The 61,602-nt window shown below is 32.6% G+C and overlaps 6 protein-coding genes and 1 pseudogene across 7 annotated transcripts in view; 2 read left to right on the top strand and 5 right to left on the bottom strand.

The window, feature by feature from the left end:
• Positions 1 to 4,451: 4,451 nt before the first annotated feature.
• LOC123902979 (probable inorganic phosphate transporter 1-3) lies at positions 4,452 to 8,529 on the bottom strand. The gene is made up of 2 exons (XM_045952828.1): positions 8,429 to 8,529; positions 4,452 to 6,634 (listed from the first exon to the last, which is right to left on the bottom strand). Exon 2 carries the CDS (start codon positions 6,609 to 6,611, stop codon positions 4,989 to 4,991), a length of 1,623 nt encoding a protein of 540 aa, XP_045808784.1. The 5' UTR covers positions 6,612 to 6,634; positions 8,429 to 8,529; the 3' UTR covers positions 4,452 to 4,988.
• An 11,136-nt stretch (positions 8,530 to 19,665) lies between these two features.
• Positions 19,666 to 22,345, bottom strand: LOC123902987 (serine/threonine-protein phosphatase PP1-like). Of its 2 annotated transcripts, none has more exons than XM_045952847.1 (4): positions 21,986 to 22,345; positions 20,799 to 21,358; positions 20,218 to 20,415; positions 19,666 to 20,045 (listed from the first exon to the last, which is right to left on the bottom strand). In XM_045952847.1, exons 1-4 carry the CDS (start codon positions 22,158 to 22,160, stop codon positions 20,013 to 20,015), a joined length of 966 nt encoding a protein of 321 aa, XP_045808803.1. In that variant the 5' UTR covers positions 22,161 to 22,345; the 3' UTR covers positions 19,666 to 20,012. The 2 variants fall into 2 exon arrangements, with proteins under 2 accessions (XP_045808803.1, XP_045808795.1); XM_045952839.1 differs by having other exon boundaries at positions 19,666 to 20,048; positions 21,986 to 22,321.
• A 1,240-nt stretch (positions 22,346 to 23,585) lies between these two features.
• On the bottom strand, positions 23,586 to 27,882 carry LOC123903005 (cryptochrome-1-like). Its single transcript, XM_045952858.1, has 4 exons — positions 26,596 to 27,882; positions 25,485 to 25,706; positions 24,639 to 25,345; positions 23,586 to 24,338 (listed from the first exon to the last, which is right to left on the bottom strand). The coding sequence occupies exons 1-4, from the start codon at positions 26,918 to 26,920 to the stop codon at positions 23,772 to 23,774; spliced, it is 1,821 nt and encodes a 606-aa protein (XP_045808814.1). The 5' UTR covers positions 26,921 to 27,882; the 3' UTR covers positions 23,586 to 23,771.
• A 5,701-nt stretch (positions 27,883 to 33,583) lies between these two features.
• LOC123892205 (nuclear transport factor 2-like) lies at positions 33,584 to 37,175 on the bottom strand. Its single transcript, XM_045942022.1, has 6 exons — positions 36,989 to 37,175; positions 36,841 to 36,885; positions 36,774 to 36,793; positions 36,539 to 36,673; positions 35,936 to 36,242; positions 33,584 to 35,609 (listed from the first exon to the last, which is right to left on the bottom strand). Exons 1-6 carry the CDS (start codon positions 37,173 to 37,175, stop codon positions 35,287 to 35,289), a joined length of 1,017 nt encoding a protein of 338 aa, XP_045797978.1. The 3' UTR covers positions 33,584 to 35,286.
• Positions 37,176 to 51,556: 14,381 nt separating this feature from the next.
• LOC123903015 (transcription factor MYB30-like) lies at positions 51,557 to 53,941 on the top strand. Its single transcript, XM_045952870.1, has 3 exons — positions 51,557 to 51,816; positions 52,171 to 52,300; positions 53,024 to 53,941. Exons 1-3 carry the CDS (start codon positions 51,684 to 51,686, stop codon positions 53,592 to 53,594), a joined length of 834 nt encoding a protein of 277 aa, XP_045808826.1. The 5' UTR covers positions 51,557 to 51,683; the 3' UTR covers positions 53,595 to 53,941.
• A 2,625-nt stretch (positions 53,942 to 56,566) lies between these two features.
• LOC123903323 lies at positions 56,567 to 56,778 on the top strand (annotated as a pseudogene).
• Positions 56,779 to 59,161: 2,383 nt separating this feature from the next.
• LOC123903023 (malate dehydrogenase, cytoplasmic) overlaps positions 59,162 to 61,602 on the bottom strand; it is a 4,119-nt gene continuing 1,678 nt past the window's right edge. Inside the window, exons 4-7 of the mRNA XM_045952882.1 lie at positions 61,047 to 61,324; positions 60,557 to 60,692; positions 60,359 to 60,470; positions 59,162 to 59,556 (exon numbers count right to left, since the gene is read on the bottom strand). Of these exons, the coding sequence (XP_045808838.1) occupies positions 59,462 to 59,556; positions 60,359 to 60,470; positions 60,557 to 60,692; positions 61,047 to 61,324 (621 nt within the window). The 3' untranslated portion in view covers positions 59,162 to 59,461. The remainder of the gene's footprint in view (positions 59,557 to 60,358; positions 60,471 to 60,556; positions 60,693 to 61,046; positions 61,325 to 61,602) is intronic.

A 61,602-nucleotide genomic window follows, 5' to 3' on the forward strand; every position in this document is an offset into this window, starting at 1 on the left:
AATTGCACTAGAAAAAATTCGGTTTTTGCAAACCGAAGTTTTTTGCCAGGGAAAAATTGAAATATTGAGGGGTATAAAAAAATCACGGGGGTCGGGAGAGAAAACATCATCATGCATAGGTCTTTTGTGAATGATGCATAGGCCTTTAGTTTTTTATTTTTTTGACGCAATCATAGGCCATTAGTTAGTACTTGGTTATTGTGAACTTTTGGAATTATGATTATGAAAATTACTAATCAACTAAGTTTATTGTTGTGATTTAATTTGTAAGTTATTTTTTTCATGTATTAATATATTTTTTGTGTTTGTGTGTATATGTGAAGTTACAATTTTGCCTTTGAGTGTTATCTTACGAATCGTGCTACGACCCTCGTACTTATGATCCTTCACAAGCCTGCCGATCCTACGTAGAATCTTGATCTTGACTACATATATTAAAGAGAGCTCAGCTTAGAGTATTTTGGGTCCTCTTCAATCTTCATATAGGGATTGAGGCCTTGGAGAGTTCAAGGTATGAATAGGATTTGTGTAAGCATTTTATAGAAGATATTTTATTACAAAAAGAATTGCATATCGGTATGATAAGGGCTATTGGTTGGAACTTTTTCTGAAAAATAGAGACTCTTACAAACTTTAGCATGCCCAATCATCTTTAAAAATAGATAAGAGGTTTGTGCGTTTAAAAATAGATATTAAAATGTGTGTTCATCAGCGGGTAGTATCAAAATGTATCATTCAGCATCTTCACACATCAAAAAAATCAAAATGTCTTTAAAAATCAATTTACACTACAAAGAATTTGTGCGTTTAAAAATAGATATCAAAATGAAATTGAAATGTGTGTTGAATCATGTGGGGATTCGGAAATCATCACAATAAATCTTGAACAACCACATAAATTTGACACCGGAAAGTCTCTAGGCGTACAACAAAGGTATCATTTGTTAAGACTTATTCAAGAGTACATGTCCTATTAGTTTTATCATTTTGTTTTAGGATAAGAGGTTTGTTGGTCCTTTTACACAAAAAAGAGTAAATATAAAGTCTCTATACATATCCTTAATTACTAAAAAGAGCAAATATGAAGCTTTAAGTGATGTATGCATATGACACTAGTCTTTTTTTTTTTGTCTTAACCCACCAGTTTCGGAAACGGTCTTGATAATTTAGATTTCAGTCAAGAGATCAATGAAGCCAATACTTTTCAAGTCAGGATTTGAACTCAAATTTTAACGAATAGTTCATCCTTAATTGATGTTCCTTAACCACTGGAGCTCAACTACCTGTTTCATTAATACAGTTTATTTTGCTGATAAAAAATCACATGCATGTAGATTTTGTAGATCATAACCAATAATTGATCATTTCATAAATATCACAATATATTACAATAGTTCATACGAAATTGAAAGGAAGCCAAACAACAAGAAAGAAACATGATTGATGGAATGCATATGTATAGCAAGCTCATCTTTATTTTTAAACAAACCAAATTGAAATACAAATAAAATCAAGTAAAAACAACATTACATGCCTTTATTATACAATAGCCAAGATTGAACTTTAATAATTAAAACCATATTTCATAAGATTGCATGCATGGTGTATAGATTCACAAGTTTAGTGTTTAATTTTTGGAAGGGGGGTGCTTCTTCCCTGGATGGTGGTGGTGGTGATCGTGATCGTGATCGTGATCGTGATCGTGATCGTGATCGTGACTCTCCTCGACTATAGTATGCTCCTCTTGTGATAGTTTGTTTTGTGGGATTGTTTGTTCCATTTTTGGAACCTCATTTTTTGCTGTCATAGGAGGCCAATGTTTCCTTGGTGGCTTATGTTTCCAAGTGTGATCACCCACAGAGGAATCATCCCCTGAAAGATCAGCAAGAGAAGTGGTTGCAAGAAGCACAATCCCTAATAGAAGACATAGTGAAATGTATTTGGGAGACATTTTTTGGCTATTGGTTTCTATGTTTGAATGATGCATATATGATAGGAGTGTAGTGGTCCTTTTATAGTGTTGTTGCACCTGTTAATTGTTTTTATAGTTAACCATATTATATTATAGATATATTTACCAATGTGTAGAGGTGTTTCAAAACATGTTGGCCAACACATAAAGGGGGTGTTTTTCATATTTCTTTGGTACTAAAGATTTTAAAGGTAGATATCACACACTAATTGCATGCTGAAACTTGAAGAATTGTTTAGTCAAAATTATTTTTGTTAGGAATCGAACTCGAGCTCTAACTCTATAAATCCGGTTTGTAAGGTGAGAATTGTCTCTTATTTATAAACTCTTGTCCAGACCATCTCACATCACATCCGATGTGGGACTTCTTAATACACTCCCTCACGCACAGCATTATTGGGGCTTGGTGCGTAAAAATAAACGGTGGGTGACCCGATAGCGGAAACTTGATAGCAGGTGGCACAACGAATCTTGGAGAGACTCTGATACCATCTTAAAATTGAGAGTTGGGTCTAACTCAACCCTACAAACTGGCTTGTAAGGTGAAGATTGTCTCTTTCTTATAAACTCTTGTCTAGGTCATCTCATATCCTATGAGAATTCTTAACATAAACTTTTTCTATAAAAAAATATACATTTTTTATTTAACTTGATATTTTTTAATACATTGTTGGTGGTGCATTATAATCAAGGTTACAATCTACTATAAGTTTATCTTTTTTTTTTTTTTTGACGAATACTATAAGTTTATCTTGTTTGACTTGTTATTCATATAATGAATTAGTGTAGGATTAATCCATATTACACTCAATATATAACAATTAATTTGTGATGTTGAACTAAATCCTGCAATTTTATCACTGGTGGAGAATATTGAGTGTAGTATAATTAAACATAGACGTGCTTAACTTTTTATCCCTCTGTGTGTGTAAGGTTTTAGTTTCTTCACTACCTTACATCATTTTTTATTCTATTTGCAAGACTTATTATCTCCATTTATCTGTAACGTTTGACTAACTCATTAACTTCTTAACCAAAGTAAAGACATTAAATGATACCAACATGGTTGAGCGGCCTCTAAATTTTCAAAGGGTCTCACTAACGAGTGTTTCTGGGGTATTTTTTAAATATTCCATTAAAAGAAACTTTTTATTCAAAAAATTAAACACTCAAATTTTCAATGCGTTGACTTTACGCATTTCCATAAAAATTCTATAAAAAACTTACTATTTAAAGGCTTAAAGAGTGTCCCGAGAGCACTATTTAGCATTTGCCATTTTCAAAACATGTTGAGAAGCCTCGGAGCATATTGAGGGGTGTAAAGAGAAATTTTTTGAAAAGTATATACTACTGAATTTAAGCTTATGTAAAGTTCCTACGCTTTTGGGCTGCGGATTCAAAACTTATTCATCCAAGATCCAGAAAAATTTTCTTTTCGAGACATATTTTCCGATTTTTTTTTTGCTATTAAAAATAATATTTAAACTAAGAAAAATTCAGAAAATACATCGTGAATTTTTTTTGCAAAGGCAAAAATATAAATTTGGAGGATAAAAGAGTTATTGGGGGTGGTGGGTGGTGGGTGGTGGGGGGGAATTATCCTTCCAAAACACGTAGTTACATTATATATGTAAGGCCTTTCTTTTGAAGTCCAAATATAACAAATGGATCTGAAGCAAAGTAAAAAAAGTAAAGTTTAACTTTTAGGCCACTTCCCACTATTGTAGTTTTATTAGAAAAGTTTCATTTAAGGTTAGCCACCGCTAAAATCGTAGCCAACGTGTTTATTTTGAAAAGCCCATGTAAATGTTAGCCACGGTGGCTAATTGTAAAATATAATTGTTACCACACATTAAATGACCGTGGCAAAAGTCTAATTTAACCGTAGCTAAAAGGCGAAATTTTTGTAGTGATGGTATGATGGTATAAGAACAGATTAACATGGAAATGGAACAGAGTTCAAGCAAAGATGGTGAATATATATGTTCAAGCAAAGATGGTGAATATATATGTTTTCAAAGGAGAAATGAAAAGAAAATCAAAAGACAGTCTTAAGCAAAGAACATCATTATTCTTTAGGCGGAGCACACTACTTAAAGAAATAAGTAAACAAAATCTTAAGATATATACTAAAATATGGTTTCGAGAGGCAACTTGGTTGAGAGATCATTCTTCAACCTTAAGGTACTTGGTTCGAGACTCCTTGAGAGATGAGATTCAAACTTTGGTTCACTGCATTGTAGGAGTCTAGCCCCTTCTGCTAGACCCATCAATGCCATCATCCATTGGTAGATAAATTAAATTTTTATTTAATGGTGATGACTTTAAACAACCATTTTAATTTTGCCTTTATAATTTTCTTAACACTTTAGATGATCTTATAATATGGGCAACCATTTCAATTTGTGTAATATGCATGAGGTCCTAGGTTCGATCCTTACTGCCAACGTTGTAAAACAAAAAAAGTTAAGACTTGTGGTTAAATGTAAAACGAAAGTAAATACAAGTTACCTCAATTTCAAACAAAGGCTAAAATCAATTATACAAGAGTAAATTTTAACTAAAATACAACCAAAGGCACACACTTTACATAGTATGTATTCTTGCACCAAGATGCAAAGAACTATACATTATTGTGAACTACATTAAAATGTTCAAACAACATAATTCAAATCACTTTGTTGGAAACTAACATGAATCAAACATAAATTATCCTACCATATCTTGCTTGTAGTTTCAAATTGCAGACCGCATCACACAATAACGGCCGCATTGTACAGTAGGTGCAACTGGCTGCATCAGATTGTAATCGGTCGCATGCGGCTGCAACAGGCTTTATAGGGATCAAACAAATTACTTTTCAAGGGACAGGAGAAATATGGTTGGAAAAATATAAGGTATAAGATTTTTAAAACATGTCCCAAATAATAATATAAGGTGCAAATATAAAATAATAAAATCATGTAGCAATGCTGATAATCGCACCGGCAACACCAGCCACACCTAAAGCTACATTCTAGGCTGTGGCAGCATTTGGAAACCTTGATCCTTCTTGCGGAGTGGCCTCAATATCACCTTCTCCTTCATTCTCTCCGGTTAACTCTTCCAATGATTTCCCCTTTGATTCCGGAACAAGTAAAGTGAACAACATACCAGCAAAGTTGATCACGCCAAGCATAATAAGCGAGTTCTTAATCCCAATACCGGTTGGATACCCTTTATCGGTCTGAGTAGGATCTTTACTTTGTGCAGCATACAAGAAACCAAATGCACCAACAATTGCTCCTGCCTTTCCTGCAGCAGCTGAAATTCCATGACAAGTGGACCTTAACCTAGCCGGGAAAATCTCCGCCGGAACAACAAATGTTGTAGCATTTGGACCAAAATTAGCAAAGAAGAATGTGAGTGAGTACATTGCAACAAACCCAAATTTATTGTCTTTATCTCTCCAATGATCATATGGTATAGCAAGAGCAAACATGAAAACAGTCATGAAGAAGAATCCCATCATTTGGATAGCGAAACGGCCCATGTAATCGATCAACGCTACCGTGAACCAATAACCCGGAACAGTACTACATAAGGCGATAAGTGTTTGTGCTCTTGCAATCTTGTAAACCTCATGAATTGCATTCATTTCTTTTGCCGGAGGTATCCATCCGATTGCGGAAAAAATATCCTTTTGGAAAAGATTCTGACTATAGAAAGCAATATCCAACAAAAACCAAGTACTACATGTTCCGAGCAAATGCAAACCGTGTCGCTTCACGAATTCCTTGCTGAACAAGCCATACTGATTTCTCTCGTTGCCCGTATACTTTTCCACCTTTTCCTCTTCAACTTCAAGTTCAACTTGCAAAACCTTCGACATATCCGCGGTAGCCTGTTTCGCGTTCTTAGCGACGAGAGCCGTGTAACGAGCCGTTTCGGGCATTTTCATTCGCCAATAGTACGTCAATGCAGCCGGAAGAGCACCAAACATAAGAATAAGTCTCCAAACATAATCAAATTGCGGCAACACCAACGACGCCGCTGCATTTTCTTCATAAGTAGGAGCATTATATTTGTGATCAAATATAGAAGCCACAATCAATGCAACAATTCCACCACCTAAGATACCAAAACCTTGCATAGCAAAAACAGCAGCAATAAAAGCTCCTCTAGTTTTTTTATTCGCATATTCCGACATGATTGTAGCCGAAAGAGGGTAATCACCACCAATTCCAAAACCAAGCCAAAACCTAAAGAAACAAAGTGTTGCCATAACACTCTTTGGACTTGATCCAAAAGAGAGTCCTGAGGCAACAGAACAAACAACCATGAGAATAAGTGTTAAACCATAAACTTTTTTTCTTCCCATTTTGTCTCCAAGCCAACCAAAGAATAATTGGCCTGCTAGAGTCCCGACTAGCGCGACGCCGGTTACAGCTGATTGAACACTTGGTGGAAGTGTTCCTGGTTTTGGTGCATTTGGTTCTGTGTAATATATTCTTCCAAGTAATTTTGTGACCATGGAAATGCAGAAAAGATCATACGCATCAGTGAAGAAACCCATTCCAGCTATGATAATGGTAGTGAAATGGTACAATTGTGTCTTTGCCACATCTAGTGCATTTAGCACTCCTAGTTCTCCAGCCATGACTTAATTTGTTACCTAGTTTCCTGCATAAGCACAAGAGACAAGTTTACAAACTTTTGACTATATAATATATACAATGACATTAAATATATAAGAAAGCAATATAATAGTTGTAGTTGCGGATGCGTGGCCGCAGTTTAATGTGGCTAATGCCGCTTTAATTGGATTTGGATTGTTTATTGTCAGCAATCTTACAGACTCACGCAGTCAGAACATCAATTGTTATTGGATTGAGATCAAAAAGTATATTATAATCTAGATTGTCTGATCTCAATCTAACGACTACAGATGTTCCCTTTTCATAAGACTCTCTTCCTCTTGACTACATAAGTGATTTCTCACTAAAATATCTCTAATTATTTTACCCCTTTTTTGGAGTAAACATTAAATATGACAAAAAAGATAATCAATCCTCTTGTACAAAAAGTTTATTTAAATTGATGGTAAAATTGGTAAAATTAAAGAGCCACCTTAATTTTGTTAAAGTAACAACCAATCCAAACATACACTTTTAATATCAATTATAAAAAAAAATTAATATAACTACCTATGAATTGACCCTTTGTAACAAAAAAAAAAAATTCTGTAGCTGATACAGTACATATTACTGAATACAGTTTTTCAGAAAAAGTTAATTTTTTCCCTAAATTTCTTATTAGGTGGATTCTCCAACACATTTGGGATACCAAGCCCAATGAATTAGGATTAATGGTTTTAAAAACATTCCGGCAATTTGTTTCTAGTTCTAGCTTTATTTCTAGGTGGGGCCCACAAAATATATAAGGAAACAACAATTATGAAAAGCTTGATATATAGAGACTCGGATACATATAGACATCTAGAGACGACAATTTTATTAAATTATCTTAACTAAGGAAATAAAAGTATATCCTTCTTCTCTTAAAATATTGTTTTTTTTTTTGACAGGAGGAAAAAAAATTTCTTTACTGAATACATTTTTTTTTTGACTAAATTTTTTATCCTAAACATGTTTCTTTCCAAATTACTAGATATATTTAATATTTGTTTTTATTAGTAATATACATTTTACTAAACAATGGTAATATTACCAACACCTGGTTATGAAATTAATTTCTGGTCAGCTAATGGAGAAATTAGAGTAAGCAAATTAACATAGAATGTAAATGAAAATAGGCTTAAAAGATTAAAGGTGTAGGAGACCATTTATTTTGTTTAAAAAAAAAAAAAAAGAGACCATTGCTTATGTCAAAAAAAAAGAGAGATCATTTCTTATACAGTATATATCAGCAATTAACATTTTTATTTGACTTCTTGAAGGACTAAAAGAGTAGTATGACTAGAATTGATTGAATTTCCAAATTAATGTGTTATGGTGAATGCATGGGAAAAATTCTTGAAAAATATGCCATATCCATGGTATTCAATGGTTGAATAACTGTTAGTTAGTTACTTACTTTGTAACTGCCTCTATAACTAGAAAAGAACTATGTGGGGCCTCTCATCTCACTATGGAAATTTTTCTAAATATCACAACTAAATATTAAGTACTAAGACAAATATCAAAGTTTATAGTAAATATACTACTCCGTCCCAAAATATAAGCAAAAGGAGGTCAACAAAAGTGAATGTATCTAGACTAAATTTTAAACCAAATACATCAACTTTCATTGACCAATTTTTGCTTATATTTTGGGACGGAGAGAGTACATCAGAAGTGGTCAACCTCTTAAATAAATTTTAGTTATCTCGAAAAGTTAATGTGTACATTAATTTCGATTACCAAAAAATACAAAGCATGATTTTTCATTTAAGGAAAATGTTGTTGAGAAACTCACCAATAGAGATAGATTGAAAGAAGACTTCCTTGTGAGAAGCCAAGTTTGATAAAGAAGTGAAATTGTTTGAAGAGCTAACTAGGTTGCATTGTGAGCAGATGAACTACATTACTATGCATATATATAGGTAACATAATCCCATCCAAACCAAGAGTCAAAAGAATCAATTTAGCATAATGGTATATGCCTAATTAATCTAATCATATATTACATTAATCAATGTCAACGCATCACAAGTAGTACTATTTTTGGAATTAATTTTCCGGTTTTAGCAATCAAGGGTTCTAACTTCTAATACCTTTGGTTGGAAAATAATTAGTATAATTTGAATATTAATTATTTTAAGAAAAATGTTAATCAAGATACTCCATATAGTAAAGTTATATTGAAATTTATGTAATGAACATTTATAAAATATAAAAAGTATTTTATAAGTGAATGAACACTAGTATTCAAATATAAGTGAATGTATCTGGAACACTAGTTAGCATGACTATTAAATATTTACTTATTTAAAAGATTTTGGAGGTATACAAATATAGAAGTTTTACTCGTAAATTGTGCAGTCAATGTTTTAATGATGTGAAAAGTTATTCTCTCTCATCATTAACTATATCATTCGTTTCCTTTTTTAATATGCTTAACTAGTGCCTCAGGGGCACTGTTTAGCATGACCTTAATTTAATATTAAAAAACTTTAAAAACAATTTTTTTTTGTCAAATAGCTTAGTGATTATAAATTTCACAGGTGGATAAGTGATATGACTGGGGTTCGAACTCTGAACCCCTACATATATAATATAATGTCTCTGTCAACTGAACTAAGTTCACGGAACCTTTAAATACTTTTTTTTTCCCAATTAGCCTAGTGGTTAAATTTCACCTTTTAAGGTGAATAAGTGGGAGTAACAGGGTTCGAACTCCGATCTCTACAACAATTTGTAATGTCTCTGCCAATTGAGGTATGCTCACCGGAACCCTTTAAATAAAGTTTTAACTGTGCTAAAATACCACTTTTATTATTAATGATTTGTTTTAAACTGATTATTATGTTCAAATTAATGTGGATATTGAGTACTTAATACCTAACTGCAAGTACGGGGATAGGAACTCCTGTATATATTTGAACACGTTATGGATATCAATCGTGCTCTTCAACGCTTCCATTGGACGTAATTAAGCAAAATTTTATAATATATAATAATCTTACCTACAGAGACATAACCAATTAAAAATTAGTACATCAATTCCATTGGACGTAATTAAGCAAAATTTTCGATTTGACATTGATTCCACTTGAGAAATAACAGGCTCATGCTCAATATTTAATACCCCTAGTAGCTGTTGCAAACCAAATATTCAACTTAGAGGAACTCCTGTATCAAAATGTTGGGTTCTATAATAGTTTCCATTATGCCATATCATCAATAGTAGTTCATTCATATTTTGCTTCTTGAATTTTTAAGTAATTCCAAAGCAATTTTTTTTTCATTTAATATTTAAGCCACTAGTGGCCCCGCAATATATCAATAAATTAACTTTTATGTGTATATCACGGTACATTATTTTTAAAATACTTTGTATACACACTTGACATCATGTGTTAGTATGCACACTTTTTTTTTTTTTTAACCATTTAGTGTATAAAGGAATGAATAAAGTTGTATATTGCATTACTTTTGATACACACTTGACATCATGTGTTAGTATGCACACTTTTTTTTTTTTTTAACCATTTAGTGTATAAAGGAATGAATAAAGTTGTATATTGCATTACTTTTGAGAGTTTACAAGAGGTGTATATATACACAAGTATAGTAACCTAATTGGAGTAAATTAAGGAACAAATATCTCCAACAATTAAGGTGATTGACTCTATAATTGTTGGAGTAAATTAAGGAACAAATATCTCCAACAATTAAGGTGATTGACTCTATAGACTTTATACAAATCCAAAATAATAATGATAATAATTAAATACTAATTATGATTGATATCCCCCCGCAAGTTGGGCGACCTGGAAGAAAGATGCAACTTGGATAGTAGAAACTCGAACCGAGGGCGAAGCAGAGGCTTGGTGAGAATGTCAGCAAGCTGGTCGTTGGTAGAGACGAAGGAAACACGAAAACGGCCACGTTGAACGTTTTCACGGACAAAGTGATAAGCTAAGGCTATGTGCTTCATTCTGGAGTGGAAGACAGGATTAGCACTCAGATGTGTAGCACCAAGATTGTCGCAGTAGATGACAGGACCAGCTGTGGGAGTGTGACCAAGTTCAGTGAACAAAGAGAGTGGAAAGCAGGTCCTCGTCTGGGACACCAAGGAGGCCACCTCGTCGGAAAGAGTGGTGAGGATGGCACCATAGATGAGACGATCCTGGCGACGCCATGTTTGGAAAGCAGGGTTTGGTGATGTTACCGGAGGCGTTGCGGTGGTGGTGATCGTTGCTGTCGGCGCAGGGAACGATCCATCAGTGTATTTGAGTAGATCAAAACCATCAAGGAAGGCTTCTACCTGGAGTTTCCAATTGATGTAATTGGTAGGGAGAAGCTTGGTGACACCGCTGAGGGTGATACACGCAAAGGGTTTGGAGGGTTCATAGGGGTTAGCTATGGAGCGAGAGCCATCGGAAGCCATGGGAGGCAAAGGGTGACGGCAAAGGGAGAAAAAGGCTTCTACCTGGAGTTTCCAATTGATGTAATTGGTAGGGAGAAGCTTGGTGACACCGCTGAGGGTGATACACGCAAAGGGTTTGGAGGGTTCATAGGGGTTAGCTATGGAGCGAGAGCCATCGGAAGCCATGGGAGGCAAAGGGTGACGGCAAAGGGAGAAAAAGGCTTCTACCTGGAGTTTCCAATTGATGTAATTGGTAGGGAGAAGCTTGGTGACACCGCTGAGGGTGATACACGCAAAGGGTTTGGAGGGTTCATAGGGGTTAGCTATGGAGCGAGAGCCATCGGAAGCCATGGGAGGCAAAGGGTGACGGCAAAGGGAGAAAAAGGCTTCTACCTGGAGTTTCCAATTGATGTAATTGGTAGGGAGAAGCTTGGTGACACCGCTGAGGGTGATACACGCAAAGGGTTTGGAGGGTTCATAGGGGTTAGCTATGGAGCGAGAGCCATCGGAAGCCATGGGAGGCAAAGGGTGACGGCAAAGGGAGAAAAAACGGCGTTTTCTGGTTTAACAGGGTAGGGCTGGAACGTTACCATCTGATACCATATAAGGGAATGAATAAAGTTGTATATTGCATTACTTTTGAGAGTTTACAAGAGGTGTATATATACACAAGTATAGTAACCTAATTGGAGTAAATTAAGGAACAAATATCTCCAACAATTAAGGTGATTGACTCTATAATTGTTGGAGTAAATTAAGGAACAAATATCTCCAACAATTAAGGTGATTGACTCTATAGACTTTATACAAATCCAAAATAATAATGATAATAATTAAATACTAATTATGATTGATATAGTGTACACACTTGACAAGGTGATGAGAAAATAGAATATGGTGTTATTTTACACTTTCATTAAATAACAACCATGTATATATTCAGGCAAATCATATAATAAAATGTATCCATTAAACTATCATATAATATAAATATTATATTCAAATAACAAAATTAGTTTTGTGAAACAATACAACTTTTCTCATTTTTTTTAGTCTACCGTGGGGGTTTTAAAATAAACTTTGGCCTAGAATCATTGCTGTCATTTCTTTCTTGTTTAGTTAAATAATTATGATTTTTACATATTGTTTGTTTTGATTTCCCTTAATATGATGTTTTTTTTTGTCGTCTTATAAGTGCGGTGTATTTTATTTTCTTGTCTTGGTATGATGTATTTTGTTTTTCCGTCTTGGTGCGGTGTTCATTTGTTGAAGATTTAGTTTCGATCTAGCGCAGATCCTATCAATGACTTTGATGTCATCAACGCTGCAGATTCAGATACATGCATATTTCAAACACTTCAAGACAATACTTACTCATATTTGTAGGCTTATGCAATTTTTCGTTTTATGTTATTAACATGGTTACATATTTTGAGTTTGTTCACAAATTCATCCTTTTTGTTTTTAGCGATTTTGAATTTGTATTGCATTGATATACTCTACCAATTTGAAAGAATAAATACCGTTTATTTTAAAAGAGTAAATAAATATATCTATTATATGGTGGATTGCAATAAATTGATCAAAATGTTAAGGGACTTGGATTAAGCAAGTGGTCACAACTCATAAATTTGATCTTTGACTCTTGAGTATGAATAAATTTAATCTGAAAAGCGAGAATTCACTTGTGTGCTCCACAAATTACCATACAAAAATTAATTACATTTAGACAACAATAGAAATTTACTTTGTATGATATATTTTTTTGAATCAAACTTTGTATTAAGTAGAATATGACACATTTTTTATTGCATATAGGTAGAGATTTCAACGTAATTGAATAAAATGGTTATGGTCATTAGGGTATGATGTTGAATATGGACATCAAATTGTCCGGATTATTTATTTATTTATTCTTTTTACATTTTTTACTTTTGAGGCAATTTAAATTTTATGGTTCAAATATTTGTCTTATTGTTATTTGGGTAAATAGTGTTATACCCCCCTGCAAAATAGACGAGTTTTGCGTTACCCCCTGCAAAATATTTTTTTGAGATTACCCCCTGCAATGTCAAGATTCTTTGCGTTACCCCCTGGCTTAACAAGTGGGCATATGACATGGAAGAATCTTGATGTGGCATGACACGTGGAAATTAATTTATTTTTTATTTATTTTTAATTTCCAACTCATTAATTAATGTGGGTTTTTAATTAAAAAAATGAAAAAAAAAACTTAAAAGTTGTTATATTTTTATGAACTTACTTAAAAGAAAGTTTTGTTTTTTTTTTTTGACTAAAAGTTGTTATTATATATAAAAAAAAAATCTTTTATATATATATATATATATATATATATATATATATATATATATATATAATAATAATAATAATAACTAATAATAGAGTAACAAAAAAAAAAAACGAAGATGAAAAAAAAACTAATAATAATAATAGTAACCAAAAAACTAATAATAATAATAATAATAATAACTAATATTATTATTAGTTAAAATATGTGATTGCAGTTTTTTGTTTTTGTTACTCTATAATTATTAGTTATTATTATTATTAGTTTTTTGGTTACTATTATTATTATTAGTTTTTTTTTCATCTTCGTTTTTTTTTTTTGTTACTCTATTATTAGTTATTATATATATAAGATTTTTTTTTATATATAATAACAACTTTTAGTCAAAAAAAAAAAAAAAACTTTCTTTTAAGTAAGTTCATAAAAATATAACAACTTTTAAGTTTTTTTTTTCATTTTTTTAATTAAAAACCCACATTAATTAATGAGTTGGCAATTAAAAATAAATAAAAAATAAATTAATTTCCATGTGTCATGCCACGTCAAGATTCTTCCATGTCATATGCCCACTTGTTAAGCCAGGGGGGTAACGCAAAGAATCTTGACATTACAGGGGGGTAATCTCAAAAAATTATTTTACAGGGGGGTAACGCAAAACTCGCCTATTTTGCAGGGGGGTATAACACTATTTACCCTTGTTATTTATGTGTTTGTCTTTTATATTAATCAATGGCAAATATTTATCTTATATTTTTTATGTATTATTATTGACAAATCTTATCCTATGTTTGTAATTCTTACCTAAACATAAATGGATATTCAAGCTGAAATTTCGTGATAAGATCACAGGATCGTCGAAAGGTACAAAACCCATTTGGTAGCAAATGGCTTGTTGTTGTGAATTCGTCAATAAAAATCATACCAATGAAAATTTGATGTGTGGAACAATATAATGGCAACCAACAATCCAGAGTGTAAGCAATAATAATAATAATAACGATAAACAAAATAAAGGAAAAGAAAGAACACAATAATTTGTTTACCCAATTCGGTCCAACAGTGACCTACTCTGTGGGAGAGAGTAGCCCCTCTGTTCCACTATAATCAAAGAGTCACCTTACAAGAAATTCTCAATTGGGTTACAAGAATTAACCTTAATTCTACCCAAAACTCAAATCTCTTCCCGTGGCCAAGAGACTCAATTTGATAAGTGTTTTCCAAGGTGTAATCAATCCCCCTTTGTCCTACCCTAGAGTTATACCAAGAGACAACCCCTCTTGTTTCTCTCTAAAACTCTAGCCTTGTGTCGGCGGCAAATATTAATTGAATTCGCTACATTGTTGCTCCCTTATTTTTCCATGAATAAAGCACTCCCTATTTAAACCATTAAACCAATCGTCAATTGGTTCAGTGGTGATTAGCGCTGAGCTTCGTAGGGAGGACCGCGGTTCAATCCCCCGCAACTGCGATCGGAAGGGGGCCGGAACCAGATTAAACTAGTGGTGAAAAACAAACAAAAAAAGCACTCCCTATTTATAGAAAAATATATGCCTAAAAAAATAGAAACAAATCTGTTTTAAAATAAAACAAATCTAAGTCAGATTGCCCTCTAAAAAAAAAATTCCCCCAAAAAAAAAGTAAAACAGCATGTGTTGTCAACACGCGCTGTGCCTGGGCGCCACAGCTCCCACGTTTGGGCGTGAGCAGACAGAATCTCCCAAAAACATGATTTTCTGACTTTTTGTGACCAAGATTTCAAGGCATACTCAACACAGTTTCGCCCAAACTAAAGGAATTGACTTCAAGGAAACCTTCAAGGAAATACTCACTATCAATACAACCTTCTTAATGGTGGTAGTATTTCATTGAATGGGAGAAAATACACATATAATTTACTCTTAAGATGTTTGGACTACTTGGAGCCATAGCCTGTCCCATTCCCATGGAGCCTCACCTAGCTCCTACTGCACAAATCATCATGTCAACAAAATCAAATTGCTCTTTGTTCACCAATAAATTCCCAAGCCCTTGTTCGTGATCACATGTTCTGCAATTTCTCAAAAATGTTGTGTTATGAGAGCTCCGGAGATCATTACATTAAATTTTGAACAATCATATAAGTGAATCGGCAATAGTTAATATGCATAAGCCTTTTCTTATGTATGGTGCATAAGTTATTCACAGCCATCAGATGATTTTACACATGTAATAATCATAACTAAAGAACTTTATATTTTTGCTTGCTCAATTTCGGCCACATTTTACATGCGATTCGATCACCGATTTCCAAAATTAATACCGGAAACATTCATAAAATCGAACGACGATCAAAACGGTATAAAGAACGTCGAGTTTCGTTGATTATTGAGGGAGAACGAACCGGGTCGACGAACCGGGTCGTCGTGACCGTTTCTGCAGAAAATGGGTGAGGAAGATGATGAACAGTGACGCGCGTCCACGCCCACTCTCACTGGAGGCGCCTGGGGGCGCGTGCGGTGCCAAGGAGACTCCAATTTTTTTTTATTATTTTTACATAAAAATCGTAAATAATTTTCTGAGAATTTTGGGACCAGTTTGGTATTTTTCTGAGACCTGGAACTATTTTTAGTTAATTAAATGAGGTAAATATGCTTTTATAAATATAAGATATTAATAAAATTTCCCCAAAATTTTATTTAGAGTATTTTGAATTATTTGGAACGGTTGGGGATACCTCACTCTCTTCGGTTTTATATCGTCTTAAAAATTTAAATTTATTTCACAATTTTTATTAACGGTTAAATCTGTTTTTGGAGAACAACTCTTTGAAACCATTCCACAGCAAAAATGATTTCATACTGTTATACACTGAAACCATTAGTCTAGTTAAATGGTTTCATGGCGTTATACACTGAAACCATTATTATAGTTAAATGGTTTTATATGAGCATTAGTGTCAAGATGTTATACACTGAAACCATTAGTCTTGTTAATTGGTTTCAAGATGTTATACACTGAAACCATTTGTCTAGTTAAATGGTTTGATACTGTTATACACTGAAACCATTATTATAGTTAAATGGTTTTATATGAGCATTAGTGCCAAGATGTTATACATTGAAACCATTAGTCATTTAATTGGTTTCAATATGTTATACATTGAAACCATTTGTCTAGTTAAATGGTTTCATACTGTTATACACTGAAACCATTAGTCTAGTTAAATGGTTTCATAGCGTTATACACTGAAACCATTATTTTAGTTAAATGGTTTCATATGGACATTAGTGCCAAAATGTTATACATTAAAACCATTGTTATTAAGTAAAACATCACATAACCATTTTACAAAACCATGCTACATAAAGCAAAAAATCATATAAAGCAATTAGGGTTAGTTTAGTTGAAAAAAATTTGGATAGTATGCATGAGATATTGGATTTGATCATTTCTTTATTGTAAAGAAAAATCGATATATATATATATATATATATATATATATATATATATATATATATATATAATTAATGTGTGAAATTTTATTTATATTGTGATTATGATTGATAAAACTTAAAATTAAATTGTATGTTTGACAAGTATGTTTTATATATACATGAACCATTCGTTATTATGTTGGGCTTCGAGGAGGTGTATGACGAAAATTAATTAAAAATGGATTTTTATAATATATACTTCAAAGGAACAAAAGTTATTATTTAATTGGAAACGGGGCGCGCGCTAGAAATTTGGGGGGGGGTGCGCTAGAAGTTTGGAGGAGGGAAAAAAATTGGGGGCGCTAGAAATCTAGGGGAGGAAACAAAATTAGGGGGCTCACATGAAATCTAGGAGAAAAAGGAAAAAAAAATTGGGGGGGTGCGCTAAGCAAAAGGGAGGCGCAAGTAATAAGGTAGTATATGGGGGCGCGCGAGTAATGGATTGCCTAATTTTGGGCTTTGGCTGACCTTTGATTGACTTTTGGTGTAGGAAGCAAATATGGTGGGTGTAGGAAGCAAGTTTATGCATGGTGCATAAGTTTGGGCTTATGCACCATAACCACACCCAAGTGAATTTAACATTATATCTTAATCCAAAATCTTAAGCATTAGGTTTATGGAAAGATTAAAATAAAACTAAAATTGTTTTTAAAAAAATGCAGGCTAAATCTCCCAAATTATAAGAGAGAAAAAATTCAAAACTGCTTAAAAATTATTCTTACCTAAAATAAAATTATACTAACGTATTCTTTTTCTAAATTAAAAATAAAAATAAACCACTAGGTTTGATCTAGTGGTGAGAAATTTGACTGTTTGAGTAGTACGTTATAGGTCCTACCTTCGATCTCCGGCTTATTGTAAAAAAAATGTTGGTTTGGATTGTCAGGCGTAATTTTATTTTTTAAAAAGTATTACGTAACAAAATTTTGGTTTAATTGAAATGTCAAGTACAAAATTTCATAAAAAAAAATAATAATATCAAACGTACAAGTACCAAACACTCTCGGCATTCAAAAAATATAACACAACTCGTGCCCACTGCTTGCCATATCAAGCCACTCGCAATTAGACTATGATGACGGTGTATGTTACGTTACGTGGGTATATATGGTAAGTATAATCCGTGAATAAAGTCAACTACTATTTGTGCCAAAAAAATAAAGTCAATTATTATTTTGTATTAAAAATAAAAAGTCAATTATTATTTTGTATTAAAAATAAAAAGTCAATTATTATTAATTTGTACCAGAAAAGTCAATTATTAATTTTTTCATTGACTTAAAACTCGTTTGTATTGATTTATTTTTAAGTTTATACAAATAAATAAGAATTTTATATTACTTTATAAATTTTTACTAATAAAAATTTTATTTTTGAGACGGAGGTAGTATATGATTGGACAAGAACTTTGAAATATGAGAATAATCTAAGAGTGTGTTTGGACGAGCGATTCTAGAAATTCAAGGGATTTTAAATACTAGGCAATTCAATTGATGCAATTGAATTCCCATGATTTTCAAATTCCAGTGTTTAAAGTGTTGAAATTCCATCAATTGTAAAATTCTTTGTTTGGATAATGTAATTGAATTTTCTTCATTTAATTTTATTTATTTTAAAAAAATCGATCCTAAACCCAAAAAATTGACCGAAAAACCGAAAAAATCGGCCGAAAAACCTAAAATCGGCCAAAACCATAAAATCGGCCAAAAAACCTAAAATCGACTATCAACCATTAAATCGGCAGAAAAACCAAAAAAATCGGCGAAAAAACCAAAAATCGGTCAAAAACCATAAATCGGCTATAATCGACTATAAACCATAAAATCGGCTATAATTGACTATAAACCATAAATTCTTTGGTTTTATGTGTCATTTTGAAATTCTCTAAATTTAACTTGAACAAAATACTTCATAAATTTCCATCATTTTGAAAATGCTTCAAATTATCGTCCAAACAATGGAATTCACCTCAAATCATTTAAATTCCCTCAAAATATTACTTTACCTCAAAAAATTCCCCCATCCAAACACACTCTTAAAGGTTTTTATGTGGTAAGCAATGAGGATACACTTGTGGTGAACCTAGAATATTTTATTTTATCAAATATTTTCTTAAGAACCAAATCAATCCTTCAAAATATCTACTTTTTCTAAATAGACACGATGTATAGATGAATTATATATCTTGTATGTTTACGGTCCTCATGAGTTCCATAAAAAAAAATGTCCTCATGAGATTGATATCTTTTATCACGATGATATAACTATGTGTTTGCGGCCTGCCTATCACCAGGGACGGACTTGGGCAGGAGCAAGCATGGGCTTGCGGCCTGCTTATCAAAGATGCAAAAAGATTCGACAAAGATTTTTCTGACTTCTTGTAACTAAGATTTCAAGGCATATCCAACAACAAGGTGATTACTCTCCTTGAATGGAGAAACTTTTTGCAAACACCCCCATTCTTACAACTCTCAACCAGTGAAGGAGTTATGCTCCAATCTCACCAACCCGACTCAAAAGAAGGAGGTAGTGGTGCGAGGAAAGTTAGTTCTTTTCTCTGAAGACACCATCGACATGCACTTTCGAATTGGTGAAGTGTTAGTTTCTTACCAAGAATTGTTTGATCATTGTGAAGGTGCATGAGGAAACACAAGAAATGACGAGTTTGAATTGTGTTTACGATTTTCAAATTTTGTTAATTATTAATATTAAGTTCTTTATCAAACCATTTAACTTCAATTGAATATAGACAATAGAGCAAAGTAATGTCGGGGAATTTTAAGAATTTTTAACGTAGAGAATCCAAATATCCGTCAAAAGTAGCTGTGCAAGAGGAGCAATTTCAAGTAACTTGATGATATATTAATATTACAAAGCAATTACACTAATTATTAAATCAGCAGCAATGCTGCCATTGTAGTACAAAACAGAGATATGAATAGAGGAATCATTAGAAAAATATCTCTCACACAAAAAGCTTAAAGAAAAAAAAAACCTGAGCCCTCCATTTGTGTTAACAACATTATAAATGTTACATAGTGAAATTCATGTGCCAGCAATTAATACTAAATCTTCTCTGTTCTTCCAAATTGACAGTTATAGTGTTATTTCACATTTAGTGAATAAAGATATAACTTTTTCAGAGTCAGTTTTATCTATATTCCAAAGTTTTGTGATTTTAGTCAGCTCAATCAGCTCTTACTTTAGCACCAAGAAATGCCTTCTGCATATAAAATAATTGGATTAAATTAATTTCAAGGCATAAAGTTTACCTTAAACATTGTTATTTTGGCCGTTTGCAGACAAATGTACAGATACATATTTAAATAAGATGTGTACCAGAGTGTTCACCGTAAAATTAAATATAAGGATTTTTTTGTTGTAGTACTAACCTTGAATGAAGTTGAACTTCTAAAACCAAACTTAGGCATTTTATGATCCACAGGTTTTAATATCTGAAAAGAACACATAAGTGTTTCATCAACACTCATCATTGCTCCAGCATTGTCAAATTCTCCACAGTAATTAGGAGCAGAAAATATAGTCACAAGTTGTCTATTAGCAAAAAACTCATATCCATCTTCAACAACCTTTACAAAACAATACACAATCAAGTTAATCATATACTTAATAAACTCTTGTTATAAAAATTTCATATTTAAACTTTGATTTAAATATGTTGGTGCAATGAAATCACAGCTGTTTAACTTTAGTCCTTAAATTTTTTAAGAGTGAATATTCATTTTAGTCCTCGAAAAGACTATGAGACCACGTTTGGTCTCTAGATAAAATAAACGCAAGTGGTTCCAGCCCCCTCCCGACCGCAGTTGCGGGGGATCGAACCGTGGTCCTCCCCACCAAGTCCAGCGCCAATCACCACCGGACCAACTAACGATGGGTGCGAACAGTCATGATTTTGTAAGTACTAAAAATATATTTAACAGATTAAAGTACGAAAATGAATTTACAAAACCTGATGAGCTCTACAAATCAAGTCAAGATCATGCCTTTGAAGAAACTCTGCAACCTTACTTGCACCAAAAGTAAATGAAACACCACGTTCATTAACACCCCAACCATGAACATCTTTACAAGGATCACTCCACAAAAGATCACACAAAAGACCACTTTCAGGAACTTCACTTGGCCTTGGCAAATTACTTATCTGTTTCAAACTATGCAATTCAGGAGACAATCCACCATGCATACATATAATCTTTTCATCGACAATTGCCGCGACCGGCAAACAGTTGAAACAATCTGAAAATATCTTCCATACCCTTACATTGAATCGCCTTTTACATTCGTCGTAGAATCCATAGACGCGGTTTATTGAAGCACATTCGTGGTTTCCTCTTAGAAGGAAGAAGTTTTCTGGATATTTGATTTTGTAGGCTAGAAGAAGTGATATTGTTTCTAAGCTTTGTTTTCCACGGTCTACATAATCACCTAAGAATAAGTAGTTGGAACGTGGAGGGAATCCACCATGCTCAAATAGGCTTAATAGGTCTGAATATTGACCATGGATATCTCCTAGTGAAATGAAACAACATATATATTAGTTCCTAGTAAAAAAAACTTTTCTTTTGGCAACATGCATATATATTTGTGTAGCACCAGTGTCAGTGTTGTGTCCGGCGTCCCTATCTATGTCAGTGTTTCATAGGATTGAACTAACTTGAGCCTGGTACAAGGAGCGAGTTCCCATTTGTATGTTGGGTTACAACTAGGAGGGTTTGGTGCTCCGGGTGGAAAATCCCAGGCCCTGATGATTAGGAGGGCTCGACGGTCACTGCAAAACCCAAGGTGCGATCCTAGGTCGCGTAGATCTTGGTAGTAGAATATAGTACGATTCAGGGGTAAATTTTTAAACACGGCTTGTGTTTAGAATTATAACCATCTAATTAACAAACTAACCAACTAATTAATGGAAACTCTAACTAACAATCATTATTCTTAACAACTTGTCCTTTGTAATTCGGAGTACTGCGTAATGGATGAACGTAGACACAATTAGCTGAACTCGATGATTAGTTGGTTTCTCTATTTTTTCTATAAATTAAAGCAATGATGGAAAAGCATGGCCATGTACATAAATTGACTAAGAAAAATCAAATAATTTAAAATAAAAACAAAACATAAGGTTGAAAAAATAGTTACCACATATCTTAATTGGTGCCTCAAGTTCCAAAAGATTAGGCTGTTTCAAGAAAATATCTCTAGAAACCATACAAAGTTGTTTGATTTCTCCTTCTGAAAGCTGAACCTGTTTTCCAGGTCTTCCTCTAACTTCAAGCAACCTATTGATAATACCATCAAGAACCCTTCTTTCCATAATCAAGAACAAAAAGAAAGAGAAAGAAAAAAATAGCAACTAGAATAAAGAACATTGTGTTGATGTTATTGTGTCTTATATAATATTTAATAATTGACATTATACTTTGAAACAAATGGTGTAACTATACAACTCATACAAAGGAATCAATGCTTTAGTTTTTGATATATAATGTTTTTGAGGTTCATTCATTAATATTTTGGTTCTGATTCTAGAGTTAATGGAAAAGGATGGTGGGAGTTGAATTGGAAAGATAAGAATATATTCGGTTGGAGTAAAGAGTAAACTTTTTTTTTTTTTGACAAAAGTAAAGAGTAAACTTTAAATATAAATAAAATCAGTAATAGAAATTCATTATACATGGAAGGAAAGAATGAAGAATATATATAAGGTGAGGCTTGAAGGGAAGGAATATGGAGTAAAGTGGAGTGTGACTAAGTGGTAACTGAGTGGACAATTGCATGTACCTAATATATTTTCATGTGATATAATTGCTACAAGATTTCTTAGATTGATGCTTATGGAAGAGGAGTGTTATCTTTGGAAGAACTCGAGTTCAATTTTTTGTGAAAATAATTTTTTGCCAGATTTTATTTACTTAACAGTTGAACTCTGAATTATATCTCTTTTTCCCGAAAACCAGAATGTTGAAAAAAGAAAGAAAAAAAAGTGTCGGAAACACTCTTTTTAACACCTTAAATAAATTTGCTAAACAACACACATGGCTGCTCTGTTTCTATGTATGGGCAGGGCTAGGGCCTTATTTAGTAGGAGATCTCCATATCTCTTGCTATTTAGCCCCTAAAATTCTGTTTTTTTTTTTACCTTTAAACCCAGTTCGTAAGTTTGGATTCGAACAATAATTAGGATAAAAATGAAATTTTAACCCTATAAACAAGAGGGCCTAAAGCAATTAGGGGGTTTAAAGAGCAAAACTCTCTCCATATAGCAAATTTACCGGCTGCGACTTGTAATCCAAAAAAATAATGTAGTGAATTTAACAATCTTTTATTTTTTATGTTTTGTCTCGTAGGTTCGATGAAGGACTTAATTAAGCTCTCACCCTAACAGCCACCTTTAATATTAGTGGGTGTTGGGGAGTTCGGGGGAGTTCGGGAGAAACAATGGGATCAATGCTCCGAGACCACAAGAGAGAGACGCCACATTTCCACCCAAAACCTTAAGACATTAGGTTAATGGGTCACCTCTCTTATAAATCCAACATTCTTCCCATACATAATCTCGATGTGAGATTTAACCACACACACTTGAAACCCAATAATGGGTGCATTTAATATCTCACAATTTTTTGTCCGAAATGCGTCAACTTATTAGACTCAAGGGACATGGTTCCAATCTCAAGTAGGACAATTGTAAATAGTTATTAATAATAATTTCCTCGTCCTCAATTTTCTTTCCTAAATGTCTCATAATTTTCGATTAGTGTATATTTAACAAAACTTTCAAAAAGTTACAACAAAAAGATGCTCTTTGTTTAAGACTATCTTTTGATTTATCTTTTATTTTCACCATCTTTGCTTGAACTATGTTCCTTTCCATGTCAACATGTTATTGCCATGACAACTTTACATAAGAAGATGAGAAACACTATTATGGTACAGAAAAAGAACAAGAACTTGAACACTGTCTCTTGGATGTAGATTCAGCAGTAGAACACAGTACTTCTTGATCAATGCATGACACCTCAGTATGCTCGCTATGATTACGCGAATTTTCTTGTTTCTTCTCAACTTCATCCATACATTTTACTCTCTTCTTATTAGGAGGATCACTCTTAATCTTAGGATTCTGAAGTATTGGAACCTTTTGGTCATTCGAAGAAGTAGCTCCGCGTGGTGCCTTGTTCTTCAAGAAAACTTTTGGAATGGCCAAATTTTTGTTGTCATCAACAACTTCTTTTCTATCTTTTGAGCTAGAAGGTTTTGAAGCTGCTTCATTTTCCCACATCTTGAATATAGCTTGAGCCAATTGTTCTCTTGCCAAATCTTTATCGATGATTGGTTTTGGATAGTTTTGACCTAACTCTACACCTGATGCTGTCAGCACAATAAGTGGTGCATCCCATGGATGATGAATCCACTCAGTTGGAATTCTAGCTAACTCAGGCAGCCATTGACGAATGTATTCGCCTTCTGGATCGTATTTCATCCCTTGAATCTGTTCACAAAAGTGAGACAAAATTAGTGTTCTTTCTAAAATGTTATCGGATTACTGAGGCCCTTCCCCTGGGAACCAGAGGGCTAATGCCAAAAGAAAAAAAAGATTTCGGATTAACTTTTTCTGCAATAAATAGTATTGGACATCAAAATACTATGTATTCATCTCTGTCTCTTACTTATCACACTGTATTTGACATCGAAATATTGATGCCGAAGAATGATTTCCCTATGTTAAACACGTTATATTGATCACACAAAGAAATAGTAAAACCTTGTAATAGAAGAAAACGCGACATACCTCGGGATCATCCAACCGCTCGAGTTTGTGACCATCAGGTAAGCTCCCTGAGATATACTGCCAACCCAAGATATCACTTTCAAGATCAGCATCTAATAGTGTATCCCAAAAATATTTCATTCCCCATTTCCATGGTATAAGCAACATTTTGACAGCAAAACTCGAAACTATGACTCGCATTTTGTTATGTATCCATCCAGTCGCCCAAAGCTCTCTCATTCCTGCATCAACTAATGGATAGCCAGTCCTACCTTGCCTCCAAGCTCTAAATTTCGAAGGATCAGTATTCCAAGGAAAAAATTTCAAGTTCCCTAACAATGGCCTCTCGACGGTGAACGGATAACCAAAACAAAGATAACGCGAGTACTCTCTAAATCCAATGGCCCTGAGAAAAAACGTTGCACTCTCTTCACCGACGATGTTTCCTTCATTTTTCCATAATATCTGTTTCGTTCGCACCAATTGAAATACTTTCCTCACACTCAATTCTCCGAAATGAATATATGGAGATAAGAGTGAGGTTGATTCACCATCAAGTTTTAATCTGTTTTTCGAGTAGTGAAGTAGGTGGTTTTCGACAAATTCTGTTAATGCCTTGTCACTTTTGCTCCAACCTGGACACCATGCTCTTCCTAATAATGCATTGCTGGATTTTTCTAACTCATCTTCAAGACCTAGTTGCTCAATTGAATATTTCTCAACTTTTCCTATCATCAAAACACGAAAACAAACAGAGATTCTTATCGATTAGGATTCATGTCCAAATAGATACACACAAGAGATTCTTATCGATAAGGATACGACTCGCATGTATCATAAGATACTGATAACAATTTATAGTTGTACCTTGAGCTGGAATTAATTGACAAGGAGGAATGAGAGAATAAGTTTTCATTTGCATTTGCAAGCATCTATTCCAAAAAGGATCAAAAGTTGTATATGCATGTCCACTATCGTCATATATATCCCACGGTTCATACAACAAGTCTCCATTGTAGCTTTGCACAGAAATACCAAGAGCTAGTAATTTTTCTTTGATGTTGTGATCACGAACGAGTGAAATTGGATCTGTTAAAAATATTATAGGTTATAGATCAGGTATCTAGCATCGTATTGATATGAAATATATCAGAAAATATTTTTTCTGTCAATGATGATGCACTAATGCTATCGAGCCTCATGTCAAGTCTCAACCAAATAGAAAAACCGTCACACTCATTCATCGAATGACCAATTTCACTTTCACACATAGCTAAGGATAACGAGAATTCCATGAATGTTTAAAAATTTGTGTTTCCATCCACATAAACAAAGAGGTTCCTACAAATACTTGTATAGTTATCTGCTAGATGATTTGTAAACAAATCTTCTGATACTTAAAGAATGATTTTTATAGGACCCTTCACATTTTCAACTACATTAAGTATTCCTTTGTCAACATACGCTTCTAATTTGTAATAAATACTATTCCTTTGTCAACATTTTCAACTACATTAAGTATTTCACACATTTTCAACTACATTAAGTATTCCTTTGTCAACATACGCTTCAACTACATGGTGAATATGTCAGAATAACGGTGACTTCCCGTGATTTTGTAGAAGTTACAGAGTGTAGCTTTTGGAAAATCATAATGGATCACCGTGATTCTGACATATTCACTGTGATATCATACATATGCTTATTCTCTCATGAAGGATGAATTTGTAAAAAAATACCAATTGTCAATAAATTTAATACTGCTATCGATTTTCTTAATTCAATTCCATTCCACTCCATTCCATTCCATCACCCACCAATCCAAACAAAGCCTTAATTCTCGTGATTTAGTCAAGAGGATCCTAAAATGACTGATATAGTAATAGGAAGCAAATACAAATTTGTCAAACACATTCAAGTTCAACAAAGAAAGTTAAATTCTACAAAAGAAAGCTAGTTTTTGGAGAAAAGCACTTACCATAAAGATGATTAAACACAACTTTTGTAGCTTGAACAGCATTTACACATTCCAAAAGTGCTTTAACAGTACTATCAGTTTTGATAAGAACAAGTCCAGCTCCAAGAGATTTCAAAGACTGATCCAAGTGAACAAGAGATTGTTTCAACCACCACCTCGAAACTCTACCTGGATAAAACTCTCCTTCCTCTTTAGGACACCAAATAAAGACAGGAAAAACAGAACCATCTCTTGCAGCAGCAGCTAATGCAGGATTGTCCTCAATTCTTAAGTCCCTCCTAAACCAAACAATTGTTCTATTCATACCCATTTTCAGATTTTTCATACCAAATCCAAAACTATTAGTAGCATCTCCTAAAGTCTCTAATTTTTCACACAAATCATCTCTTTCCTAGTAAAGATTCTTAACAGCACAAAACAAAATAACACATGTCCCGATTCAGATAGGCGTTATATTTAGTGTCTGACAGTGGTTCGAACAGGATTACTTCTTGCGAAGGGAATCTACTTTTACACACAAATTGATGTTTTATCCTTCAAAAGTTCATCTCTTTCCTAGTAAAGATTACTAAAAAACACAAAACAAAGTAACACATATCCCGATTCAGATACGTGTCATATTTAGTGTCTGACAGTGGTTCGAACAGGATTACTTCCTGTAGCGGAAATCTATGAGAAACCAAAAAAAAGTACAGATATCCAATCACTGGATCTAAGATTCTTTCAATAACTTAAAGCTATCTATATACTAAGCACAACACAAGATAGACTCAAATCACTATCAAAATTGACTTAACTCTTAGGTATGTATGTCAAATCTATCTCCAAAAACTATGGCAGTTTGTTTTCTAAAAAAGTATGCAATCAAAATCTAAGTCATAGAAACCTTTCCCTACATGTCTCACTCAATAACCTGAATCTAACAAATAATATAAAAACATGTTAATGGAAAATTTTCTGACTAAAGAACATGATGAACAAAGCAAGGAAAAGTCAAAGTATAGCTAAAAAAGATAATTAGAGAAAGAAATATAAACTCTTGAAATTAAAGCTACAAAGGATCTTCAAATCTGAGTTACAAGACTAGATAGATATTAAAATGGAATTTTAGTGTTGAAGTGAGATGTTGAATATTGTGATTGATTGTGAAAAATAATGAAACTGTGTTTTTGTCTTTTGTGTTAATAATAGGATCCAACTTTGAGTGAAATATCACGTGGGGAACATGCAATGAAGAAAATAGGACAGTGGTGGGATGATGGGTAGGGTCAACAGTAATGTTAGTATATCATGGGATGGATCAAGAAATAATATCTCAACAGTATATTTTTTTAACATTTTCTTTATTTTTATTGAAATTTAATTTTTGATAATGGGCAGGCTTAACTAAATTATGAGGAGTCATTATCCATTTGGAAATAAGTCACTTTCCATTACATATGTAGCAATGAGTTTTTTTTTATTACCACAGTATCCGGTCCACTAGGCCGTTTAATATGGTTTGCGGATTAATTTTGACATTAAGCGGTTCTAGCCTCCTCTTAATCGCAATTGCGAGTGATTGAACCACGGTCCTCTTTATCAAGTTCAGCGTTATTCAAAACTGGACTAACTAACGATTGATGGTTATGTTTTAGTGGTTAGCTAATGTATTAAGTCATTTTATAATTATTACATAAATAAATGGTTAATGAGGTATGTTAAGTGTTTAAATTGAGGCTTATCAAAAAAAAAAAAAACAAAAAAAGTGTTTAAATTGAGTGGTTAATGGTTAATTATGATACTGAAAACACAAAAATTGAGTGTTTGGATTGTGGAATGGTTTTTTGTAGTGGGTTTTTCTATAGAGTCTCTAGTGTTATTATAGTCATCTAATTATATGAGATCTATTGGATCAATAGAGAATTAATGGTTGAGATTCCACAGCAGCATTATATCATTGAAGAGAATCGTTTTCCTTTAAATAACATTGACAACTTAATCTTTTTTATATTATAATGTGACCCCACTTATATGGTATAATTGTCATAGTCAATTGATTACACTGCAATAAATTATAAAATTAATAAAAATACTTTTTTTTTTAAGAAGCCAAAGAAATATATTAAAAAATTAAGCACAATGTGTGTCTAAAGATAAGAGTTCATACACAAAGAAAAACAAACAAAGCATAGAATCATCTTGTGTTGAGCCCTATACAAAAACCTTTTTTCCTCGCCTTAAACCACCACCAGGCTTGAAATTTGATGGTAAAGATTAACCTGTCAATAGTAACTCTCTTTCCATTGAACACTTTATCATTTCTAGCTTTTCAAATAGACCAGATTGAGGCTAACCAAACTGCTTGTAAACATGTTTTAATATTTTTGCTAAAACCATGAGCATCACAAAATTGGGAAGCCAACAACATTGCATTATCAGGGAGAACACAAGTAATCCCCAACCAGAAATGATGGCACTCCAAACCGCACCAAAAACGGGGCAATTCAAAAATAGATGATGAATATCTTAAATAGAATCACAACCAACTGAGCAAAACAACGAGTCATTACGTAAACATCCACGCGTAAAAAGATTAAACTTTGTGGGTAACCTGTCATTAATAAACCGCCAAGCAAAAGTGGACACCTTTGATGGTACAAGCTTATTCCAAATAAGATCATTGTGATGAGACATCTCACGAGGATACATGTGAGTCAACGGATGATAAGCTCCACCTACTAAATAACATGTATCATGATCGGGAATCCATTCCCACACATCAGGAGAATCAAATTGCAACACAACATTAGCCACAATAGTACAACAATCGCCCCACAATTGTTCCTCCCAAGCAAACAAACGCCTACGCCACCGCCACTCATTCCCTCCTAACTCCCACCCGAGCCTACACATATCTACCACGGTCACCTTCTTATCTAAGCACAAATCATACAATCTACCAAATTGAGATTTCAACGAAGTCCCATCAACCCAATTATCCTTCCAAAACAAAGTCTTTTCTCCATCCACTAACCTCTTTACAACATTATCACCAAACCAGCTCCCAACCCCCACATCATTCCCAAACCTAATACTATTGATATCTTTCCACCAGCTAGATGTTTTATTACCCCCAACATCCCTCATCTCATATTTAGCCGCCAAAACTTTAAACCACAAACTCTCAGGTTCCTGCAACAACCTCCAACACCACTTGCCAAGAAGAGAAATATTAAATTCCTTCACTCTACGAACCCCTAGACCTCCATACTCCTTATCAAGACAAATTTTATCTCATTTAATCCAATTTATTTTCCTAGACTCCTCACTCCTACCCCATAAAAAATCTTTAAAAATAAATTCAATTAAAGAAATGGTACTTGTCAGAGCCTTAAAGAATGAAAGAAAGTAAACCGGAATTGAGGACAAAACTAATTTGAGTAATACCAATCGACCACCCATAGATAGATGACGACTTTTCCACAGAGACAATTTACAACGGATTTTATCAACCAAACTAGACCAAAACGAATTTCGGTTCGCATTACCTCCAATCGGGAGTCCCAGGTAGAGAAAAGGAATATGACCCAATTTACAATTGAGCACTAATGCTGCATCTCTCAACCAAGCTTCAGCTATATTCACACCAACCAATATACTTTTGTGAAAATTGACCTTCAACCCAGATATCAACTCAAACAACGTAAGATTAGCCTTCAGAACACGAATATTTGCCCAACTTTTCTCACCAACAATCAAAGTATCATCAGCAAATTGTAAATGAGAAATATAAACAAGAGAATTGGCTTTAGTGCCCACCCGATACCCTTTAAACAAGCTTGTATCAATCGAAGCTTTGAGCATAACATTAAGGCCTTCAGTAGCAATCAAAAACAAAAAAGGGGAAAGGGGGTCCCCTTGTCTCAACCCACGCCTCATACTGAACTCATTTGTAGAGCTTCCATTGACAAGCATTGAAACAGTCGCAGTACTAACACAAGTCATGATCCACTGCCTCCATTTTGTCGAAATTCGAAAAACCACATTTTAATCATTACTGAATCAAGATACCCCGCTCCACTGAATCATAAGCCTTCTCAAAGTCAACCTTGAACATAAGCAACTCTTTCTTTCGTTACATTGCATCATCAACCACTTCATTTGCAATGAGTATACCATCCAAAATTTGCCGATCTTTGACAAAAGTTGATTGGGTCTCTGAGGTGACCTTACCAATCACCGACTTCAACCTGTTGACCAATACCTTTGCTATAACTTTATACATGCATCCTACCAGAGAGATAGGACGATAATCTGCAATTCTCTGAGGATTTTCCACCTTAGTAATGAAAACGATTAACGTGCAATTAGAACCTTTGACCAATCGACCATTAGAATAAAATTCTAACAAAAACCTCATGAAATCACCTTTGATATCCGCCCAGAAGTCTTTTATGAAACCAAAGTTGATCCCATCAGGGCCTGGACTCTTGAAATTGTCACACTCCCACACTGCTTGTTTTACCTCTTCCTCATCAAACGGACGTTCCAGATAATAAGCATCAGCTTCACTAATAGAATTAAATTGACGGTTAGCAATACTGGGTCTAGCTACCCTCACTGAGCGAAAGTGATTAAACACCGCCTCTCGAATACCAGGCACCCTCTTTATAACCACATCATTCACCACAATATGAGATAGAGTATTCACCCGCCTCCTACTCGACATCACGCCAAAACTAATGAGTGTCTTAAGAATATTGATTAATTTTGTATAAAAATGTGTTATTATTTTTTTTACTCAAAAATGTGTTGTTATTATTACATTGATATAACAACTTATATTTTCCTAAAAAAATGTGTTGTTATATTTTCCTCAAAGAAAAATAACAACTTTTTTTTTATGTTATGATTTTGACCTCATTTATTAAAGTTTATGTATCCGCCCGTACTTGTATGTCATAAACAATAAAAATATCACTTAAATTTACGATAAAATTTAATGGAAGATATAAAATAAATTTTAAAAAGATATATGAGGCTTTGGTTATTTTGTGTATTACTAGGGTTTTACCCGTGCTTCGCACGGGTGGATTAAATTTAAAATTAAATTTTTATAATATCAATGATAAGAATTTTGGGAGATTAAAACTTAGACTAAAATTATGATGTATCATTGAAAATATTTTTGTATAATTATTTTATGATAAATATTTTGACTATTAGAGATGACAATGGGTAAGGTATGGTAAGAGTACTATGATACATATTCTCATACCCGCACGTTGAAAAAATACATGTCTCCATTCTCATACCCGTTTGGGTAACAACCTTTGTTATTTGAATTTTATATGTTTTCCCTTTTGTAATCACAACATAAACCTAATCGGTCTCTTAAAATATGATGGTTTAAATATCAACAAATACAATGGTTTAAATATAAACAAATATTAATCAGTCTCTTAAAAAATAAAAGATGAATATTTTTTGGGTTTCAAAAAGTTTAAGAATTGTATCCTAGTACAAAGTTAAATAAATAAATAAAAAATCAATTTATTAACTTTAATATTAAGATTGATTATTGACTCATTCTGATTAAAAGGAAATCCTAATCATAGAATGTAACTAACTACTAAAGTGATTCGGAAACATACTCATACTTTAAGAGATTTTAATGTCGACTAATGAAAATTATAAACAAAATCATTACTAACCTTATGCTAAAATTCATATATTTGTTGATATATTCACATTGAGTTTGTATTATCTTATAAATAAATATTTTTATTAAAAATATATAAGGTTTAATAAAGTTTTATTTTTTAAAATTGATATACATATATTATTATATAATAATATAAATAAAATAAATAGATATATGTTATGTGAGAGACACGCAGTAAAAAAAATACACAATATTTGTTAACAATTATTGGCTATAATTTATTTTGCAACTATAATAAAGAGTTGAAGTAAAACTATTTTTTACACAACTATAATTTATTTTGAAGTAAAACTATTAAAATGGACTAACCGGCTTGGGCTAGCTCGCCAAACCCGGATATATATAAGGCTTGAACATTAAAATACGATGTTTTCTCTCCCGACCCCCCTCAATTCTTTTCTACCCCCTGAATTTCCGTTTTTGCTCTTGGGGGTACTGCGGTTTATACGAACCGAAATAAGCTGACATGCTGATAAATTTCGGTAACCACTTACCGAAATCTGGGACATTTCGGTTCGCAGGTACCGAAACAATTATTTCGGTAAACTTCTACTGAAAATGACCTAATTCCAGCGACCAACGTACCGAAATCTAGGACATTTCGGTTCGCAGATACCGAACAAGCTGACGTTCGTTTTTTGTGTACCGAAAATGCTAATGTTCGGTTTGCAGTTACCGAAATGGTCTAATATTTGGCTTCGGTGAATACGAACCGAAGTTTTTTGGCAAAAATGGTTGAAACCGCAAGGGGCAAAATTATATTTTTGAGGGGTAGAAAAGAAATGAGGGGGGTCGGGAGAGAAAACATCTTAAAATACAAGCCTTTCATTGGCTTACTCTTGGGGTTATAGGTATTTTAAGGGTAACTATAATAGGTTAGTAAAGGTGAAAACTAAAGTCGATCCATCAAATTTCTTTAGCATGAGCAGAGTATCCCTCCACGGCCAATTGGTAAGAAAATGTAGATGGCAAGAAGAGAAAATCAAAGGGGATTATGTCTAGAATGCTAGATCAAATTTTCAATGTCACAAATATGATTAAGTTAAATCTGTTTACATGTTAAATTATTATTAACCGAAGAATAAAGATTTTATGCATATATTTCTGCTCAACTTTGTGCACTGAGAAAATCATGGTATACTGCAAATTTATGATAGTGTGCTTGGCAAGCTACTCGTGGTCTTTTCTTCAACTATAAGAGCTCCACTCATTTTTTATTTATTTTTAAATAAATAATTGGGTCCATTTGCACTTCAGTACTAATAGTACTATGTGTTGGAATGACAAGTCTAAGTAAGAGTTTCACATTGAATGGAAAAGATGTTAATGTTAAATATCATACAAAAACTACACCGGTAGTCAATGTTGTCACTGTGTGTATGTTTGTATTGAAGCGAAGTTTGGAAGAATCACCGGTAACTCATTCTGATTTTAGCAAAAACTACACATTAAAGTTTAAATGAAACCGCAGTGTCACTGTAATTTATCCAAACTCGTCACCAATTCAAACATACAATTTTGTGTTTCCTTTCATACTATCAACGAATTCCCATCACATAGGTATGCTGCTTGTTTAAGCTCAACAATTACGTTTCTTTTAGGAAATGAAGATGATCCATAGTGTCTTTGTCAAAAAGAATATCCTTCACACACATGGGTCGGCAAGGCATCAGATAATGAAATGAGGGGCCAGCGTTCCATTTGAATTACCACTAAGTGTTGGATTGGGTTTCATCAATTATCACGGTGGAGTATAAAAATTGCAAACATATTTCTTTTATTAGTAATTTTGTAGGTTAAATTAACCAATAAAATATATATTCAAGAAATAAATAACTATCTAAAAATTATGTTTCATCATTAAAATGACTAATAAAAAAATATTTATAAATATATTTATAATTTTGATATATTTATAGACCGATATGAAAGTGAGTTGCACTTTTAAATTCAAAATGGTATTTTATCCCATAACAAAAGTACAACCCTCTTGCATCTTTCCTTTAGCATTTCAGTTAAAGAGAATAAGGGAAAATTGGATGAATATCAGTTAACATATTTCATGGTATTTAGACAATAAATAACAAGTATGCATAAATCTAGTATCATATCATAATATTGCTTTTTTAAATATCTATATAAAGGTTTATATGATGAAATATAATTAGAATATATTCCAATGTAAAAGCTTCCGGTAAGTTGTTGAGGGTGTTACCGTGCTTCGCACGGGTTGACATAAATCTATAATTAATAAACTTATATAAAGATAAGCAGGGTTAAAATAGGCTAACCCAAATATTTTCCTGCGTGAGGTAGATAGAGCTGTTAAAATAGGCTAACCCATTTGAAACTTAAAATATTAGTCAAATTTTTTTAAAATAAAAAAACTAAATTAAGTACCATATAGTAGGGATGACAATGGGTAGGGTACTATAGTACTCATCCCCATACCCGCAGTTTTAAAAAATACTCGTACTCATTCTCATATCCGCGCGGATAACAACTTTTGTACCCGTGTTCATACCTTATAGGTACCTAAATCCCCATACCCGTACCCGTTACCCGCGTTAGATAACTTAAAGTGATTAAAAAGACATTGAAAACATTGTATTTTCCCAAGTGGGACACAAGTAGCCCGTTATCAGTTTACTTATGGAAATTAAGACGACAAGACCAAACACTAATAGGAAAAATCAAATTACTTTGCTACATATTTTGAACCCAATTCATGAAGACAAGACCAACAACAGGTTCAATTTCTCACAAAATGTCTTATCAATCCAACTAAAACTTTTTAATCCAACTAAAACTTTTTCCTATATAGTTAACAATATACTCATATGCCTCTTTCTCATCGGCAACAGATCTGGAAACACTCTTCCTCTCCTTGCATATCTTTGCCCAAAAAATCAACTTATCACAATGCATAGTCCATACTTTGTTTATTGGCAATGTAAAGAAATTTTACTGACACTGTATCAAAACTAAAACAAACAAAAAAAGTTTTCTAATGAACAAAAAAGATAACTGCCAGTTGTACATACAATAGATGCATAAGTTTTCTTAGCAGGCTCCTCATACAACTCTTCCACATGAGCAACAGGGGTTTCACGGATAGTTTGTGCAACACTATACACCTGTGGAGATGCCTCCTGTGCAGGAGTTTCCTCCACCACAACTTCAGATTCGAAATCTTCTTGTAGCTGCTGATGCTGCTCAGGAAGACTATACTTGTCCACCGGATCATCGTCTATATGAACTGAGTTGACATATTCCCTTGCTTCTTCCTCAAAACCATAGTCTGAAGCTGATAAAAAAAATAGACTCAGAATCCAAACAATCACAATAATTTTTCTTAATATAAAGATGTTATAATCACAGAAACATGCATCTTTTAGACTTGGTCAACATCATTTTTTAATAATCATCATTCATCACCAAGAAACCAATTCTTCTATGCTATATTATTTAAAACTAATGTTTAGTAAATAAGATGTTACCAAATGCACAGACCAAAAAACTCATTGCTGGATGTTTCAGTTTGTATAACAGATAACCACACAAATATTTCCATTTAGATTAGTAAGAAAAGATTACAGATGTCCAAAAAACATGATTCTACAATCAATATACCTGGTGGCTCAGCAAAAGAAGCAGACACATGTGGCTGTGAGTCAATCTTTTCAGAGGTCACCGGTACCAGATTTGGATGCACTACTTCCTCATGAACAAATTGAAATATATCATTGAGCACAAAATAACCCTTCTCCTGAGGGGCAAGGAAGAAAGTCTGAACAAACTTCTGCTTCCTGTTCACATCCTTGATCTTAACAACACCCGTAACCATCACAATCACTCCTCCATCCCAAGAGTCAAGAGAATTGATCGTCTTGATCTCAATTGTCGAAAAATTCAGTGATGTCACAATATTATGAATATGCTGCACAACGCAATTCAATCCAACCAAATCAACCATCAATTATTTAAATAAACCAAAATAAAATTAAAAATTACCCTCATGATTAAAATCACCTAAAACCTACACCAAAAACATTATTTCATCAAATCATTCCTTTTCCTTAAAAATTACACCCTTGATTAAAAAGCACCTAAACTCTACACCAATCTAATGAACTCAAAAACTAAAACCCTTAATAAACATATGTAAAACTATCTAAACAAATTGCAGAAAAAAATATAAAAAATCAAACTTTAAGCGAGTATAATATATATTACCAACACATCAGATGCAGTCTCAGAATAATCACCATCAACACGAATCATGGAGCTGGAATCAGAGTAAAACTGATGAACAAGATCAGGTTGTTGACGAAGAACTTGATAGTACTGTCCAACGAAGTAAGAACCAACCTGCAAAAATCAAAGAAAAACTATAACACTTCACACAACTCAACCCTAGTTTTCATCTGAAACACAAGTTTGTAAGGATGCAAAGTAGTCCGATACGCACCAGCGCTGCAAGCAACGGTAAAGAAGGACATGGTATAAACCAACCACTCGTCCAACTTCCGCTGGAACAAATAGAGCAATTGTTTTCTTACAGTGGCATGGATCTTGGTACCCTAGAAAAAATCAAGCCAGAACCAATAAGGCGAGGAAACCGCTTACGATCAAAATTCAGATAAAGTACAACCAAACAGGTGCAAAAAACATGAGCTAAAAAACAGTCCATATGAATAAAAAAAGATCCAAGACAACTAACCTTTGAATCAACAAGCACCATTTCAACGGAGTTAACCTGGTTTTTTTTGAGATAAGTGGAAACCTCCCAAATTCTGGCAACCCTAACCGTAAACCTCCAAGATGTTCTTCCGGGAACCACCTCGGACAAGCAATCAATCCTAGGAGTCATTGAAGTGACAATGAACGCAATCCATTCTCAAAACCACATAAACAATACATTTCAACACATAAATCATTATCTTTAAAAACCATGATAAAAGGCAAGACCAAACTGAAACGAACACTAACTATCACTCTATATGTAAGCTTACAAGTGATCAAAACTTACATATATGGAAGTAAAAAAAAAAAAATCATTTTAGTGGATGATTATTATATTTATCTATTATTGTATTATTTGCTATAGGTCCACTATTACTACTAATACATCATTAGAGCACATCTAGCAACTTTACTATATAGTTAAAAATATAATACACAACAACAAATCCAATAATAGTATCAAAGAGAATAAATCGTTACCTTTGGTTTGTCCAAAATGGATGAAAAGGTGTTGAAAAATAGAACCAAAAGATAGCAAAGAGTGAGTTTTGAAACCAATCAATAATTATTTCTTTGAATACAAAGTATCAAACACAAATCAATAACCACTGAGAAAGCATGGAATTAGTGATTAGGTGCAAATTAAATAAAGCTGCAGATTTGATCGCTTCGATCTATGTTTGGGTCATTTTATGTTTCCAACATGCATTGAGTTGACCATCAAAATCATGGCTAGACTGCATTCCACTATTTGTTGTGCCTTTAACATATTGCTGAAATAGAGAGTGGCAATGAGTTAGAAAAACTTTAAGCAAGAAAACATGTTTTAAATTAGTTTTAAACAATATAATTCTAGCACTTCTGGTATAGGCATACATTTTTGTGCAGTTTTAGTCACGTTTCGCACTGTTGGACGAAATGAAGCTTTTATTATTGAGAATCAAGTAAATCAAATAAGACATAAAATATAGGAACATCAGTCTCATCAATATAGAAACATAAAGTCTCATCATGCAAACACATAAAATAGAAAGACAATATAGAAAATAAGAAAACCAATCTGAAACAGTCAAATTGTTTGATTTTTTCATTACCTTCTATTGTAGAGAAATGCCTCATACACAATAACAAAGCTTCCTTTTATCAAGTTTTCATTCAATCCCCAATGAAATAATCATTAAGAACATCGGCAACAATAAAAAGGAAGTAAAAATCACATGGTTAAGAACATGTATCCTTTGTTAAGAAGGGCAAAGTGCATGTATAATGGAAACTCACCTCAATGACCATCAATGGTGGTAGATGATATTCAACTTGAGTGAAAGCCAAAAAAGTGATTGATTCACAAAAAACTATGCAACAATGAGATGATTCAGAGTGTTTGCTTCTGAACATGAATAATAAGAAAACAACTAAATAAACTATTAGAAGGACCGTGAGTAGGACTATGACCATGTCACCAACAAAAAAACTAAACATATTGACAATAGAAGATAATACCTTAATTTATTTAAGTTTAAATACAAATTAATAGACCTGCTAAATCAATTAGAACCTGAAATCAGTGACATACTTTTGGTAGATGGAAATTAAAAAAGCACTAAATAAAGAAAATAAAATCCATATGAGGAAATCCCATATACAAAGGAGATACTTTGAGTTGCATTAATTTTATTTATAAACTACCGACAAAGGAGATATGGGGAAAAAAGGCAATAAGTTCCTTAGTGATTCACACAATTCTTCTATTGTATCTATCACAATTTTTCTCATGGACATTTTATCAAACACCTACAGTGCATTTTATCTCAATTACTATAAAATTATTTGCTTCTATTCAATTAAGTACTGAGATGAAGCCACCAACAAGAGAAAGCAAGAAAGTTGAACCTTTAAAGTTTGTAAGGGTATTTGCAGAATCGGCTGTCGCCGGAAGGAAGAGACTCGTCGCTGCCACAACCGTTCATCGGAGGCAAAAGCGCAACTCGATCGTCACTGAAAAAAATAAAAAAATAAACACAAACCAACCAACACAAAATAGAAAGGCTACAGATTAAACAAATTTGAATCAACTGCACAAACAAGTCATGCAAAAGATGTATGAAAGTAAATAAATATTCCGCAAATATGAATACTATGAACAAAATGAAAACATGATTAAGAAACATACTGTTAACTGCAGTCTGAAACGAAAGTTAATCTGTAAAAATTAAGAAAACAGGGTTGACAAATTCTGAAGTATGATGGTAAGAATGCTTTGATCACATGATAAAAACAATCAAAACAGCAACCTTAAAAGAGAATGGTTGTTAAGCAAAACTCACCTTGTATGCACAAATAGGTCGGACATAAACTCCTCTGCAAAAACAGGGCAAACATGAAGAAATATGAGAGATAAAAATGAGCACAGTCAAAAAACAAAACATCAAAACAAATCCACAAAACACAAAAACAAACTCAAAATAACAAATCCAATTCCAAATAAAAAGCAAAACATCAAAATAAATCTAAAACCAAATGAAACAAACCTTAGTATCAACAAGAACCATTTCAACCGAAGTAGAATAAAACAACCTCCCAAAGCTTAGAAATCTGGATCTTGAACCTCCAAAAGCTTAGAAATCCGGATCTTGAACCCCCAAGCACTTCTCCCAGGAACAACATCGGAAGACTGATTATCAGGGCCACGACGCATGCTGTCGTTCTTAAAGGTGAAGGGTTGTTGAGATTGTTTGGTATTGGTGGTGTTGTTGTGGTGATCTGAGTCAGAAGAACGAGTTGTGCTACGCTTGGAAGAATGATCTGACTCGGGCTGGGTGAAGCCCTGGATGTATTTTCCTTTCAAAGATCCACGGCATGTATTGCCCATCAAACAATTATTAAGGAACAAACAAAAAGAGGGGAGAGTGAGAGATGTGGAAACAACAAGAAACCAACCCACATATATAGCCAAAATGAGGACGAACGACGACAAAGGAAATGGAAAAGGAAGACGAAAAAGCCTGCCGGACCAAAAGGTGAAAAGGAGCCGAGCAAAAGCCTGGCGGCCGGAAAGGCAAAAAGGGAATCGACATGGAAGGGAATTTGGAATGGTGAACAGGAGCAGGGCAACCCAAATTTGCAATGAACAGTGGCACTTTGGGCGCATCGTATTGTAAGATTAATTGATTGTTAAAAATATGTGTCTGACCGGTGTAATCAGGAATATTGATGGTATAACTAGCAAAAATAAAATGATTACATGGTAGTGTAGTAGTGTGATCTAGTTTTTGAATAACAGATTTCTCCTCTGCTTTTTTTTTTTTTTTGTTTTTCTGCCGAATTTTTTCTTGAGAACTTGTTTTCTTCTCAAACCCATATCATTTTTTTCTTATTCTACTCTATTTACATTGCTATCCTAATTATTTTTTTATAGGTTGACAAAATTGCAATAACTATTGCAAACTCATACATGTAAGTGGAGGAGCTAGAATTTAAATTCCGGTTACGATGACCAATTTGAAATTCCGATTATGACGATCGACCTAACAATTTCAGCATTTTTATCGGTTGAGTTAAGATTTGTGGACTTCTTCATCCTATTTTTATTTCATAAAAACAGAAGTTATGTAGCATCTAAAATTAAGCTATGCTTCTTGTCAAAAAAAAAATTAAGCTATGCTTGAAAACTTACAGATTAAGATAAATACAACTTGCGGGAATTGGAATGAGCATAATTCTTAGTTTCATCCATAAAAAAAAAAAAAAAAAAACTTATTTTCATGTTTCTTCCTTTTATTCATTTTTTTTATATAAAAGAAATGGGTCCAAGAAGGAAGAGCTCCAAAAGCCCAGTTTAGGTTTATTGTTGAAAAAGTAGAGTTTGACAAAAAAAAAATAGAGTTTCTTCTACCACCCCATTTGTTATTAAAAACCGCACAGTTTTGGAGAGTGAAATAGGAAAGAAAGAAAAAAACAATTTAAAATGTGAGGATTAAACCTCTTTTTTTTTATTAATAAGTAATTAAACCTCATTTTTAAAACAAATAGCAGGACCAAATATGTATTTTTAATTATAAAAGTTATATAAATTGAGTAGGTGAACCTATATCCTGTTCACATACGGCTAATAAATTACTCCCTCCGTCTAATAATAGATGTTCTTTTAAGTTTTTTTTATCTCTGTTTTAAATTATTTGTCCCTTTAAATATCGAGACAGTGTTGTAACAAAAAAAAATGTTTAATGTATTTCAATTGACCAAATTACTCCACTAACTATTTTTAATAAGAACATTTTAGTAAACAAACTTTATTGTTAAAACCAACACAACTAATAATAAGAAATAATTTCATTTTTTTTTTTATTAGGAGACGGAGAAGTAAGAATTTCATTTTTTTTTTTTACATTAGTCCCCTGGGTTTTCAGGAAAAGGAGACCTGAAAATTCAAAGTTCGACCACAGGATTAGAAAAATCTGATAAAAAATTGTTCTTACCATAAATCAAATTCCTATTAGTAGAATTGGTCTATTTGACTTGGTCTAAAATGTTAACGGCTAATAATTCATTTTTAACGTAACACTATGTTTATGTATTTTTATTTTTTTTTTGAACCAACATGTTTCAGTAACTTAATTAGTGTCTGTATGGGACTTTAGAATGAAAGAACTTTGAAGAAAAAGAGTTATGTAATTTGGCCAGCTATTTGAAGAAGCTAATTTTGTCGAAGATTGGAGTATTGATTAAACACCAATTTAATACGATCATTCAACAAAACATTAATCGAAACGCCAAAAAAGGTCACCTAACGTTCAAGGTGTATTTTCAATATTTATTGCCAGATATCATTCAAGTCAAGAATGAGACCTAGGTAAAACATTTTGCCCAATAATCGGACAAGATGATTGGGAACCAAAATTCTATTGCTTCATCACAATTTCTTTAAGACATGCATAATAGATTTTGGTTCATGTTGACAACGAGGACAACTATTGTCATTTGTTATATTGATTTTGTGTCTCTCCTCATTAGTCAAAAGTCTCCCATGAGTGACTTTTAAAAAAAAAAGCGGATCATGTTAGGACTTTTCCATTTCCAAACCAGCTTGAATAGGGGGAATCATTTCTCTCATTGAGATTTTTGTCCATGAGAATAGAATAAGCCGAGTTGAGAGAAAGCTTATCATCTTTAGAAGCTCTCAAATTTGGGAAATCTAACTACAACTACGTCGTTGGAGGTTTGACAGCAGAGATTTTAGTACAGGCATTGATCTTAAGGCAAAAGTTGGTGAAAGATCTATAGGTTCCAATCTTGATTATTTGCATAAAAACAAATAGAAAAGTTCTTCTAACCAACTAGAATACTATTAGCAAAATTGGTAGCAAAAAGAGCAACATCATTTATTATTACTATCTTCGTCCCTAATTATAAGATCCTGTTTGACAAAAATGTACTATTCATTTACTTTGTTTTAACTGCATTTTTTTATTAATATATAAATGTAAATATTAGCACATAAGATTTTGTTCAATTTGTTTTGATGAGTATTTTCAAAATATTAAATTTTTATAATTTTTACTAATAGACAATTAAAGATATTAGTGATCAAAATTGTGCATTGACGCACGTGCAGTGGTCAAACAAGGTCTTATAATTAAGGATATAGAAGTAGTATTTTTTTTATAAGCAATGTTAGTTGTTAGTATTAGGCATGACAATAAAACCCATACCCGTGGGTACCCGCCCAAACCCTACCCGCTTTGACGGGGAAAACCCGAGTTGACTGGGTTTGGGTTCGGGTTTGGGTTTTCCCCGATTTCAAAATATGGGTTTGGGGCGGGTAATGGGTACATTGATACCCACCCCGAACCCGTCCCCGAACCCGCCCCGCTTATACTAAAATTATATTTTACCTATTTTACATTAGAAACCCTTCAACAATCTCTTAAATTACATTCATATGGTTATATTTATTTTTAATTTGAGTATTAAACAAATCATTTTCTCTATTTTTTCTTCATTTAAAAAAATATTGTTGAAACAAAATAATTTGGGACATTTAACTTCTTTTTTTGATAAAAAAATACTAAAATACAATTCAAATTCATGTGGAAAGATGCGTAACGGGGATACCCGAACCCCGTTGGATATGGGTTTGGGGTTATACATTTTATCCCCGCTCGAAATTGGGATGGGTTTGGGGAAACCCAAACTTTTATGGGTTTGGGTTTGGGGAGGGCAATATCCGTCCCCGCCCCGCCCCATTGCCATGCCTAGTTAGTATTACAATGTTATGTTAGTTTTTTTCTCCTCTGTCAGAACTTGAACCCTAGACCTCATGCTCTTTAACTCTTAGCACAACTAACTTAACGAGCATCTCATCCCTCATTTATCATTTTCTAAAATTATTTTAAAAATGACACGTGCAAGTACTTTTTGACCAACGTGCAGTTACTTTTTTTTTAATGAAAAATATTCTTTGACTAACAAATGGCAGAGATTGAATTCTCAAAACAAATATAATATATAGCTTTTTTTTATGTTAAATATAATATATATATATATATATATATATATATATATATATATATATATATATATATATATATATATATATATATATATATATATATATTTGCATTCCAACATATAAGTCAAAAATTAAATAATAAAATACAACCAACACTTTTTTTTACAATAATACAACCAACATGTTTTTTTTACTACATTTTATTTTAACCAACATGTTAAAATTAAAATATAAAATGTAATCAACATGCATATATATATATATATATATATATATATATATATATATATATATATATATAAAGACGATTTAAGAGTCTATATGATTGGCCAAAAAATATTGTATATGAGAAAACATTCAGCCTAATTGGCACATGAGTTCAAAATAAGTCAAGTCAATGATTTAAGGTCTACAGTAAACTTTGTAGAAAGCTGCTAACATGTTATGGTCTTTCTCATTCACATGCATGCATGCTCTCCATTATGAACCAATCCTTTTTAGCAATTTATTTAAACATTTTTGTTGAATAGAAGTCATATTTTTTAAATTTTACCAAAAGCCAAAAACATATCAATGTCATCTTTTTCTCTCTTGTCTTCCTTCAAGCATATAGGGTTGGGGATTTCATTGATGACTATGAATAGTTTCTCTCTTGTCATCTTTTTCTCTCTTGTCTTGCCAAAAACAAATTCAACTCTATTTAATACCTTTATTCCAAAAATACCCCTTCCAGCACGTAATAGTAGAGGGAGTATGAATAGTTTCTGGAGAGAGAACAGGTAAATTGCAACTAGTATTGGTAGGATTTGTTGTGTTTTTTTGTTCCTATAAACTTAACTCAATTGATAGGGACATCATATTCTATATATAAGGGTCGAAGTTCGAACTCCGGACTCTCCATTTATCCATTTTAAAAGTGAAATTTCTAACCACTAAACTACCTGACAAAAAAAAAAGTTATTGTTTTTGTTGTAATAAATATATGTACTCCCTCCACACTGATTTATAAGCAACATTTATAATCTAATAAGTTATAAATTAGATTGTTTGTGTTACCAAATAGACAATAGATGTGTTATGTGTGATGTGTGTGATTGATGACTTGAATTTAACTTGTTGGTGTTTTTGTATATTGGTCTCATTTTGCTAAAACAAATATACTAGCAAGATGTTGGACTGAATGCTTAAGCATTGGATACAACATCCAGTGTGCGATTTTTTCATGTTTTTAATCTCGCGTGGATTTCTATTTATGGAAATCTCGCCTTTTTACTTGTGCACCAAGTAGCACACCTTTCCTAATGTTCTAGAAGACGACATAACCTAGTTTTGTTTCTAAACAAATCAACTATTTTAGGAAACAAAACATTTGATTCAATAATTTTCTTTGCTGGAACTTTTGGACCAGCTGTGATCTGAAGCCCAAATTCAAGACCTAGTCGTGTTAAGCTCAGACTATATAAAGAAAGGAGTTAAACCTAATTTGCTAACTGAAGCCATTGTTCATCAAGATGTAGTCTTTTAGAGTTTCGTGTCTTGTAGCCACTCTCTAGGAGAGTTGGTGTAAGTGAACCACTCGGGTTGTGAGATGGTCACTATGTCCTCACTCATAAACCTTTAGGTAATGAGTTGAGTATTGTACTTGGAGGAAGCTTGTAATCAACTCCAAATTGTGAACTTAGTCAAGGGTGTTGGCTAGGTATTACTTTTATGGGAGTGTGACTCCTTGCAGATTGCTATCGATTGTAAACACATGTTGTGTTGATTGAGGGGAAGTGAGCAGAGGGTCTCATATCTAGGAGTTTCCTAGGTAGAAATTAGCACGGATAGTGTCTACGTGATAAGTCATAAACGAGGCGTTTATTGAAGGCTTTGAACTGGAACTATTATAGTGGATTTCCTTCATGGATTGGTATCCCCAGATTAGGTGACGTTGCACCGAACTGGGTTAACAACTCATGTTATTTACGTTCTGCATTTTATTATTATCTTGTCTGTACTGGTACGAGATGCTTTAACATTTGTCTCAACATCAGTACACTATCGCTCCTGATAGGTGTTGGAGCATCGTGTGGAACATCTGCTATTTTATTTTAACCTGTCTATTGTGTTCTGTGTTGGTACGATGTGGAAACATCTGACTCAACATCCGTCACCAGACTGCCAGAATTTCATAACTTAATTATTACTTCCCGTAATGATTGTTGAATATGGAGGATTAAAAAATCTACACTCAAAATATAATAGTACTAGTATATTAAGAATAAAAAAGTTTGTGCAGGCAGGTGCCCACACAGCTCCCCGTCAGCCTTCGTCCCTGGTGAAGAAGTTAGAGAGTTTTGGTTTCCAATCATTCAACCTCATTATTAGACAAAATTCATCACTTTAGGTCTTATGTCTTCTCTTGAATAAAATCTTAGTAATGATTATATTAGAAATATATACTCTCTAATTGGTCTTAAACCTCTAGTTATCTTAGCTTAAACCTCACACGTATTACATTCATCTCTTATCTTAAACCTCTAGTTATTAATCTTCTCAATCTTCCTGATTGGTCTACTTCAATTCACTATTGCTTTCGATACTAATCTTTGTTCCGATATGTTAGCCAAACAAGATCATGATGCCCCCTTCCATCCGACTTCAGTTATGATGGCTGTAATTTACTTAGGGTACGTTTGATTTGCTAAAAAACGAGGGATAGGACATGACAACAATAATTGTCCAGCGTTTGATCTAAAAAAAGAATGAAGGTCAGCACAAAATAATTGTTGATGGATAAGACAACTAAGCAATTTTTTGTAACCCACTAAGGTGGGGGACAACTTTTTGTCCAGTGGACAACAGTTAAAAAATACTCTTTTATCCTTTTCTTCTGTTTTACTACAACTCAGTTACTGCATCATCTTCCCTCATCTCTTTCAAGTAGCATCTTTGATGTTCGATGTCGTCGCCATCGTCGTCAACTGCATGCCTTCCTTCTCGGCGGTTAACCCACAATATTCCCACTCCCTTGTTCTGACTCTCACGAAGCCACTCTCTTTTATCCTTTGATTATTACTGCTTTGAAGGCAATTCGAACAACATGTATCAAGATTATTCAAGGACGGCAGAGAGAGAACCAGGGCGGCGGAGAAACAATTTGGGAATTTTTTTTTCTTATAGTTAAAATAATATTTTTTAAGCAAAAGAGTAAAATAATATTTTTTTTACGGTTAAAATAATAATAATAATAATACTTATTTAAATGGTGTCCACATTGTTGTCCAACTTTTGTTGTTAGAACATCACTGCATATCCATATGTGCTTCTCTTTTTGACTTCTCTTTGATTATTACAAATTTCATACGTAGTTTTTATAATTTTAATTGTTTCAATAAATGTTATTTTTACTGAAATAATAAATAAAATATTTTTATATATTTAAAATTTTGTTCTTTGTCTTTATACAATGCAAAATCAAACATTGTACATTACAAAGGGTATTACGGTACATTTTGTATCATTTTGTCCCGTACATTGATCATCAAACATAGTGAAGTACAAAAAATTGTCTTGTAACTCAATCACTTGTCCAGTACTGTTCTGTTCTGTAACCATCTTTTACGGATCAAACCTCCTTTTGTTCAATTTTTGGGATATTTTATTCTTCATTATATTAAATAATCGTAAGCCCTTTACCAAAAAAAAAATTCGTATAGGCACTTTCGTTAACTTTATATATTCAATTTTGTCTCTTCAAAAATTGGATCAACATTGTACAAAAAAATGTTAAAAATCAAAGCGTACACTTAGCTTGTTCAATGATCAAACTCAATTGTGCTAGCTTGTATAAGTTGTATTAATGTGTCACCTCCAATGTCCGCATCCAATGTCCAAAAATAGAAAAGCACCAAATGATGACCAAACCAAATCAATAACTGCGAAGAGAATGAGTTTTATTAATTTTGGAATTTTGCTTTTTTTTTTTTTAACGGCGGAATTTTGCTTTGAATGAATTGTTAATCTGGTCTTTGTTGGCGATAGTTAGAAAATCAAAAGATAATTACTAATTCAGTAATTCTAAGTCGTAAAGGAGGCTAGGGAAAAATCACTATAGATTACTTGTTATTTGTTAAACTAAAAATAATCCCTATTGTCAACTGTTCTGGACTGACCAAGAGCTGACCCAAAACATAAGTGATTTGATCTTCTCCTTCACTCTCCTCTCAATCTCTTTCAATCATTTCTATCTCTCTCTTAATTTCAATCTCTCTCTTCAATAAAAAATTTTAAAATAATAATGAGAGAGAGTGAGATTAAGAGAGATAGAGAGGATTGAGAGAGATGGAGAGGAGAGTGAAGGAAAGAATCCAAATCCAAAACATAATCATGCTCGGATTACGAGGGACGGCCCAATCAAATGGGGCCTCCTCATCCACGTCAGCACATGACGTGGCCTCTCCGACATTAAATTTATAAAAAAACTTCATGCTAACTTATATATAAAAAAACTTAATATATATTAAATTTTATTTAAGTTTTTACATTAAATTTTTATTTAAGTTTTCTAGATATTTTATACTCCATCCGTCTCAAAATAATTGTCACATTTTACCACTGCACACTTGTCGATGCACAATTTTGATCATGAATATTTTTTGTTGTGTATTATTAAAAATTATGAAAAATTGATATTTTCATAGTACTCATCGATACAAATCTAACAAGATCTCATATGCTAATATTTATCTTTATACATTAGTAAAAGAATATGATCAAAATAATTTATATGAATAGTGCATACGATCAAATTGCGACAATTATTTTGGGACGATGGAGTATTCCCGTGCTTGGCACGGGCTGGCACACTAGTAAGTATGAATTTGATCTCTATCTTTTATAAATATGATAAATGATAAATTTCATACTGATAATACTGGAACTCAAAAAATTAGCCGACTATTGATAATTAATTATTATTTTTATGGCTTTCATTTTTGACGAGATATTAGTTATCTTGGCTGTAGTGTTGTTGTTGTGTGGCCACCGCAGGTTTGATTCATTTAATTTACTAATTAATGCGACAAGAATACAAACAAATACTACTAGTTTCTCAATTTTTAAGGTATATTTTTTATTAGATTTTTGATGTAGAACGTTGAATGAAAGAATTTCTATTTGTTAATCTTTTCATTCATCGGATTAATTGATAATTTTATATGACATAGACTGCTAGCTTAATCATGATCAGATGTACATGGCTTGCTTGCAAACGAATTCAAAGCACGTGGTTTAGCAATTGGAGTGTCTATTATCCACTCATGCAATGCAAGCCTGTCCTCCCTGACCCACTAGCTTGTTGCATGTAAAAACAAAACACGATACTATCTATAATCAAGAATTGGCTGATTTTTTAGTAGCAAGAGGTTTACATAGAATGAATCAGGTTTTAGATTCGATTCTCAGTTTCATTGTAAATAAAATATAAAAAAAATTTGTACCAAAAAAAATATATAAAAGAAATTGGATTTGATTCTCAATGCTTGAGTCAGCTGAGCTGCTACGCATACCTCTTCTCTCCACATCTTTGTAATAGATCGAAGAGCTACTCTCCCCCCAAACATACTTAGGTTAATTTGGGTTGAACTGGATAAACAATATAATCTTTGTGTATTTATTTCACTACTCTCTTTATCTTTGTTATGTGGATTGAGTGTTTGAATTTTCTCTACACGTACGGTCTAGATTTGTTCTAGGTTGGATTTTATTTGCTTGATATGTTTAATTAGTTTGGTTGCCATTATTATTTGTTCTACTTTGTTTTGTTTAATTTCATAAAAAGTGGTATTGTCTGTGGAAATTCTAACAATTTTTTCAAGTGAGCACCATGGGTAATAAATGATATATTCAAAAAACTTCTTGAAACAACAATTTCGAGTTGTGGAAAGTGAAGATAAAAGTAACTTTGATCAAACAAGAATGTGTAGAAGCTTTAAAAGGTGATACATTGATTTTGACCACTCTAACACAACCAGAGAAGAGTGGGATGATAGATAAAGTAAAAAATGTCATTATCATATGTCTTGAAGATAAAATATTGAGGGAAGTCATAACGACTAAGATGCGGCGACGATGTGGACCAAGCTATAATTGTTGTATATGACCTAATCATTGGCTCATATGTTATATCTGAAACAACAACTCTATTTATTCGGGATGATGATGTCAAAATTTATAGTGAAACAATTGATGGAAATCAACAAAATTATTATGATTTGCAGAATTGAAATGCATTTTGTTGATGAGGATATGGCTTTAGTATTCTTGTTGAGTTCGTTGTCCATATCTTTAAAGCTTTATAAGGATACATTCATTTGTGAAAAATATCGATATTTAATAAGACTAATTAAGTAAAATAAATATTCTCTCTTTTTTAATCATTACATTTCTTAATGCATGTAACCTCTATTAATTCCTAATTACTATAATCAAATGTTGGTTAAGTATACGTATCAACTTTTGTTCGTTCACTTTAGTTTAGGAGAAACAATCATTTTGGTTGCTGAATGAGCATTTTGTTGTCATTCTAGTCCCTGAATCAATAAAAAACACAAAACAGTCCTAGACTCTTGCCCATATTTTTATTTATCATAAGTTACAGACCCTCCTTCTAGGGTTTGCTGGTGCTGAAACTGGGTTGATATCAAAACAACGAAAAGGTCTCAACCATGGACCAATTTGAAAACGAGTTGCTGATTCATGGACCAAAATAATTGTTTTCTCAATTGTTTTTGTACTTTAGTCCCTAGTTAGATCATCAATCCATTTGTCCCACAAATGTGCCAAATCAGCAAGCTAGCTGTCTCGAAAAAGTGTCACAACAACTTTTTTGAAAAGTTAACGTCAATTTTTAAGGTCAATGACCAAATTGACTAACAGATTTTACAGTCGTAGGTTATTTTGTGTTTTTTCTTGAGTCAAGGACCAGTTTGATTGCAAGCTTCAGAGTTAGGGATCAAAATGGTTTTCCCCCCTTTAGTTTATAATTAGGAATAGTGATAGTGTGTTGGTGATTGACAATTTTTTGTATTGATTTAGAAACTGATATTGAGTTTGAACAAAATAGGTAATAAAGAATAGAACATAAACAAGAATTTGCACATCCCACTAAATCATGAGACAACTTTTTATCTAGAATATAAACTATCAAAATTACCAAAATACTATTTATTTTTCAACATAAATTATTTTATTTTATCATATATTATATTATTTTATATCTTACATTGTTTTGTGGGTACTTGATATTTTGCGAATCAAACTCATAGTCATAGTATAGTTTTAATGGTATACTAGTACTCCCTCCGGTCCTTATTATAAGGAACAATTTGGAAAAAACACACATACCAAGAAACCTTATCTTTCTTAATAAAAATTCTAAAATTTTACAATCTATTCCAAAACTAACCTTGGTGTATTAATTTATCCTTAGGGAATATATCACTCTAATTAATGCATAACTTTGGAATTGATACAATTTAATAAGGGTAAAAATGGAATTGTAAGAATAAATTTAATGATTGTTTCTTATAAAAAGGACCAAATTTTTTTTCCAAATTGTTCCTTATAAAAAGGACCGGAGGGAGTACTACGTACAAACCGTTTCCCACCGTTTTAGACTTTTAGTCCACATAAAAAGACAAAACCGAACACACACAAAAACTCTCACGCAATGTAATGGGTGAGACATAGTCCGGTTGTTTTCTTATCTATATATGATGTTTATTTAGAATGTTCAAAACTCATTGTGTGACGTAACAAAAAATCTTAACTCTAAAGTCTCACTTAAAATTCCAATTAATTTCATTTTCCAAAAAAGTGAGTCTCTATCTTTCTTTCGAGGAAGGTGTGTTAAAAAAAGTGATTTGAATATTAAGAACAATTATTGTCGTGGACCATTATTCAATTTGCCAACCTTGAATAGTGGTGCGCGGAATATCCAAGGACTTATACATATAAATTAGCCTTGAGAAACAAAGTTGAACAATGTCTCTAAAGAACACAAACTAGAGAGTAAACTAAACTAGCTTGTGAGAGCATAAATATATATTCATATAACTTCTTTTTCCAAGTAATAATTTGAAGATGGTTAGAGCTCCTTGTTGTGAGAAGAAGGGATTGAAGAAGGGTCCTTGGACCTCAGAAGAAGATGAAATCCTCACATCTTACATCCAAAAACATGGACATAGTAATTGGCGTGCCCTCCCAAAAGATGCCGGTAATTAATTATTAATTCAGTGTCTCTTAACTCACCAAACGAACTATCTGATTACTTTTTGTACCTAGTATATTTGTTAAATTCTTTTTAAGCAATGATGAAAATATTAGTTTTTTTTTTCTTTTTTGTTAAAATATTTTCAGTGTCTCTTAGCTTACCAAGCGAGCTATCTATTTGTTTTGGAATTATTTTTATGTTAGGCTTTTGGGATATTTGATAATTTATTATTTCCATTCAAATATATGTCATGAACTTGATGGTTGAGATATATTCTACTTGTGGGATGATTTGGAATGTTCTTAATTATCTTTTTGTGTGTTGATTTTGTTCTAATTTCTCTTGTCAACTTTGCAGGCTTATTAAGATGTGGAAAGAGTTGTAGATTGAGATGGATTAACTACTTAAGACCAGATATTAAGAGAGGAAATTTCACAAATGAAGAAGAAGATATTATCATTAAGATGCATGAATTGCTTGGGAACAGGTAAACACATTCAATTCATTTGCTGAAATTGTGATTTGGGTTTTCAATTTCTTGCTTATTAATTATTTTATGGAAAATGTTAACATGTGCACTAAAGACACATGTTAAGAATACAAATGTAGTAATATTTTCTTGTAACTTGTGCATTATATTTTTTAAACATTAAATTCTTTTATGTTATTAAATGTAAATTTCTATTTTTAGATACTTAACATGTGTTCTTGGTGCATATGTTAATATGACCTTTTTTATTAGTTTTTCTATTGATTAAGTAGTAAACAAGATTTAAGTGGTGGGAGCAAGTAGCATTTTTTGTAATTATTTTCCTCCTAACCTTTTTATAAGAGATAATTAGATCAATAAAAATTGATATATCTAATCTATAATATAAATTAAATACATTAATTTTTGTTGATTCGGTTGTCTCATAAAAAAACTCGAGGCAGTAATTTATAAGGGAAAAAATAAGTTGTGTAATTAATATTATTTTAATGCACATGTTAACAAGACCCTATAATATTATTTTTAACATTATTTTCTAAAATTGTCAAAAAAAAAACATTATTTTCTAAAATATCTATACAATAATACTAATCATTTGTTATATCAAGCAAGTGCATGAACACAATCAAATTTTATTGGCTTCTCAATGACTTTAAGCAAGAAGCAAAATTCCAATTTAATTCATTAATTAATTAAATACTCTTTTGTATTTATTTTCAGGTGGTCAGCAATAGCTGCAAAATTACCAGGAAGAACTGACAATGAAATAAAAAATGTGTGGCACACACATTTGAAGAAGAGACTAATCAAAAACACTAATAATCAACCAAATTCAAATACCAAAAAAAGAGCATCAAAATCAAAAATCAAAAGAACTGATTCCAATTCAAGTACTTTAATTCAATCACAAGATCCTTCTAATAGTCCTAATAATAATTTAATTGAAATGGAAACTGCATCATCAAATTCCAATTTTTCTAGTGATTTTTCATCACAAGGAAAAAATATTGACAATAGTGTCAATAATTTTGAAGACCCTGAAGACTCATTGGTGACAATGCTTGAAATTGATGAGAGTTTTTGGTCAGAGACAATAACTGATGATGAAATAAGTTCAACCATGCCATCAAATTCTATGACAATTATTTCAAATGAATTGCCAAATGAGCAATATCCTATTAATAATTCGTTGGAAAATATCCAAAAATCCTTTGATGATGATGATGGTATGGATTTTTGGTATGATCTGTTCATTAGATCAGGGGAAACAACAGAATTGCCAGAGTTTTAGACATTTTGTTGGTGTTACTAAATTTGGCATATGCCAAACATTTTTTTTAATTAAATAATGTTACTACCAGCTTTTAGAGGGTGATGGGCAAAAAGGGAAATACAAATTTTTGTTTATTCAATATATATACTGTGGAAAATAGCTAAATAATATTTTTCTTTTTTATTGTAGCAGATTATATATTAGGTTAGAGTTATTCAATTGCAATAGCAATAAATTATGTACTATGTGAATGTGAAGTATTCAAAACTTTTTTCATTTCACTCAGGGAAAAATCCAGAAGCTTATCATACCGGGGGTCGAAAAATAGTAAAATAATAATAAAAATGAATGTAGAATTTCTATTACACCTGTCCATGTAATTTTTTTTTAATGTTATCGTGTTATATTTACGAAGTTCTTGTTTAATAGTGACTAATGATTAATCGCCTCCGAGAAATATGTGGGGCACAAAAAATATGTTCTTCTCCTCAATCGAATTTTGTTCATACGCAAGAGCCAAATATGAAACTTTTGACTACTTACTCTTACCACTCGAAACGACTAATTTTTTATTTATTAAAAGACTATATTTTTAATAATTCAACACTTATAATTGTTCGACAATATAAATATTTTTACACCGTAAATACATATCAATTAAAATTCTTATTTATATAATGTAAATGATAAATAATAGATATATTTAAAAATTATAATATATTAATGGTATATGATATAATATGATATATTATGTTATGTATATGTGTGTATGTAGATGAGGGGGAGGGGGGCCTTGGCCACTGCTTGCCCCCCTCCAGGTCCGTCCCTGATTTCACTTGTTTAGTTGTATTGTCTAATTTATTAAGAGTTTAATGAAGATACACTAACCGATCGTGTAAAATAGTTCTATGTAATCATCTAATAAAAAAAGGGTAAATAGGGTTTTACCCCCTGCAAAATAGGTCAGTTTTGCGTTACCCCCCCTGCAAATTTTTTTTTGTGATTACCCCCTGTAAAATGAAGATTCCATCATTTACCCCCCAGTCAAATCAACAAAATCTTCTTACCCAAATTTCTCTCAAATTTCACATCTTATTAACAACTCTAAATTATTTCTCTTCTATAACCACAACTATACGATACAAAACTAAGCCAAAGTAACAAAAAATTTAAACTTTCCAAAACTCTTTAATTCTTGGATGAAGGTTTGAGTTATTAATTTAAGTTTAATGAATATTTTCCAGATCTACAGTTTGATGAACTTTTTTGTGTTAACAAGGAATATTTTCCAAAACTTTAGGTTTAATGAATATTTTCCAGATCTGAAAACAAAAATCAAAGGTGACGAAGAAGGTTTCTATGGGTTTCGGCGAAGGTGACGATGAAGGTTTATGTTGGTTTCGTTCAAGATGACAGGTTTAGATGATTTGGGTTTAAGTGATGAAGATTTGAGTTTGAAGATGATGAATAAGTAAGTGATGAAGATTTAGGTGTTGAGTATGTTGGTGTGTTGATTGATTTTCTTTTCTTAGAGAGGGGATAACTTTTGTTGTTTTTGGTTTTTTTGGAGAGAAGGGTGAAATTATAGCAATATTGAAGAAGATGAACCTTCAACCCCAATTACTATCGTTTTTTTCTTCTTTTTTTTCAGTTTTTTTTAATTAAAAAAATAATAATTATACATTCATTAATGAATTGACAATAAAAAAATAAATATAAAATAAATTAATTCCACTTGTACATGTCACGTCATCAATTTTGTCCAGTCAACATCCATGTTATTGGCTAAGGGGGGTAAATGATGGAATCTTCATTTTACAGGGGGTAATCACAAAAAAAAAAATTGCAGGGGGTAACGCAAAACTAGTCTATTTTACAGGGGGTAAAACCCTATTTACCCATAAAAAATTATCAATTTACCGTGTCATATAAAAAACATGGGTGAAGTAGAGTGATGTGGCATATGTTATAACCTGAGGTACAAACTAAGAGAATAACAAATGAGGTTGTGGTTTCATAGAATACCGATAGCTTTATTTGTGAAAATAAAGGTTACGATGAGAATATATGGCAAACTTAAAATTACTAGACTAGAAACATAAAGACTTAATTATATAAGCTCAAACTAACATGTAATAGCAGAAAACATGGTTAGTACTGTTATGGTGCATTTGATTCGTAAAACAACAAGAACTGGACAGAACAGCACAGGACAGAACAAGATAATACATGATAGGACAAAACTGTACCGGAGAGATATAGGGCGATAATATTTTTTTATTCGATAATAAAATGGGTACTTTCGTATTTTTTATAGTTGTGCTGTGGACAAAAAGTTGTCATATGGTTTAGTGAGGGACAAAAATCTTGTTCTTGTCATGTCCCTTGCTACCTAATTTGTCTAGTCTCATAATCAGTTTCAAATCAAACAGGGTACAATAAAAATTGTTCAGTCCAGTCCTCTGTTTTTTAGTAGATCAAACGCACCTTTCATGTTAATGCATATTAGTTTTTCTCGTTTACTAATATATATATGCGGCTGCGGGTTTCTCTTCACACCAACGTGTGGATGGTTGTAGTAAGGTGTAAGGAAACACTTAAAATATAATAATGGTCAGAAAAGAAACTAGTCAAAGTTCAATAACTATACATAATTTGTACCTGCAACAATGTGGTTAATACTTAATATTAATATAATATAGTTCTCTGTTTGCTTTGATTATAATCATTAAAGAATCATTTGGCTCAAATGGAAAGTTATAATATTTGAATTGGCATGCCAAAAACTTGGTCATTCCTGGTATAATTGCAACTTGAAAGTTTTCTAGCAAATAGCAAACTTGAATGGCAAGCCAAGTTACAGTTGATTGAGACAAGTTGGACAAAAAAGATTGTGATAAAACGACTGTTTCCTTATTTATTATAAGAATAATTACCATGTATTTTATAGATAAACAAGTAATAAGTAGATTTGCTTACCTATTTTCATAATACTTATTTTTGATATGTGGCTCATTGGGTCACACGATATTAATCAAGTGTAGTATTTATTCTTATCAGTTTAATATATGATATGGGGCTCATCGGATCACACGATATTAAATTATTTTTTTGAGGGGTAGGGGCCACTACAGAAGCATGCTACTAGGCTTCTCGAGTGTCACCGATATGTTGCACTATTGCATTGGCCGGCACACCCACCTAAAGAAAAGAAGAAAAGAAAGATAAATAGGTTGAGCAAGATTAAAAAGGGATAATGAAGTAGAGAAATGTTTCGCGTTTTTGTAATGATTATGATTAACTAGAACTTTGACCCATGCGGTGCATGGGTCTAATTAGGTGTAATATGTAAAATAAAAAATAAAATACAAAAATTCTAAGAGCATTTTCAATAAGAGTAGTATAGGGAATTTCATGGACTAATTATTCTATATTTGTTTATGTGCTTATTTCATATTTTATATATTTTTTAAATAATTTTGGAACCCCTTCGTTTTGTTTACTTATTAAAAAAAAATTGGTGATAACTAAAGGTTAAAAAATTGATGATAATTAAAGGTTAAAAAAAATTAAAGACATAATCAAGAACATAAACTTAAGTAGACATCCATAAATAAATAAAAAATTGTGATTAATTCCGCCGTTCAAATTTATTGAAACCAGGGTTAACATATTAGTATTCCTAAATTCTTTCATAATTGAAGCACATGTTTTAGCGGTTGAAAGGTTTTATTGTAAGTAAGGGATGCAGGTTCGATGACAAATCCGTATTTTTTTTAATATAAAGTTGCAATAAAAAAAAAAAAAAAATGAGAGGGGAAAAAATTTGGTTTAGGGTTAGCTTATGTTAGCAAGCTTATAATATAAGAAATTATCGGTTTTTAATTATTTAAATTGTGCAATGAAAATTGATGGTGCTTAATTGTCGTATGAAATCTTTCCTATGAAAGTTGATGGAGCTTAACACTTTGTGGATATAATTTAAATCACAATTGGTCTGCTAGTGCATATTGTATCAATTGATCATCGGTTAATATTAAATCTGCAATGTTAAAATCAAAATAATGAATGCGATTAGTGACATAACTATGGTTGTGTTTGGTTGTATTGCAAAAAAAATTGATTTAGCAGAATTGAGTTTGATAATAAGTTTCTAAATTACACGTGATAATAACTTTCCAAATCTCATATGATAATTATTCTCTAAATTTATGATCCGGTAGAAAAAAAATCATTGATCAGGAAAGACATAAAAATATTTCGTGATGAATAATATAGTCAACAATAATTTTGATATGATATACTTTTAAAATTGATGGTGCTTATCAATTATTGCACATAATTTTAATCACAATTGATATACTTGTCATAATGGTTGGAAATATTGACTTGCACTGAAGGGTTGCGGGTTCGAATCATAGTCAAGACAAAATTGTATTATTTTTTAATAAAAATTGCAAGATAAAATGGAGGGAAATCAGGGAAAACAAATTAGGGTTTAGAGTTTGCTTGTGTATACAAGCTTATAATATAAAAGATATGTTTTTAAATATTTAGACTATTATTATGACATTGATTGAATTTAGTGAATTTACAAGTCCTTCAAAACCTTTCAAAATTCTACTCCAATATAGTTTTTAATTTCCCACAATATGAAATTTTTATATCGTGAACAAAAATAAACCTCTAAAGCCTCCCTCCCAAAGTTCTTCATATCTTCCACTTCATTCTTCCTTATTTTTCCAAGTCCCCTACCCTCCTCTCTTAAACTCCCAAAGAAACCCTTAATCTTACAAAACGATATCATTTAGCTGCAGTTGAAATTGTAGCTAAATAGCCCTAAAAGACTGAAGCAGCCCCAGGCAGGCCATGCTATTCAATGATATTGGAAAAATGGCAGCGTAACGTAATAGTATTGAAAGTTGGTCACCTTTTAAGGGAGAGAAAACCTTTCAGAGCCCTACTCCCTTCCCTCTCTGTGACCTCGTCACTTCAAAGCGCAAACCCGTGTTAAAAGTAGGGTTTAGGTGAAATGAATAGTACTCATGTCCTTAACACTATTCAAGAGATTGTAATTAAAAAAACACTATTCAAGAGATGTCTTCAGCCACTAACATCACATCCATCAAAGGGTTAGAACTTAGTAGCAAAAACAGCAAAGGGTTTTGATCACAAAAAAGAGCACCAGGGGTCTACCTAGATTGGTGGATTGAGATTCCTTGCAGTTACTGCGTCAACAAAATAATTGATCTAAAAACTATCCGATCTGACATAAACGGTCAAGATATCAAACTATGTGAAATTACTGAGATGTGTGCTGCATAATTGGAACCATTGGATTACAAATCTACAGCCAAAGATTGATCATAACAGTTAACTGGGATATTTCAATGCAGGCAATCCACGCCCGGGTCTACCCAAAAAGGTTTTTTAAAAACAAAGGTGTTGGATCTGATTCGTCCAGCACTCCTGAAACCATAGAGAATCACTCGCTTTTACGTTTTAAATCAAGATTTCAGCTACCATGCATAGTAGAATCTAAAACAAATAAATACTCACATAACTGTTGAGTAATAATGATAAACTATGAAAAATGAACTCTAGCCTTTTTATAAAAAGTTCTCTAACTTCATGATGAACAATTCATGATGGCCTTATTTTGCAATACAATTCCATAATACATCACAAGGATTAGATGTATGTGGTTGCACACGTGTGCAGTCACAACACACATCAAAATTCTTGTATCACCACCATGGCTAAAAACCGTGACTTGCAATACAAGTAATTCCAAAGAAGAGACACACATAGTTCATCTGTTATAACTAGAAGGAGCATTATTCAAAACTGAAGCTACTACTTCTATAGACACAAAAGAAAGCAGCCTAAGAGAGGCAAGAGTATGCCAAAGTCTTTTCCTCGGACAACTCTTCAGCTGTCAAGTCCAACTTCTTCCTTGAGAACTCGTCAATTGAAAGTCCTGGTGAAAAATTGCAGAATTCATGTCAGATCAAATGCATTCATCCAATTAGAGCTATAGTTCTTTATTCCGTAAGTTAATTATAACTACTTCTAAAATCACATGATTGGTTGTAATTTGTTTACAATATAAAACTTTTTTACAACACGATTGTTAAATTAAGTTTTGTTTCAGTAGCACTTTTATCTATAACAATATATAAAAAGGAAAGGTGAGTTTGGGATGGATTTTTCAATATACCTATTTTACCCTTGACTTAGTTTCACAACTTCCATTAACTAACGGGTTATTTTAAAAAATAAAATAAAAATTCAAATCATAAAAATGTTAATAAGTGGCAAATGGGTTGCCTATACATGAACGGTTACCAACTTAATAATACATCTATACTTATATATAAAGAGGATACAAATATTTTTGGTGTCGACTTTTCATAATATCAACAATACCCTTATTTAAGACATGTCGTTTTTTTTGGACATAAGTTAGACACAGGCAGGCGCGGAACGCACCTGTCTGGCCCACTAGTTGAAAGTATAAAAAGGATATAACAAAGGACAAAACTGACAAATTAAGCATGAGGGTATATCGAACTTTTGTTGAAAATGAAAATACAAAAAGGATTAGCAAAGAACAAAAACTAACTTAAGCATGAGGGTGTATTAACACCTACAATGGTGATCAATGTTATGGTTTGAAAACACAAAAAAAGGCCTTTTTTTCTACGAAGTGTGCATGCACGAGTATTTTGCTAGTTATGAGGTAAAAACCATCAATATGCCATAAAGTGATCGAGACTTACCTTGAACAATTTTCCATTCCCCGTTAGAAGTGGTGACAGGGAATGAATAGATGAGTCCAGCTGGTACATTGTAAGAACCATCAGAGTACACTCCCATTGAAACAAAGGTGCCCTAATATTACAATGGGAAAGAAAATAAGTTGATCTGGAAGCACATACACAGAATCAAAAATAAAGAACGAACAAAATGTAGCCAACCTGGGGAGTTCCAAGAACCCAATCGCGAATGTGGTCGCAAGCAGCGCTAGCAGCAGATAGTGCACTTGAAAGCTTTCTCGCCTTTATAATTGCAGCACCACGTTGTTGAACGGTAGATATGAATTCTCCATTCAACCTAGATAATTAAAAGTTGCAACAATGGTTCAGTTCAATAGACACAAATGTTTTGAAGAAAGAACTTGCTAAGATTATGCTCTTTCCGTTTTAACAATCGCTTTTGTAGAAAAAAATTGTTTAGTATTTACTTGTCGTTTTCAAAATTGAATGCAACATTAACTATTGTTTTGTCAATAATACCCTTAACTATTTATTTTTGAGAGATAATAAATAAATTAAGTGTATTATAGGGGAAAAATCAGAACTTCATCGAAAGTAACAAAATTTATTGGTTTTCTTGTTACGTGTAAATAACATTAAATAACGACTAGAAAGGAACGGATGGAGCAAGTTTAGAGCATTTGTGACATACCAGGCATCGTCAGAGACAAGTTCACGGACAGGCTTCTCCCCGGCAGGGGTGTTAACAGTTGCATGGTTGACATCAGGATACTGAGTTGATGAATGATTACCCCAGATTATGACATTCTTAACATCAGAAACTTGAACATTCAATCTTTCAGAAATTTGGCCCAATGCCCTGTTGTGATCAAGTCTGGTCAAAGCAGAAATGTTTTTCTCTGGAATAGATGGAGCGTATTCCTTCAAGATCAATGCATTGGTGTTTGCTGGGTTAGCAACAACCAGAACCTGCAAGATATTGCAAAGCCTTCTGTAAATATTCCGAAGAAAACACATACAAGTATTAAACAATATGTACTCATTTCATGAATATAGTTAGATTCCTTGGCGATGAAGAAATCACAAACAGTGCCATAATATTCTACAATAGACTCACAAAAAACCAATAAACTAATTATTTTAAATCAATAGACAAAACCATGTCCTAAGAAAAATAACAACACATTCATCGTAAACAGAAAAACGGGGAAAAATACAGTAACAAATACAATTACATATTTTTACAT

Source organism: Trifolium pratense, linkage group LG1 (assembly GCF_020283565.1).
Source record: "Trifolium pratense cultivar HEN17-A07 linkage group LG1, ARS_RC_1.1, whole genome shotgun sequence".
In the NCBI taxonomy this organism is placed as follows: Eukaryota; Viridiplantae; Streptophyta; class Magnoliopsida; order Fabales; family Fabaceae; genus Trifolium; species Trifolium pratense.

Excerpts from the sequence above, each read along its gene's own strand:
- LOC123903015 (XM_045952870.1), top strand. The coding sequence starts at position 51,684 with ATGGTTAGAGCTCCTTGTTGTGAGAAGAAGGGATTGAAGAAGGGTCCT. Across the intron at positions 51,817-52,170 it reads TGCCCTCCCAAAAGATGCCG|GCTTATTAAGATGTGGAAAG; the intron begins GTAATTAATTAT and ends TCAACTTTGCAG. Across the intron at positions 52,301-53,023 it reads CATGAATTGCTTGGGAACAG|GTGGTCAGCAATAGCTGCAA; the intron begins GTAAACACATTC and ends ATTTATTTTCAG.
- LOC123902979 (XM_045952828.1), bottom strand. The coding sequence starts at position 6,611 with ATGGCTGGAGAACTAGGAGTGCTAAATGCACTAGATGTGGCAAAGACA.
- LOC123903005 (XM_045952858.1), bottom strand. The coding sequence starts at position 26,920 with ATGAAAAATCTGAAAATGGGTATGAATAGAACAATTGTTTGGTTTAGG. Across the intron at positions 25,346-25,484 it reads TCAATTAATTCCAGCTCAAG|GAAAAGTTGAGAAATATTCA; the intron begins GTACAACTATAA and ends TTTTGATGATAG. Across the intron at positions 24,339-24,638 it reads AGCGGTTGGATGATCCCGAG|ATTCAAGGGATGAAATACGA; the intron begins GTATGTCGCGTT and ends TTTTGTGAACAG.
- LOC123892205 (XM_045942022.1), bottom strand. The coding sequence starts at position 37,175 with ATGACTCCTAGGATTGATTGCTTGTCCGAGGTGGTTCCCGGAAGAACA. Across the intron at positions 36,794-36,840 it reads GAAAACAATTGCTCTATTTG|TACCGTTGCTTGCAGCGCTG; the intron begins TTCCAGCGGAAG and ends CATGTCCTTCTT. Across the intron at positions 35,610-35,935 it reads TTCTTTTGCTGAGCCACCAG|CTTCAGACTATGGTTTTGAG; the intron begins GTATATTGATTG and ends TTTTTTTATCAG.
- LOC123902987 (XM_045952839.1), bottom strand. The coding sequence starts at position 22,160 with ATGGAAAGAAGGGTTCTTGATGGTATTATCAATAGGTTGCTTGAAGTT. Across the intron at positions 21,359-21,985 it reads GGCACCAATTAAGATATGTG|GAGATATCCATGGTCAATAT; the intron begins GTAACTATTTTT and ends TCATTTCACTAG. Across the intron at positions 20,416-20,798 it reads TGATTTGTAGAGCTCATCAG|GTTGTTGAAGATGGATATGA; the intron begins GTTTTGTAAATT and ends TGTTTTGTAAAG.